General features: G+C 40.3%; 1 protein-coding gene and 1 long non-coding RNA gene across 3 annotated transcripts; one reads left to right on the top strand and one right to left on the bottom strand.

The window, feature by feature from the left end:
• Positions 1–2,222: 2,222 nt before the first annotated feature.
• On the bottom strand, positions 2,223–3,740 carry LOC148159571 (uncharacterized). The gene is made up of 2 exons (XR_015762800.1): positions 2,590–3,740; positions 2,223–2,443 (listed from the first exon to the last, which is right to left on the bottom strand). It is a non-coding gene; the product is annotated as an uncharacterized LOC148159571 (long non-coding RNA).
• An 18,158-nt stretch (positions 3,741–21,898) lies between these two features.
• Positions 21,899–70,773, top strand: klhdc8a (kelch domain containing 8A). Of its 2 annotated transcripts, XM_015008555.2 has the most exons (9): positions 21,899–22,641; positions 27,336–27,390; positions 47,736–48,050; positions 48,888–49,098; positions 53,474–53,638; positions 53,733–53,951; positions 64,321–64,422; positions 65,330–65,478; positions 67,953–70,773. In XM_015008555.2, the coding sequence occupies exons 3-9, from the start codon at positions 47,886–47,888 to the stop codon at positions 68,004–68,006; spliced, it is 1,065 nt and encodes a 354-aa protein (XP_014864041.1). In that variant the 5' UTR covers positions 21,899–22,641; positions 27,336–27,390; positions 47,736–47,885; the 3' UTR covers positions 68,007–70,773. The 2 variants fall into 2 exon arrangements, with proteins under 2 accessions (XP_014864041.1, XP_014864038.2); XM_015008552.2 differs by lacking the exon at positions 67,953–70,773 and having other exon boundaries at positions 65,330–66,049.
• Positions 70,774–72,089: the final 1,316 nt, after the last annotated feature.

The raw sequence follows: 72,089 nt of genomic DNA, 5'->3' as shown, positions 1-72,089 counted from the left end.
CCAAGCTGAGGACAAAGTTTTGGGTTCCCGGTGCCAACACCGCAGTAAGACAGATACTCTCTAAGTGTATTGTCTGTCGACGTGCGCATGGAGTTGTAGGAAAGCAACAAATGGCAGACCTTCCTCAAGACAGAGTTCTGCCAGACGATCCACCGTTTACTAACTCAGGAGTGGACTACTTTGGTCCGTTTGAGGTTAAACGTGGACGAAGTGTAGTGAAAAGGTACGGTGTCATTTTTACCTGCTTAACTACCCGTGCAGTACACTTAGAAACAGCAGCCTCACTGGACACAGATTCCTTTATCCACGCCCTTCGTCGCTTCATAGCTAGACGAGGCCAGGTAAAGATTCTTCGTTCTGATAATGGAACAAATTTCATTGGTGCACAGCGTGAACTTAAGAGAGCCATTAATGAATGGAACATGTCCAAGATTGAAGGCCACCTTCAACAACAAGGCATTCAATGGACGTTCAATCCTCCCACAGGATCCCACCATGGTGGAGTCTGGGAGAGATTAATAAAGTCAGTGAAGAACATCTTAAATGCCACATTAAGACTGCAGACACTGGACGAAGAGGGCCTACATACACTTCTGTGTGAGGCGGAAGCTATTATTAATAGTCGGCCGATAACTAAGGTGTCCAGTGATCCTAAAGACTTGGAGGTACTCACTCCCAATCACCTCTTGCTTCTAAAAACTAAACCATCTTTTCCTCCTGGACTGTTTGACAAGCAAGATCTCTATGCAAGAAGGCGATGGAAGCAAGTACAATATATGTCAGAAATATTCTGGAAACGATGGACAAGAGAATATTTGCCACTGCTTCAGGAAAGGCAAAAGTGGACCCGTCCATCTCGCAACTTTGCAGTTGGAGACATCGTGCTGGTTGTTGATGATACAGCTCCACGCAACTCTTGGGTTACAGGGAAAGTAATCCAAACCATCTCTGACAAGACAGGAATGGTGCGTCAAGTGAGAATCAAAACAAAGACAAACACGATGGACAGACCCATAACAAAGATTTGTCTTTTGCAGGAATCGGACTGAAGCAGTCATTCTTAAATACTGATAAATTTGTTTTATCTTTTTATGTTGTTTATTTTGAAGGACATTTGAGTACCTTGGCTCCACAAGTTTTAGTTGGTAATTGTGTAGTGTAATAGGGTCACAATTAGGGGCCGGAATGTGGAGGCCAAGTTAATGTATAAAGTATTCAGTTACTGTTAAAATGTATTTGCTTAATTAGAAATGTACTAAGTGTTTTTGTTGAAATTTTAGGTAGAATTATTAATATTGCATGTAACTAATTTCATGATGTTTTACTGTGAATAAGTGTTACTAGAAGTATATTTTATAGCTTAATTGGCCACCTGGCAATTTTATGCAAATGAGGTGGGCCGTGTAGCCAAGGGAGACGGCAGATAGAAGGGAAGGCGCTGCTAAGGGAGCGACTGAGCCACACGGTTTTTCAACCGTAGTTTGTTTGTAGAGGTTAGTGAAGGACTTTATTGCTCTTGTAAAGACTTACTCAAAAACTGTGGAATAAATTTTTGTTTATATTTTTACATCGGAGCGCTATGGACATTTTATTTTTTCCTCTTCAAACACACGAGTGCATCGGAAATTAACCTTGTGGCAGCCCAAATAATGACAGTGTGACAAATGTTCATAATTTTCAGAAATATAAATGAAAGCCTCTACTGTAGATGTTATCTTTATGATCTATGTTACTGTGATGACACTACAACTGACTGAAGTTCAATATAATTATGCATAAACACTCAAGCACTCAAATTTACCTTGGTTTAGAATATATTGATAGTCAAATTTGTACTTTACAGAGCAAATGTTGCACTAAAGTAATGCTGTGGCAAGATATATTCTACTAAAGAAACAATGTTCACATATTATGATCATGTCTATTTGGAAAAAGCACTTTTAGCTCATCTTAGTATTAGAACACCATATTATCCCACCGGTCACAATTGTGACCGAACATAAAACACACTTTTTTACATACTTTTCCACAATTTTTAAAATTATTTCCCTGATTAGTTCAAAGGGCTATCAATGACATCGGATTTTCATATTTACATGTTTGGGAAAAATTTGGAATGAATGGGTTAAAGCCACAAACAAACTATCCATCTTATTGTCTCTGGGATGTGAAAACATGAGATTTGATTAAATTAGAACTACACAAATGAGAAGGAACACAGATTTCATAATATATATATTTTTATTATTAAAAACAGTAGATGGTTCTTGCATATCAATGCTATAAGAACAGCCACATTTTTTAAATTAAATGTGTCACCAGTGCATTTGGCCGGGTGTTCCTGCTCCAGAAAGGTGAAGGTCTCTGGTCACCCTGAAGCTGTGAGCCCACTGGAAACAGAGACCAGAGGCCTGCAGGATGGTCTGCTGTGACAGCTTAACATCTGAAAACATACACGATAGAAACATTAATGAATGTGCTGCAAAAACAAGCTGTACTTTTGACCTGGTGGCGGTCAAAAGTACACCTGTTGCCCTCAAGTTTGGTTACAAATATGACTATAGTTGGAAAACATCAGCGTTAGCTTACCGTCTGGGCAACCGGAGGATCCTGGACGGACAGCAGCGGTGCATGTCTGAAAGATGGCCTCCGATGCAGATCTCCAAGGCTTGCCACCGTCATTCTTTCAGCTCGATGCTCCGTAGAGCTGCCACTGGATATTGCAGTTCACTTACGATGTACAGTCAAGTCTGCTCCTTATAGTTGAATCGCAGCTGGTAGCTACGAAGGCGTCCTGAACCTTCAATCGTAAGCCAACTTCAGCGGCCGCTTCGTCCAAACTATAAAAACCCCCGACGGTGAAGCTCTGAGTCCATCAGAGCCGCCAGCTGAAACACGTTCTGTCTGAGCGGCCACACAAAAATAAAGTCAGGAGTAATAACACTATTTTCTAATGAAGTTAATGAGCTTATGCTTATTGATAACCCGTTAGTAGGTCGCCATCTTTCTTGAAAGCAAAGTAGGTGTGACGCTAACCAACCAATTGGGGAAGTTGTAGCCTGATGACGTGCCACTCCTCATTTGCATTTATTTTTCCCCCTAAGTTTAGCGGGGAAAATAGAATGTGATAAATAAGAAAATAAGGAAATACTAAATGAATAAGGGAAATTGGAAAATGGGAAAATTAAAAGTTTTTCAAACAAAAGTTAAATGAAAAATAGGTTAAAGAAAAATGGGTACATAAAGAAGGGATATATGACAAATTGATTAATGAAAGTGGGAAATAGAAAATCGGGTTAATGGAAAAAGGAAATGGAAAATGGTTAAATTAAAAGATAGATTAATGAAAAATGGGTAAATAGATAAAGAGATTAATGAAAAATGGGTAAATGAAAAATAGATAAAAGAAAATGGGTAAATAAAAAAGGGATATATGAGAAATTGATTAATGAAAGTGGGAAATAGGAAAATCGGGTTAATGGAAAAATGAAATGGAAAAATGGTTAAATTAAAAGATAGATTAATGAAAAATGGGTAAATAGATAAAGAGATTAATGAAAAATGGGTAAATGAAAAATAGATAAAAGAAAATGGGTAAATAAAAAAAGGGATATATGAGAAATTGATTAATGAAAGTGGGAAATAGGAAAATCGGGTTAATGGAAAAAGGAAATGGAAAAATGGTTAAATTAAAAGATAGATTAATGAAAAATGGGTAAATAGATAAAGAGATTAATGAAAAATGGGTAAATGAAAAATAGATAAAAGAAAATGGGTAAGTAAGAAAAGGGATATATGAGAAATTGATTAATGAAAGTGGGAAATAGCAAATCGGGTTAATGGAAATAGGAAATGGAAAAACGGTTAAATTAAAAAATAGATTAATGAAAAATGGGTAAATAGATAAAGGGATAAATGAAAAATGGACAAATGAAAAATAGATTAATGAAAAATGGGTAAATGGATAAAGGGATAAATGACAAATAGATAAATAAAAAAGAGAAATTGGGAAATTGATAATATGAAAAATAAATAAATTAAAAATTGGTTTAATGAAAAAGCTAAACTATTTATTTAACAAATTTTTTATTTATTTCACTCATTTACTTCATTTTTTGATTTATTTTACTCATTTTTTATTTATTTAACCCATTTATTTATTTATTCAATTTTGGCGCAAATGGCTTTCCATACTTACTGACCTGTGAAATGTGATCCCTTTGGACCTTATCTTGCTATCGTAGTGTTGACAATATCAAAACTTTGCGTCCCCTCAGATTCTTTGCTTGATTGTGTCATTTCCCTGACCACCGATATTCCTGACTCAATGCAAAGCAACAGCGCATGTGCCGCACTGCCGCGCACAGTGAGTCGCGTGATGTTCAATCACTGGATCACTGAGCGGACTCGCCATTTGCGTTTTACAAAGGAATTTTAAAAAGCACTACCTGTCTGTTAATGCTTTGAATACAACGTGTACGTAACTCGGCATCTATGTTTTATGTTGTGAAGCTGAGCGGCAGACTTAAGAGAGACTATCTCGGTCTTTACTGCAGGTGTGTCTGAACGTGCCCATCATCTGCCACCTCTTTGACCAGGTCAGCAAGTCTGGTTTTATTGACCAGAAATGACCCAATCAAATAATGATACAAAACAGATTCAATAAAACATTTGAACAATAAAGGGAGTCACCATTTCACATGAAACAATAAGAACTCTACATTTCCTTAAAAAGTGGTAGAGCCACTTTTTGTTGTAGGAATTTGTGACTCATAGGACAAAGCATTGTCAAGTCAGTGAGCATGTTAGCTTTCAGTTTGAACTTTAGAAAGACTGATCACACCAGTGAAGCTAACATTAGAACAATATATTTTAGACACTATTAAATTTTGGGTAATCGGGTATCAAATGAGCAAGTTTTATCTTGGACCTTAAGCGTTGCTGTAGCTTAGCAAGGGCTGCATAAAAACAACATATTTCCATCAGTAAATCACTCTGGGGCAAAATAAGGCTTGTAAATACAGAAGGCAGTAGAGATTAATTATGGGCATGCTGGTATTACGAGCCCACAGTGCAGTCATTAAACTCTGAGGTGTTCTGGGTATTTGATTCGCTGCAGTATTTGCTTTTAATTGAATTTAAAAATAAAGAATCATTTAGGCTGTTGTAAAAATTCCCATCACAACATGAAGCAAATAACTTTAAGTAACTTTTATAATAGCAATCTTACCAGGGGGAAGAAACCCAGCAGACTGATGATTTCTTTGAAATATTTATGTCCTTTTAATAAAAATTAGGATTTTGGTTTTTTTTTATAAGAACCTCAAATATTTTCCATAATTACCTTGAAAAGCATAGGTGTAAGTAACATATTTTGTTTTCTGGGGACTGTGTGGCCACTAGTCAGCTGTCTCTGCTTTTTACAATAAAAATAATCAGAAAAGATATTTGCATTTTAATACCTCTAAAAGAAAATCCAGTTAAAATCACTGAACTGTAAATTGAGTCCTGTGTGTATTTTAATGACAGTTATTTTGTGGAAACAGGAGAGGACTTCTGGAACACAGCAGACAGCTCAGAAAAGGTGAGTTTAAAGTGGAGTTAGATCCAGCCTGGCCGTCGCCTTCCTACACAGCTCCACTTGATTCTCATCTCCCTTCAGTGCTTCACCTGGATTCCTCCAGCTGAGCTTGATTTCTCCAGATGTATTCCTTCCTGACCAATCAGTGACCAGAAAGAAAGGTTGTAAACGATGACGTTGATTTTGTCCATTGTTTTAGAACTGTACTCTGCCTACACAGGGTTGTAGTTTGCCAGTGGTGGCGGAGGTAGCAAACGGAGCCGTTCACTCCCCGCTGGCCGTGCTTCCAAAGGTTGAGCAATTAAAGTTGGAGCAAAAGAAACGTTTAAAGACATTTTATTGCTGGCAAAGATGTCATTCGTCTTGGCACCGGTGGCAACAGTTGTGTACAGCTCAACCAATTCCGGGTACGCTTTACAGCACAGCTTCCTTTTAGGAGTGAGAGGTGTCCCATTACAGCGAGTATCTTGACAGTTCAGCCAGGAGGTTACAATGGACCTGAGGAAAACGGTGCTGCAGGTTTGCCATGTCTTAATTATGATCAGGCTTCTTCAATAATAAGACAGAAACTGGGCAAAAACTGCATCTAGAGAGTTAGGAGGCAAAACCCCTTGGTGTTCAAATATAACTCTAAGGCCCATCTCACATCTGGACGATCTAAAAGACTGCAGGCAAAATATTTAGTGGACCAATGAGACAAAGCAGAAATCTTACATTTAAGATTTCTGCTTTCAGAAATCTTAAATTTCAGAAAACCAGTTGGACATTGGTTGGACATTGGGGTGGGAGTGATGGTCTAATTTACGGAGCCTGTAATTCTGCTCTGTAGCAGAAAATCCTGAAGAACATCTGATCTGGCTATCAGTTCTCGACCTTAACGATCTGAAGGACACCAGCAAATAACCCTGTGGGTAGATCCAAAGAAGAACAAAATTATTAGTTTTTGTATGCTTGCTGTTTTAATGGAAAGGCATCTAGTTTTCAAATTGTTTTGGCCTCAACTCAATACATTTATTATCAGTTTGAAGAACAGGATTTAGGTCACTTTCTTGCTAGAATTTAACCAAGTTTAATAAATTAAACAGAAGCTAATTTGGCTGCAGCAAAGTCGTCTTTTCAGTAAAAATCTCTGGATAGACTTTTGTGAAACTTATTGTAAAACTTTGGTAATAAAAAGATGAATACATTGTCTGGTACTTCAATTTTTGCCATTGTATTAATGTCAGTAATAATTTTGTTCACAAATCACCACCTGTGCTGGACGGGTCAAATTTCTATCCCTTTGAATTCCAGTTGGCGGGGCCTCACAAATTCTGACCAAGGGCCACAAAGGACCCCTGAGTCACACTTAAATCATCATCATCATTCATGTGTTAAACAAAACAAATCTGTAAGGATGCCAATACTTTTTCACAGCACTGTGCTAATAGCTAACAGTGTCAGATTTTCTGTATAAATAGTGAAACATGGCAACAGACCTTTTCTTTAACCAAGTTTTCTCATATCCATTAATTATCAGTTTATTTCTCATATCTTTTAGTCATCTGTTAACACGTATAAAGTTTTCCCCAGTACTGAGCAAAGCTCCCAAATAAGAAAAATAAACTGATGAGAAAATGTCTAAATGAGAAGTACTTTTTTTTTTTTTATTCTATGAGGATTTAAACTATTATATTGCCAAATGCTTTTGCACCATATTGCACAGAGGAAAGGAGAATAAATCAACGGGAGAGCAGCTGGATCTCATTTAGACTTCAGTCCGTTCACCTGTTCCCCCGGCGCCGTGGGAACGGAGAGGACAAAACCTCATTAACAGGGACGGCGTCCACCCTGGTGTTACTGGAGCAGCAGAGACACCGTGTGGCGGCCGGAGGTACTGCAGCTCAATCAGAGTTTAGATTTTCACTTTGACACTGAAGCAGATTGTTTGATCCAAATTTTTAAAGATCCAATAAAGATTACCAATCCTAAAAACCCTGAACCTGTCCTCAGTCTTTATGATGCTTATATCAAGCTACCAATCTGCAGTGTGTGTGTTTGCATAACGGTCACACTCTGAGTCTCTGTGACTGTTATCGAAGTCAGGCTGCCTCTGTTATCCTCGTGCTGTGTCAGCCTCCCGAAGCGTTGCCGTAGATACCCAGACATCAGGCCAGAGGGGGTTTCCCCTGGGAGATGAGGTGGCTGGATGGCTGACTTCATCACAGCAGCTTTCCAGCCCAGGATGAGGCGCCGCGCTGCAAATCGTTCCCCATCAGTAGAGCTGAAGGTCAGAAACTAAAGTTGCCTGCTCTCGTGAAAGGAGATTAAATCAAAACGTGACTGGAGTTCACAAACAGCTAAGCCGCCATGGTTGTCTCCCTTGGATCTTATTTTAAAGAAAAAAAAAGAATACACATATATCACTTTGCAAGGTATGAATACTTTTTGACTAAAGTTTTATCACCTTTTGTCAAACATAATGTTCTTCAGCTGATAGGCTGACTTTGTAACTGTCTTTATGTGGCTCTGATGGTTAAGGTCAGAGTTCAACCTGATCTCTAGTGTAAGCATAAGTGAGACATGGAAGATTAAAAAAATACCTGGTTTTATAATATTCTATAATGTTTTGCAAAATAAATATGTCATGTAAGAACAGGATACAAAATCAGTGCATATCAAAAAGGTAACATGAAAAGTGTGATTTGACCAATATGTAGCTCTGTAGTCCAACTGATTAGCTGTTCAGAAATAAACACTCCCACAGCATGGCGTTGCCACCACCAAGTTTTAAAGTTAGCTTCTGGTGGTTGGTTGCATTTGGAATGAAGGCCAAATGATTTGATTCTGTTCCCGGCCAATCAGAGCTCATCTTCCCCATGTTTACTGTGTTCCATACATGACTTGTTTTTCTTTCTTCTATGGTGATCAGATTTGTGGAGTAGACAAAACTCAGTCAACAGATTCTTCCACTTTGTCTTGTGACTTTGAAATTGTTCTATGCTCTTTTTTCATACTCAGATGGACTGAGCTGTGCTCCATCATTCAAAGTTTCTGATTATTCAAAGTTTCTGATTTTGTTTTTTATGTAGCTATGTTGCTAACTATGTAGCTAAACATGTAGCCAATGTTTTGTTCAATGAGTAAATGATTTTTAGTTTGTCATTTACATGCAGTTGAATCACTTTCTTTTCCAGAAATATACCAAATGAACATAACTTTAATATGTAAACATTGAACATTGAAGAACTTCACTGACTGAGGCGTTCTAGGTTTTTCACATGAATGCATTCTGTGTTTAAGGAGGTCATGGAATCTCCTGAGACTTTCCCAAAGCTTTTGCAGTATTTTAGTCATGTTCTTGTTACTTGCACATCGACAGGGACGCACGATGTTTGCAGACCTCTTCCTCTGACAGCCAGATCCGTCAGCCTGCGGACGTGGCTGATATTTGGATTTTATCATCCCTATTCTTTCAGTATTTATCAGGATGTTCCACCACTTGTCACACTATGGATTCCAAGGACATGGAAGAAAAGACAGCCTTGGTAATGGCTGGCTCTGTCCTTTGTTCCACGGCATGCCCAGAGAAAGGAGATTTCACTGTCTTTCTAATTCTGATGCAATATCTTATTCATTACAAGACTACTGCAAGCCTTTGGATCATCTCTGATTTCTTTTTGTTTCCTAATCCCTCCAGGCAAATCTGCATCTGATATAAACTTCGGATTGGATTTTTCATTTATTTATTTTTTCTTCTCCATCTGATGATTTTGTAGTGTTACATGTGGCTGTGCGTGTCTTTCAATTCGTTAAAATGGATACCGGTCCCCAGTATCCTGAGCTGAGCAGCCTTCTCTTCCATCCACATCTCTGTTTGTTGCGATAATGAGCAGAGAGGAGCCCGGCCTGCCCATTGAGAGTGCGGCGAAGGAAAGCAGGAGAAAGCGGAGGGATTCTCTGAGATAGGAGGATCCTGGTGTTTCTCTCTGGCCTGTTGCTAGTGACGATCAAACTCCAGCAGTCTGTCTGTGATGCCTGACTTACTGTAAACTGAGTAGCATCGTCACACGTTTGTGTAAATGCTTCTTTACACTCATGCCAAATTTCATTTAACAGTAAAGACACATTTCATCAAAACAGACGGTTATTAAATTATGATTTAATTTATTAAAAGAAAGAAAATTATCAAAACCAACCTGACTCAGTGTGAAAAGGTAATTGGTTCAGGTGTTAAATGATTAATTGGCTACATTTTAATAGCCTGATGAAAAGCAGTCCCTGGTTCTACCCTTTGTGCAGAGAGTCTGGACCCTCGGCTAGTGAGAGACGATTGCTTATTGGATGTGTGGACCGTTTCGAAGTTTTAAACTTATTTGAACATATTTTAAACAATTGCTGACGTCTTGGTAAAATCATTTGGCATGTAATGGGCCGGCTCGACCGGGAAGGAAGCTATGCTATGTAGCTTGCCTGATACTGGGTGCCCTGTGAACAACCATCCCAATAAAATGTCTTTAATATTGTTCTTGCTCCAACTTTAACCAATCATTTCCTCTGCTGGCATTGTTAAAACTAGAGGGAAACCACAATGCTACAACAGAGTTGAAACTCAATCTCATCCTTCACTACTCCTTCTGTGTGCTGGAGTAGTGCACAGAAGGATGCATTTCTGGCAGGAAATGCATCCCGAGAAATCCAGCTCAATGGAAGAAATCCCAGACCTAGCACAGCAGGGAGATGAGAATCAAGCAGGACTAAAGCAGGACATGTATGACTCTAGAAGGCTTTTCTAATGCTAGGTTGGACCAGAAGTCCTCCCAACAAACACCCAGATGGACTGATGAGACAAAAGTGTCATTCTGTTGAAAGGTGTAGAAGACCCCCCCGCCCCCCTTTTTTTTTTAAAGCTGATATCAAATATCAAGCATGGTAGTGATAGTGTGATCATCTGGAGCCGTTTTGATCTTTCAGCACCTGGGATTGTTTGCAGCAGTTGATGGAATAATTATCTTGGTCTAGGGGGAAATTACTTTAGGTTTTATTGGGGGGTGTTTCATGCGAACTCTGGTCCAGCTACAGGTTGGTTCTCGGTTCAGTTGATGTGAACTTTGGTGTGGTTCAAATGCCAAGCGGACCACAGAAAGCAGGAAGCAGACTACAGCACAAGGCATTCTGGGTAAATACAACCAAAACAAACCTATGTGTTGCTTGTGGTCTTTTGCCAGCAATAAAGCAGAAATCCTGAAAAAAAAAAAAAAAAAAAAAACTTTAAAATCTGATGCCACTCCATTCTGCTTGCATTTCGTGAAGGAGAAAGTTGCGCTCAGTGTCTTCTTCACAAGATTTTATGTCTTTTCCTCCAATGACTCCTGGAGCAGCGCCACCACAGGTGAGGGGAGGAACAAGTTTTCCAAAGGGTTTGGTTTGACATGGTGCAGTGTGAAAGCGACCCTCAGCAGTGTGAAAACACTCTAAAACATTTATGGCCTGATCAAAAACGTGACAAAACAAGACAAGACGTGTGTAAGGCAGTCGAATGCTTTTCTTCACCACACTGAATGGCGCTATGTTCATCTGCCAGCTCGGTGGGGTTGCTATGGGAACAACAAAGGGTCCGCTTAAGCACCAAAGATCCTCTAAATTGTTGCGAGGTCACCTTGTGAGAAACCCCAGCAGCCAGCGAGGCGCAACACGGCCATTTGCACCGAATGTTAGGAAACTGGTTCATCTGACATTCTCACCAGTTCACCCAGTTTATAACCTTCAATCTTAAAACTTTTCCCAAACCACTCAGCTGTCACCAGCAGATGCTTCCATCAAACATTAAAAACAGAACCCTCCCTGCCCCCCGTCCCGGTAGGAGGAACTGTTTTCCACCCAGGACCTCGGCAGAGTGCAGCTTTCCACGATCCCTGTTTAATCAGAGGCTGATGGAGTGGCGGTGAAGCCAGGTGGAGCCTCTCTCTCTCTCTCTGTCTCTCTCTGTTGCTCTCTCTCTCTCTGGGAAATTAGTGCCATTAACCGATCACGTAAAGTAGCTGAAATGGGTGACAGCAGCAGCTGTACCGCCTAATGGAGAGAAACTGCAGATAACTGTGTGCCTGTGCAGTTGTGTATCTCTCCCACCCCCTTCTTGTACACATGGTGTGTGCGTGCATGTGTGTGTGCTCATGTCATGGTGTGGCGGCTCGGAGTGACAAACCTGGCCGTGTGGTGGTGAGGCCTGGTGCAGCCTGGCAGGGGAACTGATGTGACCGGAGGAGCAGAGCCACTTGGAGAAACGCCCGTTGATTTGTTTAATGTCAAGAAATATCCACTTAACACTGATCCCCGCTCCTCTTTATCTTGTTCAGGTTGACCTTGTATGCATCAGTGTGTGTGCGTGTGTGTGTGTGTGTGTGTGTGTGTGCACAATCAAGCGCAGTAGCTTTATTGAATGTGCTGCACTCTGCTCACCTTTCCCTCCTGTTTACTCGCTTTAATGATTACTCTAACAATGGGGGAGCAGAAGCTCGTCGGCGTATTTTAAAATGGAAATTTGCCGGGAAGCCCTCGTTGTGTGAAGGTCAGGAGACATGTGATGAAAAGAGAAGGGGATGGATGGGGGGAGGTGGGGGTCAGAGAGTGGAAAGCAGGAGCGCAGAGAGAGAAGAAGAAGAAGGAGGAGGAGGAGGAGGAAGCGTGAAATCCCATGATGGGTTCCGCTCAGCATCCGGAGGATTTACAGCAGCATCTGCTTCCAGAGAACGCTGCTCCCTACCTGCACAGAGGAAATGTACAAACAGTAAAGCATAGTTATGAAGAAAAAAAACATGGAATCACCTCAAGGTATGGAAATGACCACATAATGTATGCTGTAGAAGTATATTCCATTATAGTTTAGCAAAACCACAACTAAAACCTTCAGTTTATCTTCTAAGTTTTTTGTTCTGATTTTATCTCTTTCTATCTTTCATTTCTGTCTTTCTCTGTCTGATTTTCTGTTTTTAGTTTTTCCGTCTGTTCTCCTTTCTCTCTCTCTTTATTCTTTTCTTTCTCTGCGTCTCTATGTTTTTCTTTCTTTCTTTCTTTCTTTCTTTCTTTCTTTCTTTCTTTCTTTCTTTCTTTCTTTCTTTCTTTCTTCATTGCTCTTTCCTTCTGTCCGTCTGTCTTTATTTCTTAATTTCTATCTGTCTTTCTTTCTCTGCATTTCTGTCGTTTTCTTTCTGACCGTCTTTTTGTTTTATTTCAAATAAAAAATTGCAGCAAAACAAATGCAGAAAAAAGTTTAAAACCATAAGATATTGTGTAAAACAAAAACAGAATGTGTTTAAAAAGGAGAGCAGGAAGAAGGACAAACCTATTGAACACTTTCCAGAGGAACATCTGATCCTGATGAACCTGCCGCGTTCAGACGGAGCGGCGAGTAATAAAACCGTTTAAAGGTCAGAACTAACAGTTTATTCACTGTTTCATCTCCGCCTGAGACAGAAAAGCTGCTATTGTAATATTATGATCTTGCTATGCATCCAGGTACAGTTCTAAAAAAAAAAAAAAATTCTGAGGGTTTCTTTGAACCAACACAGCACTCCCAGAGCAAATTACCATACAAAAGTCTCAGAGTGCGTGATGCTGCAGCGCACCGAGTGGCTTCAGAAACACAGCTCTGCTGGATGATTAAACTCTGCATTTCCTCTGATCGCTTCTGTGATCAAAGTGTGAAGTCAATCAGTGAGGGAGAAGGAGCCAAACGCGCCTGAGGCTCATGGGTCTTTGCATTGAAGAAGCAATTTCAACACCGGGGAAAGAAAAAAAAAAACATAGATATTGGTATTGTTTTGAATGTACATCGCAAAGTTTTTTTGCGGTTATGCTGAAGTAAGGAATGTCAAAAAGTGGGAAAAGAGTTAAGAAAGCAGCGTCAGAAAGATTCAGCAGCCATTCAATGAGGGTCTTTTCACCATAATGTCTAAAATATGGCTCCATTTCCGGCTTAGGATCAAATATCGACTTATTTTCCCAACATAAAGTCATCGGTAATCGCCTGGCATGTCTTACTGTGGAGAAACACAACATTTTACCAAGTCATTTTGGTCTACTTTCTAGTGCAAATATGTTAGTACACTTCAAATAAGACAAAACTCATTTACAAGTAACTTTTCAGTAAGGTATATGAGCTTGTTTTCAATAATTACTTATGGAATTCAGATTATATACACTGAATAAAAAATACACCTTTTCTCCTCACTGTCTAAAATCAGAGCCAACTTTTCTTGTTTTAGATCAGTTAGAATTATTTCTGTTTGCTAAATGCCAGAACAAAAAAAGAATATGACAAAAATTTATTTATCCATGTCTTCAAAATCAAATGTTAATAAATAAAATGTTTACTATCTCTTTAAACAATTAGGGAAAGCTTGGAGATATTGAAGCAACAGCAGGGGTGTCAAATGCCAGTCCTCAAGGGACGCTGTCCTGCAGTTTTTAGATGTGCCACAGGTACAAAACACTGGAATGAAATGTCTTAATTACCTGCTTCTTGTGTACATCAGTTCTCCAGAGTCTTGCTAATGACCTAATTATTCTATTCAGGTGATTCAGCAGAGCAACATCTAAAAGTTTCAGGTCAGTGGCCCTCCAGGACTGGAGTTTGACACCTGTGATCTACAGACATCATATTGACTCTGGAGGTGCAGGGCTTTTCCTTCAGACACTGACTGGTTTCTCTAATCATCCCACCAAACTGAAGATAATAATCTGTTGGAGGATTTCCAATAGAATAAATCAGCAATCTTTAGCCAACAGCGTCAGACTTACCCTCGCTATGCTTACGGTGAAACATGGCGGTGTCAGCATCATGCCTGGGAATGAACAATTTTTGTGGAAGAAGCCTTATTAGAGGCAGCAAACAGACTGGGGCAACCCTGAACCCACAGCCAGAGTTACTATGGCAACACTAGTGGCAAGCTCTAGCAAGACTTGAAAGTTGATGCTCACAGACGTCCCTCGTCCAGTCCGGCTGAGAGGGAGCATGTAAGCAGAATGGGTATAGATTTTAGTCCAGAAACACTTTGATGCCACAAAGTGTGGCTCTACAAAGTGTTGACTGAAAACGAATGAAATCAAAGTCATGCTACCAGAGGTTTGTGATACGACATTTGGTATCGATCCAATTCTGAATAAAAACGTGATATTGATACCGATATTTTTTTAATATGATACATTTGGCTGTTTTTGTGACTTTGAATTATAGCGTTAAACCCTTAGAGCAAATTAAAGACTTTGACAAAAAAAACTTTAACAGTATATTAAAAACATCAAGAAAAACACCAAAACAGATTTGTGTGCTTTTTCCTCTAAGTGAAATAAAATTATAATTTGAGTGAAAATCAAAACAACATTTTTTTAGGTAGGGTTGAGAAATTCCAACACAAAATAAAATACAATTTCATAAGGGAACCTGAGACTAAACGATACAATTCTGACTTGTCGATATTATCGATATTTTGCATGCTACGTCATTCAAGGCGCTGTGTCTGTAAGCTGCCACTAGGAGGCAGAAAGTGCTGCGTTGTGACTGATGGGTGTGGATGTGCAGATTCAGGGAGTAGAGATGGTCAAACTGAGGATGTCTTTGTTTTTTCTCTTCATTTCTAAAGCTTTTCCTTCATCAGTAGACTCGTAGACCCTGACATTCTTGTATTTGCTACAAAGTAAAGCTTTTTCTGTAGCATAGAAACAGCCACACCAATTACTGGACTGTGTAATATATTGCCCTCCCACCGGACCCAGTTCCTGGTAAACCCCTCAAATATTTGCAAAGTCTGATTTGCTGCAAGTTTGCCCAGTAAAAAAAAACTGCTGCCTAAAGACAGTTTGAGTAGGACTTGAATTATGGATGGACCAGCAGATTCCTTTCTCCGGTCAGTCTTCTTTTCCAGAAAGTGGAAAAGAACGTTTGTGATGGGGAGTGACATGTCAACAGCCCAATTATGTGACTGGCCAGCTGTCATTGGCGAATCTCCACAGTTGGCTCGGTCTGACATTCTGAGGGTTCAGAGAGACAGAAAGCACAGAAACAGGAGGAGAGCAGAGGGGTGCACAGAAATGCAAGAAACTTGGAACATAATAAAACAGTTGAAAAGGCATATCTGATGAGCTGCAAAGAATAGATGTGCACCAAGAGAGCAACTGTGTTGGTCCAGAGCTGAAAGAAAGCAAACGATGATGCTGTAATCAGGCTAGGTCTCTAGAGATTGGACAGCAGCGCTGACGGCAAATTGGTAGCCATCCTCACTGCTGGGTTTCTGGGCCAGCGTCCTCGAGTCTGGTTCTGAGAATCAACAGGGTTGTGGAGGGGGGAGAGAGAGGACGGGGCGGCATTTATTCACTTATCTACTGGAGTGTGTGTGGGTTTATCTTTTTTCAATGGGGCTTAGAGGAACTAAGAATCTGGACATCATACAGCAGCACTGAAGGCTTTGGAAGGAGACCGGGGGGATGTACAGAGTTACCAACGCTTGGTGTTGAGACGGAGCGTCCAGAAGGAATGCTCTGATCTGGATGCAGCTTGGTGGACATGCTGGGAAGCAGTGAGTTTGTACATGATTGGATTTACGAGGAGCTGGCAGCTCCAGAACGGCCAGCAGAGGGTGGGGAATGACACCATCAGGAGTGTGTTAGAGACGTGCTACAATCTGGTAGGCGCTCAGTCAGGACGGTGAGGGGAGGCCAGCAGAAAACGAGTCGCAAGCAATGGACATAGGATTCATAACCAGTTTAATGGAAACTTCACAGCAGCTTTGGCAGTAGTTGCGTTTCCATTTGATGATATTCCGCTAAAGTCGAAAAAACACAATTTTGCAAATGTGGTGTTTTGTTAAAAAAGAAATGCAATTAGAATCACATGTGAATAAGTTTGTTCCCATGATAAATGATTAAAAAACCCACAGCGCCACCATGTTCGTACCACTTCTTGTCGTCTTTTTCATCATTTCTGTCAGTAGCAGCAGCTGGTTGTTGATCACATGACTCGTGAAATAATCACATCTTATTAGCATTCAACTTCTATGCACCACAAATCTGGAACAAACTCCCGTACAGTTCCTTTAAATCAAGGCTAAAAACCTACCTGGTCAGAGTTGCTTTTGAACCACAAGGAATGAAACGCTGACCATCAGTCTGATACGAATGATAACACTTGGGAAAATGTAATGTTGCAATTGTTGATGACTTTGTATTTTGGTATAATTTTTATGATGTAAAGCACTTTGAACTGCCTTGTTGCTGAAATGTGCCATACAAATAATGACTTAATATAATTTATTTGTGGGTTAAAGTGTATTTATTGACTCATAGGTTTATTCCCAGCAGAACATTATAAATTAAAATACATTTAGACAAAGACTGAATTATACATGCATAGGCTGAAATTGTTATGTATTGAGAAAAATTTGAATATTTTAGAACATCTAAACATTGTTTTAAAACCTTTACCTGAAGTTTAAATGTTGACCTGTTTAAGTCAAGGTTGAGCAGAGCAAAAAGAATGAGAATGACCAGGCTTCAATCTTCTGATTACTCAGAGAATTCATTTTAATATTTCACAGATGATATCACAGATAACATACCTTTGATGCTTTTATTGTTGCAGGTATGTAGTGATGTAACCCAGTTCAGTTCAGTTTGACTTTTTCAAACAACCACAACTCACCACACATGTCGTCTCAAGGCACTTCACACAAAAACAGTTCAATCACATACATTCCAACTGATCCTGGTTATCAAACAGAGAATTAATCTCAGTTTATTGTTCAAATCAGTTTAAAAAGTTTTCTAAGGATGGGAAGTCGTTCTCCAAAGTGACGATGATAACAATAATAATGCCTTCATACTGACTGAATATTTCAACCTATCAGGTGGACACTTGTGTTTAAATTTATCACTGAAACCGAATAATTCAAACTCTAAATCATGAAGCTTAAAAGCAAAACTATGGCATCCTCTGCAGCAAACCTCTGTGGTTAATTTTATTTTTTTTACAAACTCCCTCTCTCTTATGTTACTTAATATCTGTGCACCTAATAAGCTTGTTAGGAGAAAACTTTCTTCTCTCCAATTATCTTCGTCCAGTCGCTGCAGATTCCTGAGCTTTATGATTCTTTGAACCGTGACCTGACAATCAGCAGCCAATGGCTCCTTTAAGCAGCTGCCTAGCAACACATGATTATGCCACAGGAAGCAAGCGAAGCAGTCTCTCGAGTTTGTTATCTAATTAGGAAATGACAGTAAACAAGAACGCTGAAGGTCGACTTGTGCACCTCCAGATGCAGAAAGATTTGAGGGGGAAACGCTCAGGAGGTTTGAAAAATCAGTCTATTAAAAAGGATCTATTGAACTGAAACACCTGAAGTATGTTGGAAAAACAAAAGTATCTGGAAAAGCATCTTCCTGCCAGCACCATGAGATAAACGAATAGTGATGAACTAAGATTCAACGAGCAATTAGTCGTCCAGTCTCACACATCAACCTTATCTAACATTTATCAAAAGTTTCTCAGGAGGTTTTACAGACTGGTTCTGACTTCACATGCCTAATGTTAACCTAAAAGCAACAGAAGAAAAAGAAAGCAGTTCAAAGTCTGATATAGGTTGTAGTTTAGATATAGGTTATAGTTTATGTTTATGTTTTAATTGTGTGTGAGGGAACGACTGTGTCCCGATCTGAAATGTGTCACAGTGTCTGTTTCACTACCTCCACTACACCAGGTAAAGTTTGCCAAGTTCAAACCTGTTTGTGTCAGATACAAACCCTCACCAGAGAGTGTCTCTCATCTGTTCCTGTTCTGCTCTGAATCAAAGAGCTTCTGGGCGTCCATCCATCATCCGCCTGCTGCGCGTGCCAACATAAGATATTAGCCAAACTGAACTCCGTCCTGCGGTGGAGACCGTCTGCAGCGGGCGACGGGCGAGAGGCCGGGTCGCGCCGTGGACAGATCATCACACATAGACAGAGAAGAGACAAATTGCAATCTGAACTCAACCCAACATTTTTTGTTTTGGTTTTTGGACTGTGGGAGGAACGTGGACGATGCAAGGATGCATGGGGAAGTCATGGAAACTGGAGACAGAAGGCCTCAGCTGGGGTTTGAGTCAAAGCCCTGTGACCTGCTGTGAGGTGACCACTAAATCCAGATTCCTTTCACAAAGTCAGACACTCCAACTTTCACTGCTCTGTTTATGTCAAATTTATTAGTGTAGCACATTTCAGCAGCAAGGCATAGTGTGACAAGCAATAAGCATTACATTTTGTCAAATGCCTTCATCAAAATGATCAATATGCACCAAATATGTTAATCAGTTTTTGTTCTAGCCTTGATTTAAAGGGGCAGTATTATGTATTTTCTAGGCACATGGTGCCATTCAAAGCATAGTCAAGGAACTATGTTTACTCCAGTTGTTATAAAAATGCTACATGTATCAAACATAACTTGAAAGAAATGTTACTTTCTTATTTAAAGCCATAAAACTGAAGCCAAAAGAAACTCCTGCTCTTTCTGAAACTCCGCCTTCAGGCACTCATCACAGCATGGCTCCTCTGTTAACCCTTTAACAAAGTTTTCACCAGCGTTTCACTGAGAAACATGAGTTCAGCAGATGCACAGTTCCACCAAGCGTTTGCTAATTGCTGTTGACTAGTCTGAAGGAGCTGAGTGGGGGAGGCACTGGGGAGGGCTCCTCTGGGAGGGGAAGCTCAGAAACTGCAGCTTAGAGGAGGAGCTGCACCTCGGAGGCGGAGCTAAGTCCACCAAGATGCTTTGCACAATTGAATGGTTTCCATGGGGATGAAAGGAATTCTCTGACATGCATGAAATAATTAAAGCAACACTCCAGGTTTGTTTTAGATTTACGAATAACATTATAATGTGATGTAAAGATAAAAAAGGTTGATTTTACATAATACTGACCCATTAAAAGAACTGAGTGTTTCAGCTGTTTCAGCTGATTTGCGGTTTAAGATATGCTTTCAAAATGTTTCAACCACAAAGCAAAGCCAAACAGTTTTTCTATCAGTTTTAGAATGGACGCCTGTTCCAATGACAGATCCTCTCACATGTAGAGGATGTGAGCTAAAGGCTTGTCACCTCATGTAACACAGGAGAAAATCTGCTATTTCAAGAGAGGCTGTGCTTACAATGTTTTTTTTACTCCACATAGCATTAGATTCTAACGTCATGCAAAAAACAAACAAAAAAAACACGACATAATAGACTTCGGGTAAGCAACACGACCTAATTTAGTCAACTGGTAACGGATTGATCTTCAGTTTATTCTATTTTGGTTCTGTCTTTTCTCTCGGTGTACTTCCCCTCCTCTCCTTTGTGTCTGAACTTAAGTAGAGTGTTTTATTGGAGTTACATAACTTCATACTGACTCTTATATAATGGTACAATGAAGAGGACCAGGCTTTGTTTGAGTGCCTGGGTTGATGCAGAGGTTGTGAGATCTCACACTGCACTGGTAGTCTGTTGTTCTTTTGACAATGCTTCATGCTAAGTCATTTATTATTGAACTGCAAGTGTTAATGAAAAGAAAGGGACAAAATACACTGCTCAAAAAAATAAAGGGAACACTCAAATAACACATCCTAGATCTGAATGAATGAAATATTCTCATTGAATACTTTGTTCTGTACAAAGTTGAATGTGCTGACAACAAAATCACACAAAAATCATCAATGGAAATCAAATTTATTAACCAATGGAGGCCTGGATTTGGAACCACACACAAAATTAAAGTGAAATGTTCCCTTTATTTTTTTTAGCAGTATATAATCCCAGACCTCAACCATTGTTAGATCAGTGTCAAATGCTTTGGATCTAATGACAGCGGACAGCGTTAAATGTGAAAGGACGTACACTCTATGTCAGTTCTGGGAGTTGATGAAACGGAGTGATTTAAAAAAAACAAACAAAAAAAAGGTTTTCCACAACCTAAGTTCAAGCACATAAAATAGTCCACACTCTATTTATTGAACAAAATGAAGCTGAAATAGAGAAGGCATGAGAGGAAATGCAAAGTGCTGGTTGTTCCCAAAGGACTTAGGACATTAGCAACGAATCCAGTTCACTTCACTGACTAACATCAGAACATGTGATGACCTCCATATCAGGGGTGTCAGCTGCTTGCTTGTTTTAGACTATATAGGTGGAAATGGCATCATACAGAGGAGGAACGTCCCAAACAAAGAACCATTGGAAGTTGTGAGCCCACTTCCAACCTACAACACTCTGCAGTGATGATTCAAAAGAATCTGAAAATTCAACAGAGTTGCTGATTTTCCCAGGAGTTGTCGTCCAAACAAAATCCCTCCTGTGGGCGCCGCTTACACACTCTGTTTGTTCAAGTCTTCAGGGGAAGCGACTGTGTGTTCTTCCAAAATGAAGAGTTTCTAGGAGTTTTGGTGTTCTGGTTGTAAGCCAGAGGATGAGTGGGATGTGCTAACAACGTGCGATCAGACTTCTGAGATGAATACAAGCAGCTATGACTTGTTCCTCTGCCTGCTGCAACATCCAAGCACTGAATGAATCTATTTTCAGATGGAGGTTGTGCAGTACCTGTATGTCACACAATACTGAATGAGATGCTGATCATTAAAGGAGCAAGCATTTAGCTTTTTAAGTCGGTCGTTTCTATGTATGCAGAGGGCAGCTGTTCACTAAAAGAACCCTAAATGTTGAAAAGGTTCCTGCTTACTGTCCACAGCTGGACTATCAGGCTCTTGCTTTGTTCTCCTGGTTCCTGCGTTGCTTCTCATCATTTATTCTGACTTTCTCCCAGCCATGTTGGGGCTCCTCTGCACTTTCTTTGGCTCTGTGATGATATCGGCCATACAGTGTTATACTTTTAGCAGCTGAGAGGAAATGGTTAGATAAACTCATCAGGAAGGCCAGATCTGTGTTAGGATGACCTTTGACCCAGTGCAGATGGTGGGAGACAGAAGGATTCAGACTAAAACAATATCACTGGTGGACAATGTTCCCACCTGATGCATGAAGCCGTTGTTGAACTGGAGAGCTCCTTCAGCGTCACACTGCTGCATCCTATCTTCACAAAGGAGCCTCAGCAGAGATCCTGGTAGACTCTACAACCATCACTGCTCCCAACAAGCTCAGTATGTCTTAACTTTGTGTCTGAATTTCGCCACTGTGGGACAATAAGGTTTATTTCTATTCCATTCTATTGTGTTGTCTTTAAATTGCCTTCAGGTGTGAGTGTGTGTTCATGGTTTATCTCCATGTTGCCCTGGAACGGAATACAAAGTGAATTGATTAATTACACACAGACTGACGTTTCCAAGATTTTATTTCTGTTAATAGTGGTTACAACTAATGAATAGATGATAGTATTACATCAAAACAACTTTAACATAATGATAATAACAAAAACATTTATTATACAGAATTGTGGGCTAATTGTAAAGTATGCATAATACCTGCTTGAAGGTGATTTTCATTATTCAAGCTAGCTAGCTAGATAAAGTTTGCAATTTTGCTATTCACCAGTTTTTTTTTTCGACAAATAAATTAATAATAAAACTTTATTATGTATCAAAATCTCCTAAGAGCGTTATAATCCTGCGACCTCAGCAGAACAGCAGACACTCGCTCCATTTAACGAGAAGCATAATCTCTCTCTCAATTGGCAATCTTAAAATAGTGTCAGTGGGCTCCTCTTTACCAAATATAGGTTATCCAAACACTCCGGCTCGCTCCCTCTCTCCCCGGGTTGTACCATCGCAGGCGGGGAATGAACGGGAACTTGCGCGCCGGGAGCCGGAGATGAATACTTCATCTCTGACCCACATAATGGCGATATATGAGGCTCGGTGAAGCGCTCCCCGGTGCAGCGGCGGCTCTCCGCGTCTCGACTCCCATCTTCCTCCTTCTGGATCCGACTCGCCTCTCTTCTCCTCTCCTGTCCTCTCCTCTCCTCTCCTCTGCTCTGCTCTCCCTCTCTCCATCTCGCTTTCCAAAAGGCAGAGAGGAGGGAGGAACGGAGGAGACTTCTGCCGAGGAAAGGGCGACGGAAACGGAAAAAGTAAGTAGCTCCAGAGGGAAAGTAAATGGAAATGTTATCGCTCTCCTTGATAAAGCTCGGTTGTTATTAACACTTTAGACGGCAGAAGGTGAAGCTGTGCTCTAAACTTAGTGGCTGAGACTGACGTAATGGGAAACTATATGGACTGTTAACACTAAAACTATTTCAAATAATATCATGAATATGTTTTTACTTTCATGTTTAAACTTATTTCAACTTAAAAAAAATATATCAGTGAATTTAGTTCCTGTGTAACTCAAAGTTATGTTACACTCTGGTTAAATGGTAAAGCTAATATAAAGTAATTTATGCATTAAAAAAGTAATAAAAAGAATCACAAAACAGAATGCCACCAAGAATTTGAAATATTAAAGCAGCTAACTAAGTACTTCTGCATGATTTTAAAAAGTCAAATATGAAAACAGAAGGCAGCAAACAACATGAGGCAGAGAGTCACAAACAAGCAGGATGCACAAACATAGTGGTGACAGTATCATACTGTAACTGGACAAATTTGATTTAAATACTGCTGAAGCAAAACACAGAGCAAATAGTAGAATGAAATGTATTATAGGCTACAAAAGACTTGAGACTGGGGTCAGGGGTCACCTTCCATCAGGACAGAGACTCTAAATGTACAGCCAGAGACACAACAGCACAGCTTGGATCAAAGTGTATTCTTGTGTTAGGATGGTCTAGTCAAGGTTAAGCTCAGAATCTCTTTGACAGATACTTAGCTTAGCATTTGTTTACAGATGTAATCTGACTGAACTAGCAGAAACTATTAAAATGACTTGCAGCTTAATGGGGCAGCATCATGCTTTACATCCACATAGAATCATTTTGTAGCACAATCAAGTAACTATGTTACCTTCAGTTGTTATGAAAATGTATATATCAAACATGACTGAAAAGAAATTTGACTTTGTATTTTAACACCTTAAAATCAGATGCCTGTCTCTTTAAAAACTCCTGCTCTACCAAAACACACAACAGATTTCACACTGTAGTTTTATTTACTTTTTGTAATAAAATAAGATCTAAATTTCAAGAACTCCACACTCCCTCTAATTTCATAAGATTCAGAGGGAAGCAGCAGCCAAGCTCTGAGTTAACATAGCTGTGAGTTAACACAATCCCAAGGCAGACTGTCAGCTGCTATTGCCAGTTAATATGATAAAGCTTTAATGTTTGGTTTTAATAAGCAAGAAATGAGCTCATCAATGGTGGAAGCATGTTAACATATAGAAAGTACAGCAAAGGTATCAAGATTGACTGTTTTGGGGACAAAAGCTGGAATTCCTTAAAGCGTTTAGAGCCATCCAGGCTGTCAGAGAGCAAATGAGAGTGACCCATCGAAAGTTATCCAAGATGTTTGGATGCTTGGGTTGACTACTTCTCATTAATTTAAAGCATAAAAACAAAGTGAAGTTATTGAAACACCTGCATTTGGATGGGGGGAGTGAATACTTTAGGCTGAATTGTGTATCTCAGCTTTCAGTATCCACAAAGATTCACAAGAGGCTGAACTAAGTTTAGCACAAGCAACAACCTGGTGAAGATCTATTGGTTCTCTCAATAGGTCTGTGGACAGCAGCTCTGCAGTCCACAGTTTGGCTATTTAATGTTAAAGTTTTATAAAAACGTAAAAGCCATGACTTGTTTGGAGAGGTTGTTTGAGGAAACCCTTACGAAGCCCATCAGCAGCGACTGAAGCACGGTGGTGGAGGGTGATGACCTGGGCTTGTCTTGCCATCACTGAGTCAAAAATGTAATTCTTTGTATTCCAAACTATTTCTAGTCAAATTTGAATCTGTTGTAGATGAAAGAGAAGAGCAGAATCCGCCCATCTCACTACATATTCCGTTTTGTGATCTCTTCCGTTGAGGTTATAGTAGATTTAAATCATCAAAAGACGTCACTGTACATCTTGATACAGGAACACCAGGTGTATTCTCTTTCTAATCCTACTTCCACTTCCATAAACGTAGCCTATATTGGAAAGTTGATCTATGAGGTAAAGTTTAAAACTGATTGGACTGTTTATGTTTTCTGCCACTGCTCACTGGCTTCTTACAGGCCCCTGGCCAAGCATGAAACCATGATTGATGATGATGGACCTATTGTTGCAGTCCTTCTGACAGTCATGACTCTGAATATAAAGACCTTTCAAGCCTTATCAGAAAGGTCACTTTACTCAATATTCAGAGCACATGCCTGACTCCGATGTGCCGTGGTTCGAGTTCGTTGTTGACGTGACAGAAGAAGAATGACATTTCTGTTGCATCCCGTCTCCCTGGGGAAAACTGGCTAAACTTTCTCGCCCACCAAGTGGCTTCATTTTATTCCACAAATTTCAGAGTTCCATTCGGATCAGACGCAAGTTATTTCATTTCTACAATAAGACTGAATAAATTCATCGGTTTGGTGTTTATCAAGAAAAGTTGGGATGACATGAATTTTACTTACCACCAGCCGAGAACCCTGCAATCTGTTTCAGTGGGGCAGGTTGATGAAACGATCTTTCACGTGGCAATAAAAGCGCCACGTTTGGCACAAAAAGGTATGTCATCTGTGTGAGGTCATGCTCTAAAAAATCATAAAAGAAAAAAAATGGCAATGTTTACAAATACGCTTGACATATTAAGACAACTTTTGCATGTTTGCTCTGAGAAGTAGCAACTATGAGCTTAGTAGAGGCACAGGTGTTTGCTAATTGCAGTTGGCTAGTCTGTAGGAACTGACTGGGTTAGTTGTCTTGAAGGTGGCGCTCTGTCCCACCAGACGTTTTGCACAGCTGAGTGGTTGCCATGGGAAATTAAAGGATTTCTTAAACATGCATGAAAGAGTCAAAGCAACAATCCAGGTTTATTTCTGATGAGGGAATAACTTTATAACATGACGCAAAGCTCAAAAAAAGTCAATTTTACACAATTCTGCCCCTTTTAATGTTATGGAGGCTGAGACTATGCAACAAAGACCTGCATAACACATTTTGATCAATATGACATGAGGGACTGAAAAGGCAGAGACAGAATTGTACATGATCGCGTGTATCGATGTACAGAAGCATTCGCAACTCGTACAGAGAAAAGAGAAACAGCTCAAGTCACACAATGATGTGAAGACTGAACAGGCTGCTTTGACAAATTCAATTCTGATCTGAGAAACGTACTAAAGCGTCTGAGAGAACCTGTAATACAAAGAACAGATGAAAGACATGTTGCAGTGTAAATACACTGACTGCTCAGTCTGTAAAGTGTTCATTGTGTTCACAGCCTGGGGGAAGAAACTGTCTCTGTGAAGGCTGGTTTTTAACCCACAGTACTCTGCAACAACTGGAGGTAAAACTAGAAACAGTTTGTGTCCAGAATGTGTACGGTCTGCAGAGATGTTTACTGCCCTTGGATTCAGCATATTCCTTAAAACAGTAGCTAAAGACAGAATGAGACGGCAGAGTTTTAATTAAATTGTTTATTCTAAGTCTCATGTTTAAATTTTTTATCTGCGTGTCATCTATATTTTAATTTTGAAACAATTTGCCATTTTTATCATGTCGTAAGTGCCAAGTACGTTCAACCTTCTTTCTAACTTGTTGAAAAAATTCAGACTCTCCTAAAGCATCAGCCATCTCAGAGCCTGGCCTGGTCCACACTAGCAGCTCTGTGGACGGTGTTTGAACCAGAACCTGGCTCCATGGTTGACCTCCCAGAGATCAGATGGATGCTGTTGTCTTTTTAGATGAATAAATAATCTAAATGGAAATAAAGCAAATTTCTTCCAACTGCATTTTTTCAGACGGGCGACCTTGCTTGTTTTAATTCCTCCTTTTTTGTGATCACACTTTGGGATTTCCTCATCTACCTACCTGCTGATGGATGCCGCTACTGAAATCTGAAGGCAAACAGCCAGGTTAGGGTTAGGATTAATACCAGGTTTTTATTGTATTTTTGTAAATGTAAAAAGTGTAGAAGTTTTGAATTACTGCAAAAAGTTTGAGAAAACATTCTGATATGATCTAATTGCTTTTATTTAAAACAGAAAAACACAAAAAGTTTCCCACTGATGCTAATATATTATAGCAAATTGACCAATACAGTTGTCCATAACATATTTGTTATTTGGATTCATTTTGGTAAGAGACTGTTTGTCAGCAGGTGTACATTCATCCTTCTCAAATTATAAGAATGAAGAAATAAAACAGGATATTCTAGTTATAAATCTGATTTGGACTCTTTAGCAAGATGTTGGTCACAAACTCATCGCCAAGGAAACAAAAGTGCTGGTTTCTTCCAGCATCTGGTTTGTATTTCATATTAATAACATAAAAAACATTTCTACTGTGAAAAACTATCGACGTGTTCGACACTTCTTGTTCCGGCTGTTGTTCTACAGTTTTTATTTCCGCCATTTTGTTGCCACTGTTGAGAAAACATGGAGTTGCTTTCATACTTATCAGATTTGTGTTGGTGCTAAAGCAGAACTTTGGTTTGACGTGCAGCCCGGAGCGCTGAAGCTGTGTGGAAAATACACAGCAAGGAGCCATTTGTCTTCATTTGTCACTATACAATCACTCCACCACACACATGGAATTTTTTATTAGTAAGTGAAAAAAAAATGAAAAAAATATGATCCAGCATTTGTGGCATAATTTTTATAATGGGCAATTTTCTGTATTTTTTATTTTTTTTTAGGTAAAGAAAAGAAAAGAAAGGATCAAAGCTCACCAGTGCTGGATTGAACCTGAAGGTACAGTGTTTTTTTTTTTTTTTAACCATGCTTCACCTTCCCATCCTTTCTTGTTTCAATCTCTATTGATTACCTTTGTCCACACACTCATGAACACAATTTGAGCCAATTACTATGCGTAGTGTGCGGCGGTTGAGGGAGCTAAATCGATACCAGCCTCATTCTAACATTATCCTGCTCGTTCGCTCGTGGGGATGTCTCTCCCTGTCAGTCTGTGAGAGAAGTTGAAACCCAACGCTGTGTCTGCGTGTGTTCTTCAGATGATGGACCATCACTTCTTGGCAATGCTGGTGTCATTTAAATTGCTCAGATTGGCAGCAGCGTTCCACAGTAACAGTTTGTTTGACAGCTGGTGGCAGCATTTCATCCCATCAGCAAACAGAAAATGACACAGCAGACATTTCTTGGCTGCTAACGATTCCAGGATGGACGGTTTATTTCTTTGCTTGTTTTTATTTAAATTGATTTGAACATCATTTTTTAAATTTTATTTTTTATTTGTGGTAACAAGAAAAACAAAAACATGAAGAAATTCAGGCTGGGTTTTCGTCTGCTTGAAAGGAGGCTAATGTACTGCGAGCTAACTAGCGAAGATGATTCTATCGTTGGTTTGGTGGGAGGCGTTTGGGGTTGATGTGGGTTTTATTGTTCAGTCAGACAGCATAATATTAATAATACAAACTGAAGCTGACTTGCTGTCTGTTTAAGACACTGGAAGCTTTTTATTTCTCTTCAGTAACGTGACCAGTTCTCAAAAACAACCATATCTTTAGATAATATGACTTTTCTTGCTTTACAACACCTATGAAGAGTCCATTTTTAAAAAGTTGAACAGTTGTTTTGAGTTTCAATAGTTCCAAATAGAGATGCATTGATTTAAATTTTGTGTCTGATTTCTGGTCTTTAGACTTTGCAAAGGTTTGACCAAAAGATAAAGAGCCTGTAGATAATCATTTGTTGGGAGTCGGCGCTCAGTTGTTGCAGTAAGAAGGTTCTGATTTGGAACACTGGCCTCGGGTCTTTTGGAGGAGTTTTGCTCACTCTCCATGTGTGTGCCTATGTTTTCTGCCAGAGGTCTCCAACCTGCGGCTCCCGAGCCACATGTGGTTCTTTAGGACTCCACAGTGGTTCTTCAAAACTTTGGCCAAAACATGATAAAGACCTGAAATGTGCTTTTAAATATAAAGGTAAAAAAAAAAAAAAAAAACTAATTGTAGAATTACAACCAATACTTCTGACTTCTGACCAACACTAGCAGGTAAGGTGGGTGAAGTGTCATTTGCACAAGGACACAAGCGAAGAGAACGAACCGGGAATCAAACTGGTGATCCTCTGATTACAGTGCCAACCTGCTGCCGCCCTCGCCACCGTTGCCCCAGTTACATTAAAGCATAATCCTAATCCCGCTTTCCTTTCTAACAGCAAACATCTATCAACCTTTTCTTTTCAAAGGTCTGCAGTGCCACTCATTCAGTCAGAGTCCAACCATAACCGTCACTGCATCGTGTTGGGATTCTGTCACTGACCGACACAAAGTGTTGCATAATTAAAGAGTTCAGCTGGACAAACTCTATTTATGAAAGACCAACATGAAGTCTCAGTTTGCCACAAAATGTTCAGGGAGAAAGTTCTCTGGTCAGATGAGAACAAAAGCAAAACGCCATGACAACAGTCCTGAGACTGAACATCTCCTACGGTGAACCGCATAGGAGTGGTGCCGTCATGCTGGGGGCGATAATGCATTTCTTTAATACCGCTCAGAGTTAAAAGATGTTGCTAGAACCAAACGGAATGGGTCGGATCAAAGCATATCCACGTTTTAGAACGGTCCAGTCAAATTCCAGATTTCAATCTAACTGAGAAACTTGAGAATTGTTGCTGACAGACTCTTTCCACCCAGCCTGGCTGAGCTGGAGCGATGTCTCAAAGGACGACTGCTGCTGCTCCTCGTTTAATGAGCAGAGAGTTAAACTGTTGGAACAGTAGGAAGGGGAACACAAATAACAAACCAGCTTATTTCTGCTTTAGAGCAAAGGTATGTCTTCCAGTACATCTAAAACATAACCCATGTAAAGTGAGGACAAGCTGTTGCTATAGTTGCAGTGTGGTGCAGACCGTGATGCACTACTTTTGTTCCAGAGTCTAAATGGAAGATAGAAGACAATGTGCTGCTTAAACACCTCACGGTTTGTGAATTCTTGCTGAGGAAGTACAAAATTGGGTCCAACTGGCTCAACTATAACAAATTACAGAAAGGTAAACAAACTTTAATTGGTTCGGGTCAGCTTCCTCAGTCTGGAGAGTAAAAATTGCCTTGTGCACAACAAACTGCATGCTAAATGACTGGGACCCAGCAGCAGCGCTGCTCTCCAGAAACACTCAGAGAGCGCCGTTTATCTTCCTCTTCTTAACAATCTGAGGGTTTTCAGGTGAGCGGACTGGCCTCTGTGCATACCTGCCCTAAGACGACCAGCATACACTCCTGTCCAGACCTCCTGCTGGCTTGGAATTCACACACACACGCACACACATTTACAGGCGTCTATAGAGTCCCATAAACACACATCAGTTGCAGAGGTGTTTGCTGTGGAGGAATGAAAAATGCCCTCAATATCCACAAACATTCTCCACCTTCCAGACCCCCAAAGTCAACCACTCAGATCTTTAAAGGGTAGGGGCGCAGTAAACACACACGGTCACACACCAACATGAAGAAACCATTAGGGAGATAATTCCAATTCTGCTGACAGTAGATAGGTTTTACTACTCACTCTCCCTATCACATAGTAATTACTTATAAGGCCACAGGGATTATGATGTCCCCGGCTCCCCGCTGTAATAGAGCCCGTGCTCCATATAACCCTTTTGCTTTGCTACCCAGTCTTTATCACCAGCCTAATAGAGCTGTCCCTCCCTCTCATTATCCCACCATATAATAACCTCCATCCATTAACTTAGTGCTCTTCTGCTGCTCCTCACCATTACTTCCTTCATCTTTTATTGCTTCTTTCCTCCGCTTCTGTTCTTCACGAGAGAGCCACGGCAGGGGCCCCGCGGTGGTGGTGGTGGGGGGGGGGGGGGCGAGGGGGCCCGCAGTGGGCACGGCCCTGGCCTAATGTGACTTCTGCACAGCAGTGAGTGGAGGGAAGTTGGGAGTGTTAGCACAACGGCCGGAGCGCTCAGGAACGTCCCGGCATTTAGAGCGGCAGAGCTTGAGGGGAAGCGGTAATTGAATACACACAGGTCTTATGTAATGAGAGATGTTCTCTGGTGCATTGTGTACGTCCTATTTAAGTCCACATCAAGCATTCTCCTGTCAGCTCCGCCAGTTTTTTTTTTTTTTTCTAGGCCTGTATCTATTTCCGTCTCGTCTCCTCGGTGCAACGATGTGCAAAGCGCAGCCATGTTGGGTGATTAGAGTCACGCGCTCTCGCTGAATCTAACGTGCGTTGCAGAGCAAAAGAGTGTGTTTCCTTAACAGCCTTGCAGGTAAACGTCTGCAGGGAGTGGCGTGAAACAGGTTTTTTTCTTCTTTTTTACTTAAACGGACAGTATATTGTGTTTTCCAGGAACATAGTTCCATTTTATTGCACAATCAAGTGACTATGATACCTTCAGTTGTAAAAATATTATCAAAAATGACTTAAAAGAAACTTTGTATTTTAATACCTTAAAATTGGGCTTCTGTCTCTTTAAAAACTCCTGCTGTTTCTGAAACTCCGCCTTCAGGAAGTCATCACAACATGGCTCGTCTGTTAACCCTTTAACCCTTCTACGCGGGAACGTATCGCGGCGACACATCCAAATTTGCAGTACCGTAATTCCGCGGTACACGTAGCGCTATCTGAAAAATTCCAACGGTTTCTGAAAGGGGAGACGTTGCACATTCCAGCAAGTATCGGGTTAATACGGCAACTTCACAGCTGCAGCTGCAGAGAGCATAATTAATCCGGGGGGCACTCGTTTAATAGACGGTATATTTCGAAAATAACTTGCTGGATATTGAAAGTTCCAGTTGTTATCGATACATGGGTAAGTATATCATCTCACAGGACATTTAAAGAACTACTTACAATTAAAATAAGGAAGATTTATTTAGGCAGACGCTTGAAACTCCAGCGTAAAAGGGTTAAAACCATTTTTACCAACGTTGCTCTGAGAAGCAGCTCCTGTAATGAACTCAGCAGATTCACAATTCCACCAGGTGTTTGCTAATTGCTGCTGACTAGTCTGAAGGAGCTGAGTGGGATTTCTCAAACATGCTTGAAAGTATCAAAACAACACTCCAGGTGTGTTTTTGATTATGTAATAACCTAAAAACATGATGCAAAACTCAAAACAAGCCGATTTTATTTAACACTGCCCCTTTAAATATTTCTTCTGTTGAACTGTTTTAGATCTTTAAAAATGTTTTAATATCAGATGATGATGAGCTGTGTGTGAAAACACAGGCCGTTTTTACATAATGATTTCATTTGCGATGTGTTATTGTCTACTTTCTGTTATCCTTGCTGTCTTTGCGTGTGTCTGCAGGCTTCTGGCTTCTGCTGGCCTGTTACATTGCTGCTGAGTTTTCCCACCGAGAGACAATGGAATATTTTTCTGTTCTGTTCTCTGAAGGGGAAAGAGCAAAACTCAGAGCAAACCGACCCGTCTCCGTGGGAAAACTAATAAATCTCTGAATAATTTTGGTACAGCGAGCCTCTCCTTAGAATGTTCTGGATTGTGTTTTATTTGTGAGTCAGAGTAAAGCAGGCTGGATATGATGAAAGATTCCAGTTGTTAACGACTAGAAAAGGGAGTAAAGACATAAAGTCATACACTGTAAATGGTTTTACATAATCTACTATCAGACCAATTTCTCTGAAGAGGAGGGTTTGATTTTTTGATTTTTTTTTTCAATAACTAATCACCACACACACCAATGAACAGCTTGACAACTTGACACACGATCACAGCTCACAAGTGGAGAAATCACGGAGCCGGTGGAACGAGGCCTGGTGAGATGTTCCGTCAGGCTCATGGTGACAGTCCAACGTCCCCGGTGTCCTTCTGGGGACAAAGTCCAGACAGCCTTCAAGTTGGGAACTCATGAAAACTTGTCATTCTCCGCTTGGCTTTCAGAATATTCCTCCTGATGTCCAGAGCTCCCGGAGGAGGGAATGTGCAGCAGGTGATTAGGAGCTGTTGGACCAGATCAGTTCCAGAAAACATATTTATCACAGAGTCCACACATCCCTGATACAACGCCAGGTTTAAAATGAAACCATGATAGATTGTTTCAAAACTTTTTAGATTCATGATGAATAGTTCAACTGAAAAGAAGAAAACAATTGGTTTAGAGGAAAAATGAAAAGGTGCAATAAACTGAATGCTTTGTTAACGTAGTGAAAACCTCCTACCCCAAAACCAGCATGACAAATGACATGACAATAAATGTTCAAAAGTCATTCTCAAATTGATCTGAAAGATCCATGTTGTCATAAAAACACCAAGAACATTTTCACAGAAATTTGTTTAACTCTGAATTACAACAGGCTGCTCCATCATGTGCCTAACTGTTCACACACCATTGTTGTTTTAGACAAACAAAAAGCTGTAAATCCTTTTGAAATACATCTCTGATGTTCTTTCTCTCACTGAAGTGGCATTTAGCAAACAGAAATAATTTTGTTAATTCTCAGTCTCAGTTCAGGAGACTGAGCAGTATTGTTCATATCTCCTATATATATATATATATATATATATATATATATATATATATAATTTTTTTTTTGCTTCATTTTTCAGGTCATTTTGAGGATAAAAATCCGCAAAAATATGTTTAGCTTCATTTATAATAGTGTAAATTTGACATAAAACGTAGACTAGTAATGAGAAGTCATATCATTTATTCTTGTGAATGTTTGACACAAGCCTTCAAAAATGGGAGGATAATTTTTTTTTATACTCTTTGTTGTTGTTGGACTCTGAACTTTCAGCTTGTAGAATAATAATACGGGTCGAGGTGAAGCTGTTGCACCATTTTGTCCTCAGACTGAAAGTGAACCGGTCGGCAGGCCCTGCAGCTTTAACAGAAACCTACATAAATATGGAAATGGGTCAGTGGGAACTCTCCAGTTTTACATGAAAGCTTTTGGAAATATGTCATTATCATAACGCTTCCTTCTGATCACCACTCTGTGGAATTTTACTGAGATGTGTGGAGAAACAAGTTTAAACCTCAAAAGCACCAACACTTCCTTGCCACGCTGTCACACTGTTGGGTATCTGCGATGCATTTCAGTTGTATTGACTACAGAAATGCACAATTTGACATTTTAAAAACGAATGTAGACACACTGCTATTTCAAAAGAAGTCGTTTTTTCACACACACAAAACGTTTGCTTCCATTCACAAAACTGCAATGGGAACACTTTTTCCACGCCACACGAGTCACATGATCAACAACCAGATGTTGCTACTGGCAGAAACCACAAAGAAGACAACAGGAAGTAGCTGGAGGACGATGGCACCGCATGTTTTTTAATGACTTATCAAGTGAAGAAACTTATTCATGCGTGATTTTAATTGTGCTTCTTACTTAATGGAAACACTGCAAGTATAAAATTCTGTTTTTTTTTTTTTTTCAATATTAGCAGAAAATAAATAAGTTAATATAAGTTTTCACATATTTGAAATGAAAAACTCAGCTTGTGATGCCTGTGATATTCCTGCTTGACTTTATATGTAGCATTTGGATCTTCAGCTTTGCTTTTGTGTTATCCGGTATTTTTTGAACAGTGAAAATTATTACAATTAATAACAACTGGAACGTCGTGAAGTATAGTCTGTCGTTCAGCCTGTTTTCCCTTACTTTGCCTCCACAGTGTGATGTTTTTTTTTTCTTATCATATAAAGCTCTTTGAATTGCCTTGTTGCTGAAAATGTGCTGTACAAATACACTGCCTCGCCTCACCTTGAATCTAATAACTGACTGCACCTCCCCTGTTTATCACGACTGCTAACAAACATTGGAAAGATTTAGATTTTTGGCCTTATTATTATTATGTTTTTTTTTATTTTTTATTTTTTTTATTTGTTTTTTTTCAGAAGTGTTTGGTTTCAGCACCACTGGAGGGTCAGCTGTAAAGACTCTTTAGGATTAAATGTTACATGGAACATTCTCCCTTTCTCCAGCGACTACAAACACTTGAGTTGCTACGGTGACAGTGTTTTTGCTCTTACAGCATCTGCCAGCTGAACACACAGACACCGAGCCACACACACTCAAAATACTAGACATGTAGCAACACAGAAGGGAATCCAGGCGAAGGAGGGAGGGAGGGAGAGGAGCGGGGTGAGCTGTTTGCCTTTTAAAGGCAGATAAGAGAAACACCAACTGCTCCACAACAGCCTCGGCCAACAATCAGCCACAAATGATTCGGTCTCAGCTGTCTCATTAGAGGGCCCGGAGCCCGCGCTATCAGATTAAGTCTGTTAATGCACTTCATCAGCACCAATAAAGACAGAGGAACAGCAGTGCTGGTGCATTTGCCATTTTGGCGTTCAATGCTCAAATGGCAGCAAGTCCTGGCGAAGAGACACGGAGCAGCCATGTTTAATCAACAGTAGCCTCAGTCTGCAGTGTAACTCGTTGGTGTTTTCATGTGCAGGCAAGTAGCTGCGACCCATCAGAGACACCGTAGCTCAGGTGAGCATCTGTTGGTGAGATAAATATTCGTAATACATGTTATCTTACCTTTGTGGAAGAGTGTCGAGCACAAAGCCACTGCTAAAAGAAAACCACAGAGAGTCCCAATCAGGCTACGTTTATGTGTTGTTGGATGTTGACTGGAGAAAAGTTCCAAGATTAGACATCACCGCCGAGACACTGTGAGTCAGCTGCGGTTGTCGTGCCAGGCCACCAGATGGCGCTGTGATTTTAGGAGGTAGTTGAAACAGGCATGAGCTTTTGATCCTCAGCTTCAACTTTCTTTAGAAAACAGTAACCAAGTGCTCATGGAATGTATCATTTCTTGTCAGAGGTTGTGTTAAACTGAACAAGTCAAGTAGCACACACAGCACAGTGCTAGCCGTCGTTGTTTTTGTTGTTGCCTGCAGCTGGGCGTTCTGCGCTGTACTTCATAACTCCACAGGAGGTTTCCCAAAACTGTTCACTCTGAGACGGTTTCCAAAGACTCCCATCACAAGAGACGTGCAAACAAATGGCTGAATTGTAACAAAAATGAAACACTTTCACCACGGAAACTGTTTGCCACATAGTGCTGTTTAACACCATCTGCTAACATCTTCAGTAAACATGTCAGCAGAGAGCGCTCTGGTTAGATGACACCAAAACAGAACATTTGGGCCATCATGCAAAATGGCGCTTGGTGAAAATAACACCATACCCATGAACACTCCTCTACCGCTTTGAAGCTTGGTGGTGGCAGTGCATGTATGATGCTCTGGGGATGTTTTCCTTCAGCAGGAGTTGATGGGAACATCAGTGCAGCACAACGCTGGCAGAAAACCTCACACTGCAGATAAATGCGAGGTGAATCCAAATCTTTTTGTCCAAACGTGACCCTTATTTGATCTTTTCACAGCAGCTGGACAGCATAACTCTGATCTCTTAAACCCTCAAAAATGTGATTTGAGCCCCTTCCAATCCATATGATAGTTTTCAAAGTGTCTCAACAGTCATGTTGCATTTTCTCTAATTTTTAAGTCATTAATGTAAGATGTGCGGCATCTTGGAAAAAGCCCAACTCGACATGAACATTGGCTGAAAAAAATATATATATTTATGAAATTATGAAATAAGTCTGAGTTAGTGAAGTGCATCACATCACAGCCCCACCACTCTTGGCTCTGACTACATCCAAACAGACTCCTCTGGAAAAGGTGCAAAAAGAAACCCGCCACAAAACGTCGTTGACATTAGTTGTACTTTTTTTTAATGAGCTTCCTTCATCTTGTTATGATATTGTGACGATGCGGTCGGCTCCCATTGCTAAATGTTAAAATCCATCCGTTGCTACTGCCGTAAACGGGGCACTGATGGGGACGTCGACGTTCTTCTCCTGCTCTGCGCTGCTTTGGGATTGTAAACAGAAGTCACACAGAAGTCTGACTGTGGTCACATCATTCAGTAGTATGAACAACTATGCAAAAAAAAAAAAGAAAAAAATTAAAAATTAAAAATTGAATTTCAGCAAAAAATTGGAAATGAGAACCAATACCTGCTGTGTGAATTTGCCCTTAGAGCCTGTTAATGTCCTAACTCTGGACCTGACGCTCACCTCCCAGCAGGACAACAACCCTAAACATGCAGCGAGCGCTACAGTAGAGTTGTTAAGGTCAAAGCATATCTCTTAGTTAGAATGGCCCAATCAAAGTTCAGACCTAAATCTCATTGAACGTCTGTGGCAAGACTTGTCCATAGAAACTGTCCATCCCATCTAACTGAACTGGAGCCATTTTACAAAGAAAAATCTGTAAAGTTTCTAGAAGCAAACCCCAAACAACATGTTCCTGTAACTACAGTTCAAACCTTCCACATTCATATTTATAAAAAAAAAAATAAGAAAAAGTTACTCATGTAATTTTCCCCCCACTTCAAAGCGATGCTCTCCTTTGTGTTATGTAAGTATCACATTTGTTCTCTGGGAATGAAGGGAGCTCTGACCTCAGCAGCTGATGGAGCTGTTCTCGTGTAGCCATGGCAGCATTGTTACGTCTCTCTGCAGAGTTTCTCTGCATTTGCTTCTTTTCATACATGATGTGTTTGTGCTGTGATGGGAAACAGGCTTTGTGGACAGAGCGGCACAGACTATTGTTTGTCCAGAGAGCGGCTCAGCTCCATGGGAGAGTTTTAGGGGAGCAGCTCTCTGCAGCCCACTGGCTTTCTTCTTCTCCTCTCTGCTAGCGCAGCACTTTGGCCCAGTCCTGTGAGGAAACGCAGATCAGCCGGAGCCTCGTGTTATCTCCAGGCTGGATGTCTGAGCCGGGACTGGGAACAAGCTGAGCTGTTGGTCTGTCAGCCAGGTGGGCTGAATATGCTAAGGCAGGAATGTTCACAAGGAGAGGAACAGCCTCTGCTCCTCCAGCTACTGCTGCTCAGAGGCTGTCTGAATGTCATGTACAATATAACAGGTTGGGCTTTAGCAAAGTGCGCAGTGGGGTCTGCTGTCCGGATTTTTTAATTTTATCCAAAACCGTTCCTTAGATACCTACAGTAATCAGACCTTTTGAGCTTTTTCACATGTATTGAAAATTTAAGTGATTTTTTTCTTTTTGTAGGATATTAATATATCCATTTTAACAAGTTAAACATTTTAACGCAATTAAACATCCCTTTCTTTTTTTTTTTTTCTTTGTTTTTACGTACAGGCCGGACATTTTGTATTGACATGTTTCAGGTTCACCTGTAAATCTGATGCACACAGTGATAGACAGTGGCTTCCCTCTGGGAGTTCAGTTCTGCTTCAAAATACAATCTCACGGGACTCTGGAAAAGACTGTTGTTGTGTTCAAGAGATGGCAGGGTGCAATCCGGCCTAGTGAGGTAACTGTCGGGAGGTCAAGAGGTCAAGAGGATTCTCCTCAGAAAACTTCCAAGCTTCCAAACTTCTGTCTCACAGAGCAGCTCTGCCCCAGGACTCCTCCACTCCACCCCTTCAGACTAGCCATCAGCAATTAGCTGACTAATTTGGTGGAACTTTGCATCAGCTGAGCTCATTATAGGAGCTACTTCTCATTGCAATGCTGGTAAAAAATGTTGTTAAAGGGCTGATAGAAGAGCGATGTTGTGATGACTCCCTGAAGGCGGAGCTTGAGAAAGAGCAGGAGTTTTTAAAGAGACGGAGGTCCAATTTCAAGGGGTTAAATTAAAAAGTCAAATTAAGTAGTATTTGACATATGCAACAATTTTTCATATTTGAAGGTAACATAGTTACATGATTGTGCTATAAAATGGCACTAATACTGTCCCTTTAATGTTTCTGCACGTTGACCCACAGCATACCTGGCTGTCAGATCTGCTTCTCTCCATTCCAAAGAGGAAACAGGAAATATATCCATGAAATAAAATTATATTCTCAGAAAAACACCCAACAACTTTGAGTTGTTTTTAAGCAGTGGCTCTTTAGGTGCTGTGGTTTCATCCAGCTAGGGATACCATTTTGCTGAAGTGTGAACTAGGTGTCCATGGCTTTATGTAAATATTCCACAGCTGTGACAGGACATTAGGAAAAAGATGCAGCGCCCGCAGAATATTTGACACCTTGTGTGTGAGAGGAAGCAAAGAGAAAGGTGTTAAGATGAATGGTAATTATCTCAAGGAAGGAAGAGCGCTTCCTGAGTCTGCGCCAGTGATCGGTCTCAAAATCATTTTCCTGTGGAAGCGTTAATTAATGACCATCAAGAAGGACTCCCCTGCTGCCACAGCAGACCCCGCTGTGAGCTGTCTCCTCAAATTCAGCTATTTTATTTTAAACTGAATTCTTCCGCTTCCTTCCTAAAGTCAGGTGGTCCGGCAGCTCGGAGTAATGAGATTTTAGGTTGGTGTTCATGTTTAATCACCATCTGTTCAAATTTACAATATGCAGGGCGTTTTTTTTGTTTGTTTGTTCTTTTTTTTTTGGTTTACACGGCAGGTTTAATTAAAAATTACATTTTTATGGAAGGAGAATTTTACCATGATGATATTCTAGAAGTTAAATTTAAGACAAATGTTTATACATTGTGTTTGCATTTTGAGCGTCACTCCCAGTGACTGTCTACAGTTTACTTTAAAAGCAGCCTCTGGTTCTACAGTCTGGACCCGCAGCTCCTCAGAAACAATCACTTCCTGGAGGCGTGGACTCTGCTGAGGTTTTCCCCAGTCCCTAATGTTTGGACATGATATATGTAACGTTCAACTACACTTTGTAAACCAACTTATTTCATTTTTCTCCCACCATTACATGTTGGTGTGAAGGAGCATTGTCCCAGGGCGCGGTGGGCATGCAGGCGCTGCCTGGGGTGGCTGAGTCCGGCTCAGGACGGGAGGTGGTGGCCGGTTATGCGAGGGTGGACCGTGGATGGTGAGCCCTCTAGGTTGGCCCAGTCCTGCTGCTGGCCAGTGTGGGTGACTCTGGGCCAGGTGCTGGGTGTCTGTATGGTGGGGGGCAGGGGGGGTCGCCTGCCAGCTGTCCCTCACATGGCTGAAGGTGCTTGATGGACTGGTGGTGTGAAGCCATGGGCGGGAAAGGGGAGGGAAAAAAACTAGATATAAATAAAGGGTTTTAAATTTCTTTTAAGTCATATTTGATATATATACAGCATTTTTTATAAAAACTAAAGGTACTTGATTGTGCTATAAAATGGCACCATGTGCCAAAATGTCACACGTGTTTCTAAAAAGCAATAAATGCATGACTTTTAGATAACACTAAGCACTAAATTACTTAATTCATCGGGAAACTCTTTACTGTTTTGCTCAGTGTTTGGCCCAGATGGTCTATAATTTCAGTTGCAGTAGTGAGCGGAGATTTTCTTGTTCTGTCTACACATTTTCTCAGTTCTCACATGAAAATCTACCTGTCTGTGTTTTACAGAATCGCCCGCAGCACTGCACAAGAAAAGGTGTCTCCATTTTTCTACGTGTCCGCAGTCTTATCCGGCGAAGCCTTTATTAATAGATCGTGACCTATGCCGAGAAGCTGAAACGGTATAAAACAGAGCCGGTGATATCAAACGACAGGGAGGAGGGGGGAGGAACTGCCGGTGGGACTAATGTGGCATTATTAAAACCAGGCTGGTGTGAAACGCTGTCCGTGTGATAAAGCTCACCGTCCACGCAACCGCACACGCATGTACGCACACACACCCAGGCTCCGCACTGATTTTGGCAACTTTAGTTGCGCAGCGAGGTCAGCTACAGACTGCAGCACAGATGCCCCATTTGAATACTGCAGACTAATTAAATAGAAGCCAATAAACGACCCCTTGCTGATCTGTGTGTTCCCAAAAAGAAAAAGAAAAAAGCCCGGTGAGAGAGGGAGTAGAACAAAGCACACCTGGTGTTTTATCTGACCTCTGCAGGAGGAAAAATAGGTCACCGTGTTTTAGAGTCTGACAGAGAAAGTTACTGCAGCTGTTTTTTTCTTCAAAGCTCATCTGCAGTCAGACCCGTACGACTGACTTGAAAGGAAGATTACTGGAGATTTGTTTGGGTTTTAAACCATTCAACATGCAACAGGGTTTAAAGGTTTGCCCCGGAAGGGAAAAAAAAACACAAAAAAAAACTACCTTACTTTCAGACCTCAAGCTATTCAAAAAAAAAAAAGTACTCTCTAAGTATGACTGCAGAATTTCCTTACCTAAGCAGGAGCTGGACCAAATGGACACATGTGAGCCACATAATTTTCCCTTAAGGATTTTTTTTCTGTTGTTATGCTTGCATTTTTTTTAATTGAAATGGATTTTTGTAGAGGTTGATATGTATTGATTGAGTAAACACAGCTGCGTCTTTGAAGCTGCAAAACCTTCATGTGAACGGCGGTAGCAGACAAAGTCGATGCTAGGCAAAGCGATTTCTTAACCTCGTTTGCAGCGGCAGCTCTCTGGGGTTTGGCTCTACATGGCTGGTCCTCATTACCTGCAGCGGCTCAAACAAAGCTCAGCCTCAGATGTGTGGTCCATGCTCGTTTGCAGCCTCAACTTCCTGTTTATTGCCATGTCAACATCTGATGAAATTGTGCTTTGCGCAGCCTGGTTGATTTGTTCCAAACCATTAAATGGAAAAACACCTAAGTCACATTTCCTTTGCCTTCTCTTTTTGTGACATTTTAAAAGTTTGCTCAAAATTTCCATAATAATTAGATGGAAACAAACGCAATAGTGCCAAAAGTATTCGCTCACCAATCTTGACTCACATATCATGCAACATGCAACAGCTGGGCGACTGTGGCTGTGTGGGTCAAGTAGTTGTCTTGTGATCAGAAGATTGTAGGTTCAATGTCCACATGCCTCTGGGCAAGGCACTTAACCCCAAGTTGCCTACTGATCTGCTTATCAGGGGGTGAATGTAACTCTAGTTACAGATGAATCATCATATGCTGATGATTAATCTGGCTTCAAGTATGCTAAGATTTAATATGCTTAGTATATTTATTTTTCACAAGGGAAACACTTTTTTTATTTCTGTCAATTTCAGATCTAATTGATGGTCTGTAAATACTGAAACAGTGTGGCTGCATCACAGCTTGAGGTCTTCTGAGGATAAAAAAAAGTTTTCTAACTACAGCTAAAAATCATCATTATATTAAACTAATCTATGACACACATGTGTATTATGGGGTCTCTAGTGGTGCTGAGATTTAACAAATGACTTATGACGGTTTAAAAGCCCGTCCTCTGATTTGCTTCACGTAAGACTTTAGGTGCTCTATTGTCCCCAGTTGCCTTGGTAACAGTCTAGTAGTGGCGGGAGCTGCTTGTCTTCTCTCTCTACATGCAGATGGTGTTTTGTCACAGTCTAGAAAGTGTGACGGTGAGGACTTCACTCATGTCCGCATTTTGTTGCACTTCCCAAAAATCACCAAACTGGATCAAGTCCTGAATCTGTCCAGTACAGTGGCTCCTCACGGCTCGCCCTGACCGGCCTGTTGTCTGGAGAACAGAGACGGCGGATCAACTTCCTGCAAGTTTGATTAAAAACGGATGAAGTCAAACGAAGGATCCAGTTCTGTCAGTTTAGCTATTCCAACACATTAGTGTCAAATGTTATCTCTCTCACTGAGCTTTTTCAGCCGCTGCTCCTGGGAAAATGGGTAAAATATTCAATAACTGTTTACATTATTGGAGGTTTTTTATACACTGATAGTGTGCTGGTCCCTCATCTGCCTCCACAACAGCCCCGATCTGGAGTACAAACCTCAGTTTGGGTTCAGTTAAAGTAAACTCTGGTTCAGCTCCAACGCATGTGAAAACAAACTGACCAGAGACTGCTCCAAAAGTAGGAAGCAGGCAACAGCGCAAGGCATTCTGGGTAAATACAACCAAAAACAAGCCTGTGTCTAGCACTAGCAGGAGAAATGGCAGGAGCATCTTACCAAAGATGAGACCTACAACCGCTGACATCTGACCCTACTCCATCTTTGCTTGCAGTTTGTGAAGTTTTCTTCAGATGTGTTGTGTTTCCCTCACTCGGTGCATTGACTGCCACCACAGGTGAGGAGGGGAACAGATTTGTCAAATTGTTTCGTTGGTCTTGGCAGACCAGTGTGAAAGAGAACCACGTTAGCTGAAAGTGTAGCAAATACTTTGCTCCTCAATCGAAGCGAGTCTACTGGAGAGACGGTTATAAACGTAGAGACGCTTTTCACCGTTCTCCGTCTTCCAGAGTGAGTCTTCCCCATTTAGAGCGCGAGCGGAGGGAGGGCGGAAACACGGCCTAATTAAAAGTTGCAACTTGGAAGCATGCTGATCGTGAATCACTTCGGAGGATGCTGGTGGGCTTACTGTTGATCTCAAGCTGCTCAAGCAGTTAATTAAAAGAAAGAATAAATAATGATACGGCAACCTAAATTGGTTACAGATTGCCGATCTGTAACCCTGTGAGCCGGCTGCCGCTCCTTAAGCTAGCTCTGGTGCGGCCTGTCGGAGGGCGGCTCGCTCCTTTGGTTTTGATCTTTCTTCCTTATTTAACAGTGAACGAGCGGTAAGCATGTGCAAAGAAAAAAAAAACAAAAAAAGATTTGTGTGGGGAAAAGAGAGAGGAATCCAACTGTTGCTATGGCAACCTGTCCTCCCTCGCTGAAAAAAAGAAAACGAGGGAGATTTTATTTTGAAGGACGCTCTTCTTTGTCTTCCCTCTTTGTTCTTTATTCGGGCGGCTGAGCGGTGATCAAAGGTGTGACAGGTAGATGAAGCGCAATAATAAAGCAGACAGAGTGGGGGTGTGGGGGAGGAAGGGGAGCAGGGGGAAGTGGGGGAGGGAGGATGTGGAGCTCAAAAGGACAAACTGCTGAAAGACTCTTCTGTCTAAATCACAGGAGTCCAATTTGAGTCTAAAGTCTTTCCCGCGTCCTGAAAAGCCGCCCAACTCCAGCGGTCATGGTTAGTGTCGCTCACCGTCTGCGTGACAGAAGGTTGTTTTCACGGCCACAATTTAAGGTAGAGGCAATAAAGCCCCGCGATGCATTGTGGGTTTATTCTCCACGCTTCCTCTCTCTCATCAGTGATAAACCTCCACCCCCGTTCCTCCCCAGAAAAAAAAAAAACACGCATGTAGGCACCAGAAGTGGGTTACGTGCAGGAAACAGAAAGCTCTTAAGGGATGACAGGGTGGGAAAAATAAAAAATACAAGCGCCTGACATCACAGCAACAAAGATAGGAAATTTAACAGGAGAGATGGCAGATCAGTCTGCAAGGCCACAGCTGCTTTTTATGAGGATGAGATGAAGACATCAGGTTGGAGGAAAACAAACAGATTGACAGTGAAAGGGAGAGGTGTGTAAGTTAAAAACACAGCTGCTCCGGTCTGTTCTGTGTGTTATGGTAGGTTGTGTTAACTTTTACTGTGTGACAAGATGATTCAGAGTGAAAAGAAAAATGTGTACGAAGATAAAAATTGACGGATACCTAAATTAGCTGGTTAAATTAATGGCGTCAAAGTCACAAAGTTTTCCTGGAGTGAGGACGGCGTGTGAGTGGAAACTCACAGATTTTAGCTGGAGATCTGACAGTCAGTCAGCCAGTGACCGTATCTGAGCTCAAACACTGAGAAATTGGATTCTCCTATGTTACCAAGCTGGAAAAGGATTCATGGTTTTCGATTTCTTCTTGCAAATAAAAATCCTTCCAGCACTGTGGCATGCTGTTTCACTCCTCCTGCTGCAAACTGAAAACCCCAACACAAAATCCACAGCAAGCAGCTGCATTCAGAGGTTTAATACTTAATAGAATTCACTTCAGTCCAAATTCAGAAATACTTTATTGAACCCAAAGAGAAATTAAATGATGTCATAACTCATACATTGCACTGCAAAAACGGAAAATCTTACAAAAGATTTTAGGTTTATTTTCTGGGGCAAATATCCTAATACCCTTGAAATAAAATAAAAAAACTAACTTACAAGTAACTTTTTAGCAAGATAGGAGATTGTTTTAAGTCAATAATTCCTTAATTTTGATGAAAAAGTTTTTGTTCCAGTGGCAGAACATGGAAAACAATGGAATAATCTGCCAGTGGAACTAGTGAATTTTTAATCATTATTAAGAAATGATTTACTGTTGCATCTTGCTAAAAAAAAAAAAAGTCACTTGCACATCAGTTTATTGTATGTCAAATGTTCTAAAATATTTGTACTAGAAACTACAACAAAGTGATGACAACTTACTTTTTTGTGTTCAATTAACTTGAAATTTACAAATCTAACTAACTTAAGTTAACTTAAAGCAACTTTTTACTTTGACTTTACTTGAAACAATTGAGTTCAAAACCAGTTTCACATCCTATGTCTGATCAACTCAGTTCATTAAGTTCATCCAACTCAATTTACTAAGTTTTCATAACTTAATTCACTAAGTGTTTAACATGACAAATTTAAGTCACTCTTACTCAAATCATTTGTGTCTAATAAATAATTAAAATCAGCAGTCAGATCTGTCTTCAAGCCAAATCTGACCGAAGAAACTTGCTGCGTGACAATAAAATGACTGTGATGACATGCTATAGGCTCCGTGTCTCTGCAGCAGAGATGATATTCCACAGCAGCGTGTCCTTCATGATGCTGTCGGTTGATGGAAAGCTCAAGCTCTGCTAATCAACCTCACCTGCTTTTGCTGCTCCTCTTTAAAGGTGTTTCCACACCATGTAGTCTGGTAGACTCGGTTCGATTGGGGACAAAAATTGTAACATTAGTTACATTTCAGCTGCTGTGGTTCTCGTTCACACTGCACTGTGTGAAACCAACCAAACTCTTTGACAAACCTGTTCCCCTCCTCACCTTTGGTGGCGCTGCACCAAGTGAAAGGAGCTGCACAAAAACGTCTGAAGAAGACACTGAGCGCAACATCCTTCTAAACAAAAATGTCAGATTTTAGCAATTGTAGGATTTCTCTCTTGTCTTTGGTAAAAGGCCATGAGCCATCTCTACTGGCAGCGCTAGACTTGAGCGTTTGTTTGGATTGAATTTATCCCGGACACGCCCTGCGCTGTAGTCCACTTCCTGCCTCCTGCTCCAAAAGGAAGCAGTCCAAGCGTGTATGTGTCTGCTTGGTGTTTACATTATGCATTGGAACTGCACCAGAGTTCACTATTTTTCGGTCCACATCAGATTTTGATTTTGCATTCATTCTCCCCAAATGACGGACCTTTTAGGCAACCAAGCTGGATAATAAGGCCTATTTTGTCTCCTATAACTGCTAAAATGCTCTAAAAGTATTCATTGTAATGCAACAATAAATCAACTTAAAGTCTGCCCTCTTTGTACTCATCACTATGCCATTATCATCTAATTAGACTAATTGGGGTCATGAGGACGTGTGTGTACTTCATGACACATAAATGATGTGACATGCAGAAATACGCCACACCCCCATGAAATCGTTAATATTGCTAATTCTTGTTCAATATATCACATGAGTGTGTCTGTGGGGGGGAAATGATCAGCAGAGCTAAAAACACAGGCAGATGTTTTCAATTTGATTGTAAAATTCAAAAGTGGGAAACAGAGGATGGTGAGCAGAGCGTGAAAAAGAACTATTCCCTCCACTGACAGATAGCTGACAGCCCGCATCCCAGCCGGATGAAGGGTTCCTCCAATCATCTGTGGAGAGACAGGCCTGAGTCTCTGGGGTGAGCGCTGGACGACACAGGCCAGCGTTTCTCTGGCTGACTGGATCAACCTGCTGAGCGTCTGCAGGAGCAAGAAACCAAAGAAAGGAACAAAGAATCAGTTTCTGTGCTGTTTTAAGAGGACTTTATAAAAGAGTGTTCTGTTTAAAAGATTAAGTTACAACAGTACTTTCATTTACATTGAATAATTAAAGGGGCACTGTTGTGTCAAATTGCCTTTTTTTTACTTTACATCTTATGTTATTCTCTCATCAGAAACATAGCTGGAGTGTTGCCTAATTTTATGCTCGTTTGAGAAATCCATTAATCTCCATGGCAACCATTCAGCTGTGGAAAATTCCTGGGTTTACCTCGCACAGCCTTCAGGACGTAGCTCTTCCTCTGAGCTGCAGCTTTCAATCTTCTGAGCTTCCACCTCACAGAGCAGCGCTCCTCCACTCAGCTCCTTCAGACTAGCCAGCAGCAATTAGCAAACACCTGTTAGAACTACGCATCTACTACATTATAGGAGCTACTTCTCAGTGAAATGCTGGTAAAAACATTGTTAAATTGTTAACAGAGGAGCCATGTTGTGATGACTTCCTGAAGGTGGAGCTTCAGAAAGAGCAGGAGTTTCTTAAAGAGGCAAAGGCCCAATTTCAATTCATTAAAATACAATGTCAAATTTCTTTAAAGTCATATTTGATAAATACAACATTTTTATAACAACTGACGGTGACATAGATACTTGATTGTGCTTTAAAAAGGCACTATGTGCCTGGAAAACACATAATTTTACCCCCTTTAGTAATTGTAAACACTGACTAGTAACTTTTTTCAGAATTTTTAAACCCTTTAAGATTTTCCCATATTTTCATCCTATAGAGCAAATTACCCAGTAATGTACTTAAATGTTCTTATTTCCAGTGGTAGTTCAGCTTTTGAAGGCCGTCCTGCTGCAGGTCTGTGGTGTGGTCAGTGCTGCATCCTTATGCTTTTTAAAATACATTTATTGTTTCAGATGAAGCAACAATTGGACTAGAAGCTTAATGCTTGGAGCTCAGATGGTCAATCAATCAATCAATCAATCAATCAATCAAATTTTATTTATATAGCATATTTCAGCAGCAAGGCATTTCAAGGTGCTTTACATAATTAAAGAACAAATAAAAACATCGAAGACATCAAAACCCACACTCTAATCCTAATTTAGCCATAAGCAACTCTAAACAGGTGGGTTTTAAGTTGAGATTTAAAGGCACCCAGTGTTTCAGCTGTTTTACAGTTTTCTGGAAGTTTGTTCCAAATTTGTGGTGCATAGAAGCTGCATGCTGCTTCTCCTCGTTTGGTTCTGGTGATGCAGATAATGTCTGAAAACAGAGTTTAGGTAGATCTTCATCTTTACAGAGACTCGCTGCGTTGCCGTGGGAAACGCTCACGTTGCATAACGGGAGGAGCCGGAGCGTCACACTGTCCTGGGATGCATATCGGAATACTAACAGGCTTCTTCCTCCTCCTGATCTGTTCTGCAGGGCCCAGCAGAGTGAGATGACAGAGCGTCCAGTCGGCCTGAAGTTCCCCTGACTCCTCAGCAGAACCCTTCAACAGAACCTGAGGTCCAACTTCCCCCCTCCTGCCTCCTCCAGCCCCCTATTTCCTGATCCCTTCTCTGGTTCCGGGTCATGGCGCTCCCCAGTGCCAACGAGTTCCACTGGCAGAGCCTGGCGCGTCTGCCCTGCGGCCGCGTCTACCACTCTCTGTCTGAGGTGGGGGGGCAGATGTACATGCTGGGGGGCTGCGACGCTGCGGGGCGGCCATGCCCCGGACTGGACCTGTACTCTCCTGAGGTACCAATCAGTACCACCTGGATGCTGATGCTGCATAATTAGACATATTTAGCTTTTTTAAATCTTTTTATTATTGTTATTATTTCTCTTCTTTTATGTTCTCTAGAAATGAAGTGCACCTTTTTAGATGTTTTGGTATGATAATCATATTAGGAATGATTTCTTTTTTTTTTTTTTGCTAAACTTGATGGGTTTTTTATGCATATTTTTGTAATTTTGTTTACAATAGAACATGTACAGTACATTGAGAAACTTCTGCACTCTTACTCTGTTAACCTAAAATCCTCTGGGTGAAAACTACAGGCCCAACATTCCTACATGTGAATAATGTCTGGCAGATGGTAAAAATATTGTTAAAAAAGTAAACCTTTACACTTTTGATGTGATGATGTCATTCAGTAACTGCTGCTGCCTTAAGCCACAAACAGCAACATGAGAAGGTGGATAGTTATCCACCTTCTCATGTTATCCACTGTTAGGAAATGCAGAGGGGGGAGGGGTCAGTGGCCACACCTGCCAAGGGATTGGTTGCTTCAACAACTGTGGAACAAGCAGTTCCCCTCCAAAACAGGTGGTGGCAGCAGTGACAATATGACTCTATACTCTTATATTTATTAACATAGCAAGGCTTTAAACAAAAGAAAATAATTATTTTGAAAACACAGATGTTTGGAATTAAAGTGGCTCAGTCTAGCCTCCACAGGAAATCAGCACAGGTGGTTGATGCAGATGGAGACTTTATTTTTATTGTAATTATTATTTATTTATTTATTTATTTATTAGGGAGAAATGATCACCTCACCTTGTGTATTTACTGTTTTTGCCGTGTGTGTTCAGGGGGACCGCTGGATAGGCTTGGCCCCCATGCCCACCCCTCGCGCAGGCGCGGCCGTGGCCGTGTTGGGGAAGCAGATCCTGGTGGTGGGCGGAGTGGGAGAAGACCAGCGCCCTCTGAAGGTGGTGGAGATGTACAACACGGAGGAAGGCAGATGGAGGAAGAGGAGCGCGCTGCGGGAGGCCCTGATGGGCGTGTCCATCACTGTGAAAGGTCTCCACGGTTACGCAGTAACTCCTCTGCATTTATCTTCTAACTAGCTGTGAATCCTGTGAAAATAAAACAGCTTCCAAAGAAGAAACGAGTGCAGCTCTTCAATCAGATAATAATGATCAAAAAGGAAAGATGTCCACAATTTTCTCATTTTGTCTAATTAAGGAGCTGCTTTAATCAAGTCCAATTTGATGTGATTAAAATCAAATAGCCCAAACAAAAATCACCAATAATCATCTCACATTTGTTCAATGGGCTTGTTGCTGAGCAGAAATAAACTTGGTAATAACTGCCATGCTAAAGTTTAGCTGCTTATGTTCTTTAAAGAAAAGTGCAGATGAACAGGTTTATGTAAAATAATAAGAAAAAACAACAAATGAAAGGGGAAGAACTGGATGAAATATGGTGGAGCGCTGGAGCTGAATTGAAGAAGTGTCAGGCGCTGGCGGTCTTTGAAGCCCCGCTGGCAGCAGTTAAAGCTCTCAGTCTTCTTGGATGAGTGCATTGAGGCTTTTCACACCTGCAGTTTATCCCGTTCATCCCTGCAGATCCTCCCAGGCTCTGTCGCTCCCGTGAAACTGCCGTCTTCAATTCATGTCGAGCCAAACAACCCAGATTTAGTTCCTGTGGAACATCTGTGGACTGACCTGGATGGGAGGGATGCTTTAAATTTTTTACAAACGCTTGTAAATCTTTGATGAGCTTAAAATAAAAAAAAAAGGAAGCGTAGGCGTAGCATGTAATGAAGCCGTAACAGGGGTTGAAGTAATTTGTTAAGCAGAGTTAAATATAACCACAAAGACACATGTTGACAACATTCTGAATGTCTGCTTCTCATTGAGACGTGATCCGTTTTGTTTGCTCATCACTTCTCTATTAATTCTACGCCTGAAAAGTACCGAACGTCTCAGAGCTTCAACACAACCACACAACATGCGAAGCATTTCTTGGACCAGGAGATGCCACCAGTAAAATGTTACTGAACGTTTTTAATTTCTTCTCCTTTTCATAGTTACAGAAAAACTTCAGTGCCACTAATGCCTGGATCACACAGCAAGATAATTAAGATGATTTTTGACTCAATTCTTTCCCCTATGATAGTCTTGAGGACGTACAGATTTATCAGGATGCTCTTAAGAGACATTCCTGCTGTGTGTGTTGTGTGTGTGTGTTAGCCGTGATCCGGTCCGCTCAGAAGGACGTCTGAACCGCGCCGACCCAGAATGACACATCTGCCATGCTGAGTTGTGTTTCCCAGAGGACAAATAAAAGTTGTGCATGTTGAATGTCATGTAGCCAATCAGAATGCGAGGTGACCAAAGACAGCGTATGTATTTAAACAGCGTATTGTTTTTATCTGTTAAACACAATCCACAAACTATCACTTCTTCTTCCCAGGCGGCCATGTTTGTTTACTCTGAACTCATGTTTGATCTGGAGAGATTTCCCATCAGTGAACTCTTGCTATGGCTGCCATGTTTTTATGGTCCTGTGTGGGTTTTGAAAATCAGTCAGACTTTTTTCATCTTGCTGTGTGAAGCAGGTGGCCGATAGTGATGGAGTGGACCATGGTCTACTTCCTTTTACACTGCCTGTCCGTGTGTGTGTGTGTGTGTGGGTGTGTGTGTGTGTGTGTGTGTGTGTGTGTGGGTGTGTGTGTGTGTGTGTGTGTGTGTGTGTGTGTGCGTGTGTGTGTGTGGGGGTGTGTGGGTGTGTGTGTGTGTGTGTGTGGGTGTGTGTGTGTGTATGCGTGTGTGTGTGTGTGACATGGCTTTTTCCATGACTTTGTTATGGATTGAACATAAAATGTCACAGTTCTTCCTTTTTCCAATCCTCCAAATAACATCAACCCAGGTTATTAGGCTAATCGAGTTTTGACATTTGTAAATCAATTCTGAATCGTCCATGTCGGCGTCTCAAAGCATTAAAACTTTTTAAAGATTGATCGTCCAGCTCTGCTGCTGCTGGTTCTGGATGTTTTCTAGTCTATAGGCAAGAATTTTAAACTTAGCATTCAGAAGTGAAATAGGTTTTTATGGAGCGTTTTCATTGGCTGTGGGAGTTATTGATGCGTCACACCGGAGATGTGTGATTAAAAACAAAAAGTCATAAAAACATTTTGTGTTGAAAGGGAACTGATTCATTGATTAGCCATGTATATGTGTGAGTATTTTAACATCAACTCAGCGTTGCACTGAGCTTTGGTTCACTTCCGTTTCCATCTGAAATGTTGCGTTTGCTGTGGGTTTACAGTGTTTGTTTGGTGCTGCATCTGTCAGCGTCTGCTGGAACACAGATAGACGGCGTTCACACACTGATGTCTCGGCGGTGCTTCTCTCTGCCTCCCTCAGTGTGTGTGCTCAAATCCTCCTGACCAACAGAACAGTCCGCCGTCTGACCAAACGATCGGTACAGAAAAATGAAAACAAATATTCCTTTTCGTGTTGACTAGATTAAGCATTTATCAACATTTTTGAGAATCTTTATTTGTACTACATAGCAAACTCCAGGTAATTAGGTATTGTTTTAGTTTTCCCCAAATAAATCTAAAGTGTTAAGGAAACTTCTCCCACCCTGTCAGTTGCATCTTCATAGTTAGCAGCTTTTCCAGCCGAACGCAGACACTTGAAAAATGAGCAAAGTTAAAACATAATAAGAATGTGAATTCTTCATTTCCTCTGCTATCTGATGTTTAGTGCTGCATCCTGTCTTGCTCCACCCCTCTTCCCGCTTTTCCGTTCTCATGCCTGATGTGTCATTCCAAAGTGCCAGACGTTGGACTGCAGCATTTTTATTCGGCAGCAGAGCCGCCTGTCCTCCTCCCGTCTGTCACAGCCTCTTGCTTTGTCACAAGTCAACTCATCGTTTCCACCGGCGAGTTGAAAGTGCAAATTTTTAGAAAAAGTTGGGAGTGAGGGAACCGGTTTTGTGCAATGCTAAATCCAGTGTGGTCACCGGAGGAATAACCTGCTGAAAACAAAGACTGTTCTTAATTTGTTTATACTTTAGCGTCCATGTGACCAGAACCGGATGGATTTCAAGACAAGGCAGCCGTCCTGCTGTGTCCAAAATGCTGTTACCACAAAACGCTGCAAGACACGCAAAGGTTCCAAAATCTCATTTTCAGCCGTCTGTAGTGTGACCAAGGCAGAAAACTGTGAGAAACCTTCAAGACGCAGCAAAGAAAGAAAGAAAGAGCTTTGGCTGTTCAATAGGGTTCAAGGAGACTGGGTCCAGCTAAGCTGCTGACTTCATCACTGCTGGTGAATTTAGTGGATGAGTTTGTTGAATTTGGACAGGATGGACAGGTTCTGTACCAATGTGGGAACGTTGAGCCGTCTGTGTTGACGAGATGAGAAATCCATTTTTTTAAAAGCGACTTTGTGTTTATTACTGTACATGCAACTTGTGCAAACCTAAGAGAACATAAATCTACTCCACACAGTTCAGATTTTCAGTGGTTCAACATATATTTTTTGGATTAACTGATTAATAGCTGGATGGAAAAACGTGCTTAAAAGGACATTTTTTGTTTGTTTGTTTACATACAGTATTTTCCGGACTATGGAACACACCTCATTACTCACTATAAGCCCCACCCACAAAATAAAAAAATAAAAAAACTGAAAACGTACATATATAAGCCTCTCGGTTTTTGGCTGCAGAGGGCTGCCTCCTCTGCAACTCTTAATAATCTGCGATTAAGGACGCACGATTATTTTTGCGTTATCAATTAATCACTATTAATTGTTTCAGCCCTAAAGTGCAACACTGAGGTACGTTCTGATGTTACGTCAAATATAACATTTCAGAAAAAACAACTTACTGTTACAGGAAAACCATTTATAACCCGACATTGATGGCCGTGCTAGCTAGGCTAGCATTAGCATTCACAACAGGCTATGATAGTTACTGCGTCGCAGAGAGCAAAAGGAGGAAGGGGAACGACTGCGATTGTGATTGACAGCGCTAAGACCCGCCCCCTGTCTCTGATTGGTTGCTTCTAGGTAGAAGGCAGAGGAGCTGGATTGTTTTGTGTAATTCATAACAAACTGTCACAACATGGTGACAATTTCAACAAATATGTAAAAAGATTTTTTTTTAGTTTTTTTTTTATTAAAGTTACATACTTTCCATCAAAAACAACATTGCAGAAAAACCAACACTGCTGGATTGTCTTTTCAATATTTTAGACACGCTCCATGGAAACATTTGTGAATACGTTGATTTTCTGGGGGGGGAATCTGCGAATTGGTGAATCTGCCAATACTGACCAGGGAGCTATTGTACATTAATGCTGTTGCATTCTTTTTGTATTATATGACCAGTTCTGATCAACTAAAGAGAAGTTTCCTAAAACATCTGTGTGTGGCAGATAGCCGTGCTCTGGCTGTTGGAGGAATGGCCGCTGACCTGCTCCCTCGCAGCATCCTGCAGCAGTACGACCTCAGGAAGGACGTCTGGGCGCTACTTCCTCCCATGCCGACTCCTCGCTACGACGCCAACTGCCACCTGCTGGGCAACAAGCTTTATGTTGCAGGTAACTCTCCAGAATAAACAGACTTTCTGCTCTGTTTTTGGCGCCTTTTCCAGAATAAAAAAACTAAAAAAAACATGCAATTGTTTTTCTGAAGGTGGTCGCCAGTGTAAGCGACCAGTGAAAGCTTTTGAGGTGTACGACACAGAAGCACGCTCCTGGACCTCGCTGCCTGTTCTGCCCTGTAAGCGCACCTACGGGGGTGTGATATGGGACTCTGCTGGGAGGCTGTGTCTGCTGGGAGGATTACGACAAGGCGGAGGACACCAGAGCTCCAAGTTCACCAAGAACGTCAATATTTTTGATACCAATCAAGGTACAGAAACACACCTGTTGCCTTCTGGGGTTTTTGTTTGCACCTGTTACAGTGTTTTGGCCGATCACCGATCTTTAAAAAAGCCTGACCTTTAAAATCCCCAATTCCGATTTTGGCCGATACCGATTTTTTTTTTTTGTCTGAAATGTTGCTAAATATAGCAGGAAGTGGCTGAATTGGCAACAGTGGGGGTGACTGTTGTTAACTGCAAACATGCAGACATCACCTGGTGGGCGGGGCTAACAGTCAAACCTCTCAGGGGAGAGCAGAAGAGGACAGTGGTTGATTTTTAGACCTTTGCTGAGTTAAATAAAATCAGCTTCACACATAAGTTTCAGTTGATTATTAATCACCCAAAATGAAGGAAATTGGCACAGATAAATCAGTTGGCCAATAAATCAGTGAACTGCATATGTGCCCTACTGGTCATGCAGTTAACCCCCAAATTATTCTTACATCCTGGAAGATTTAGGTGTTAAAGTAATATTTCAATTTTATCAACATATATATTTTTAATGACTAAAAGTAATATTAATAAAATCTCCCGGTTTGAGTACTTAGAACTTGAACCCAAGCAAGAGAAGCCCTACTTTAGCATATTTTTACTCTGATCTCTGGTGTTAAAGCAGTATCAATGATACGATAAAACAAAAATTGTTTTAAAAAATATAATTTCTTAACACAGAAAACATTTTTGTAGGTTATTTGTTGGTATTAACCTTCAGATAAATATTAATTTATCTGCAGATTTTGAACACATCTTCACTATTTTTCTGTACGTTCAGTTTGAATCGATTGGAGAAGTGGGATCGTATTGAACATTGTCGGTGCTTTGCGGCCAGCCGTGATAACCACGTAGAGCAGCAGAGTTCGATCAGCAGGGCTCCACTTCCAGGAGTCGGTTAGCTTGCTGAGAAGTTGTGGGTGGCAGCCTGTCTCCTTCGGCGTTTTCTCCAAACGCTCAATACGAAGCCTTCTCCCTCACTCTGTTTATTCTGTGCAATGTCTGAAACTGACGTGTTACTGAAAAACGCTGAAAATGACTCTTGACTTGTGTTTTTTTTTATTTTTATTGACAATTACAGAATCTTTGGGGCCTGCTGATACACACAGCTTCATCTCTGTCAAAATTGTGTTATAAAATAGCTGAACTTAGCTGGGGGCTCAAACATCGTCATGTTAAGGCTTTTCTTCATGACTGTAGCTTCATTCAAATTCTTACAAAAGTTTTCAGAATCCCCAAATTTCCATCTGTGACTCACACACACACACGCACACTCACACACACACACACACACACACACACACACACACACACACACACACACACACACACACACACACACACACACACACACACATGTTTGTTTTGCTATCTTTGTGGGGACTTTCCATTGACTTCCATTCATTTCTACAGCCTAAATCTTACCTTTACCCTTTTCCTAACCCTAACCATCACATACCTAACCCTAACCCTAACCAAAACTCAATTCATACCTTAGCCCTTACCCAAAAACAGGGTTTCCCCTCGTGGGGACCTGAGCCTGGTCCCCACGAGGAGCAATTGGTCCCCACAACGTAGTATATGTCAGGAAAATCGTCCCCACAAGGTATTACAAACAAACGCACACACACACACGCACACACACACACACACACACACACACACACACACACACACACACACATCCAGGTTACCTTGTGTGTCTCTGGGTTGGTAAAATCCTCTGAAGTGCATCAGGAGCCTTCTGCTCAGACGGTGCCACATTTATCAGCATTAATTCCCCAGAAGAACAATTGGACTGCTGCTGCTGCAGTCCCAGAGAAACGTCAGCTCGAGTTTGGGATTTTCATTTAGTTGGACGAGACGCAACCTCAGCAGGAGAGATGAAGACGATGTGTCTGAGGCATATTTACCTTGTTCTGCTTGAAGCTGCAGGATGTAGCAGAAATACTGATAAATATGGAAAAAAAATATTAAAAGAATATGGTTTTACATATTTGTCAAAATTATCATTTTGTAGTGATAGTTTGATTTAAGACAGATAACCTGAAAAAAGAAAAAAATAATCAAGCTCCTCTGGCTTCTCCCAGTGAGAACTGCAGAAATACACAGAACAGTCAGAAACAGCCAATGAGAGCCAGGGGAGGGGCTTAGCGCTGCCAGTCACTCTCATGTTCATCCCCCCCACTTCCCCTCCTTTCTGCTCTGCTACAGCTGCTTCACCACAATATAGCCTCCCACCAATGCTAGGCTAGTTAGCATGGCCATTGATGGTAGATAAATAGCTGTAACGGTAAGTTGTTTCTCCAATGGCACATTGAGCATCGTGTAGTGTACTCAAGTGTGATTGACAGCGCTAAGCCCCTCCTCCTGGCTCTGATTGATTGTTTTTGCATTGCATTTCTTCAGATAGCAATAGCAGCACTAGGAGGAAGTGGAGGAGATACATTTTTTCACAGATTATCTGTTTCATAGCAAACTGTCACGACATAGTGACAGTTTTAATAAATATGGAAAAAACATATTTTGGTTAAAGTTACATACTGCGACGTGACACACATGTGCCGTCATTATGCTTTGAGTCTGGAATATCGTTGGTAAAAACCAAGAAATCACACAAAGAATATTCATAACGGTCATCATAGCAGATAAAATATCCAATATAAAATGTCAAAGATAGAAAAATTCATTTGGTATCTTAACAGGGATTGACAGAAACAAACCATTTATAGATAATCAAAACACTGCTCCTTGATTTTAGGCCGATCTTGTTCACTCCATTTTGCCTGTATGGTTTATTCTCAGTCTCGTTCTTTTGACCAGTGATTAAAATGTCATTTTTTCCTCAGCAGTCAAAGGCTTAAACTAGATGGTTGAAGGAGTCACTTCCTCTCCCTTCTGTAGCTTTTTTAATCCAGCAATGGAGGCATTTAAGGTGGCGACAGATTGTTTTTTTTTTCTTTTCTTTTCATCTTCTCTCCTTAAAAAATACAGTCAAATTAGAAATGGGCTTCTTTTTCAGTCAAAGTGTATTTACAAATAAATGTCACATTCTCCTCTCGGTAACGTTTTTAACTCCTACTTACCGTTCACGAGGAACGAGGAGAAAATCCCAGAGGAGATGACATTGATTAGGACTCACATAAATCTGATTAATGAGTAAAGCTCTGGGCACAGAGCCGTATTCAATTATTTAGCTGAATGTGCCAACGACTCCAACAGATTCCCTTCCCTCTGATCCAAACTACGAGCTGCATTTATGCCGTTCGCTGTCAGCGTCTCCCCCAGTCCAATGCAATCAGCTTTTTAACGTTGAGTTTTCCCACCGTCGTTAATAACGGCGACACTGTGAGCATGGAGCAGATTGAGCACACGCAAGAGAGTGTGTACACACTGTTTGTAGACAACAGCGGTGTGTGTGTGATGGGGGGGAGCTCACGACTTTTCTGCTTTGCAAGATGTTTTGCGAACTGAACGTGACTTGAGGCGAATTCTCTGACTCGAGACGCCATCTCTGGGAGGCGTCACTATGAAGCTGAATATTTTTGCATTTTTCTCTATTATAGCATTCTGAATGTAAGAAAATGAATATATGGTTGTAAAATACATTACAAGGAAATCTTACAGTTTTCACTGGTGACGGTGGATTTCAGAAGGCTTTGACTATCAGGCTGAGCTGTGTGACAGACAGGATGGTGTGATGCAGGTTACCATGACACTGACATGCTGGTGTGCGATACTGAATATTTTAGTGTCGATCTGATACCAAGTAAATACAAGGCTGGCACGGCCAATACTGATACTGATGCTTCTTAAGTTTGAAATATCATTAATTTAATTCAATTCAGTGTATTTATAAACCACCAATTCACAGCAAATATGGTCTCAAGGCACTTTACCAAAAGAGTTTCTTCAATTCAATCACACATACATTATAATTGATCCTAGTTATCCTAGTCATCTGAATAAGCTTGTTAACACGATAAGTTGTAAAAAAACATACAGAGCCATCTTCCTCCTACCACTTCCTGTCCACTGCTTCTTCATTTCCGTACTAGAAGCAACATCCAGTTGTTGATCATGTGACTCATATGACGTGACAAAAGTGTTTCCATTGCAGTTTTTCAAAATACCCTAATTTTGATAGGAACAAAAAATCTTCAAAAGATTTAGATAAAAAAAATTAGTTTTTTTTTTTTTTTTCAAAATTGGTATGTTTTCATTAAATGAATTTATTTTCGAAATGTCAATTTGCACAATTTTAAGGTTAATGGAAAATTATGGCTGCGACAGACTGGCGACCTGTCCAGGGTGACCCTGCCCCTCGCCCAAAACATTCGCTGGAGAGGCACCAGCAACCCTCCCCCGTAGGGACAAGGGTGTTAGAAACTGGATGGATGGATGGAAAATCATGGCAACGATGAATGTAAACAGTTACATAAGATATATTCGTAGTGTTAGTGCTCGTCACCTATCAGCCAATCAGAGGAGACGTCTGTGTCTTAATCAGGCGTTGGAGCGATAAGCAAACAGTACAAACAGGCTGGTTCCTTCAGACTCATGCCTCCATCCAGCCGACGCGCCCCAGAGTAACAGGTGAACAAATTGAGGGGGGAATGGAAGAAGAAATGGGAGAGAAAATCAATAAGTCATTCCAGACAGCCGGGCATCCAGTCACACTTTGGGATCGGTCGAATGGAAGCTGAATAAAGCAGAACATGGCGGTGATAACGTTAATATATGATAATGGGGGGGATTGACTTGTGTGTTTGGAGAGAGAGAGAGAAACGGAAAGGGGAAGCGCTTCCCAACACACACAAACGTCCCAGCATGCCCGCTGACGAGCGCACAGCCACAGTCGCTTTCTCCAATCTAATTCTGCCTGAGATGAGATGGGAGATGAGCTGCTGGGGGATGAGGACCGTTTCAAATTACAAGATCCAGAAACAGATTACTTTATTATCCATCTGCAGCAATATTCCTCCACACAGACACACTGCTGTGCAATCTGCCGTGACACACTGATATTGTATTACTGTTCCATCTCTCCAGCATTAAGACGTATGCCTGTTAGCGGATGTTGCATTCTGGGTTACACCAAAAAAAAACAAAAGAAAAACGAAAGAAATACCCAAAGTCTATTTGTGGAGAGGAAATTGTCACACTTTTAGCTTTTTGAGACCAAAATCACAGTAGAAATGTTTTCCAACTTTCCTCTTCTGCTGCTTGTCTAGTTTATGAGCTTAGATGGAAAAAACAAACCAAAAAAAAACTATAAAACATGTTGCACACTTTGGTCTTTTTTTTTTACAGCAACTTTTTCAGAGACAACTTGAATGTTTATTTCCCAAAGCTTACTGTTTTAAATTCTGCCAGTAACAGCTGAACAATTCAGAGATGAAAATTAATAACCTTTATGGATTTGAGCGTTCTCCCGTCAGCAGAAAAATCTGCTGCTGAAATAACCATTTGTTCTCCTCCCTCAGTAGGAGGTAGACGTTGATAGATTTGGAGAAATTGAAAAGATTACATCATTCGGTTCAGCGTAAAGAACACTGCCCAGCCTGAAGAAAAACAGTTTATACATTAAACCAAATAAGACCTTTCTGATTATTGTCAGCAAAAACACCCAAATCTGCTTAAGTCATTTTTCAGTTAGACTAGTTTAAAAACATGCATTAAAAAGACGCCTTTGTTGAATAAAAAAAAAACAAAATAAAATCTACAGTTAAATAATTAATACAATTTAAAAATTTCTTACTACAAATGAGTAAATTAAAGAGAAAAACAACCCCCACATCTATATGTAATCAATTATATCTAGATAGAGGTGAATGGTATTCTATAGATTTAGCTCAGACTATTGGTTGCTTGGCACAGAGAGAATCAGGTGACACTTTATATGAAGGGATGTGCATAAAACTGACAGGAAACTATGACATAACAGCTGTTCTGAACATATAGGAGTCTTCATATATGTTCATGACTCTAGTCATGAAGTGTCCTTTGGTAAATAATGACACTTTTAATGCAAAGTTGACATTTTTAATTGACTTTTAATGCAAGTTTTAATGGAATTTTGCATTAAATATTTCATTATTTACTGAATCATGCAAAGTTGACACTTTTAATGCAATTTTTAGTGCAACTTAACGTTAAAATTGTCATTATTTTGCCAAGTGGCACTTCATGAAAACATTCATAAAGACTCCTTCATGTTCATAACAGGTGTTCTGTCATGTTTATGACAGTCTCATGTCAGACTTATGTTCACCCCTTCAAATGTTGCCGAGAATCGATTCTGATTAGAGGCAGACTCTGCAGAGCAGCAGGTTATCAGTGTGTGTAAAGTCTCACATGGTCGGTGGGTTGACCAGAAGTTTTGTCTTTTGCATCGATCTGCTCTCACATCGGTCCCACTGCGTAGTCTGAAAGTTTTTATTGTGTCTCACTGACACGTCCCTGAAATCCAAACCAATCATCTGCTCACGAGTTTCTTTTTGTTGTATTTATGTACTGAAGAAAATAGGATGACTGGCTATGATTTGTTCTCGTCAAAAAAACAACAACAAAAAACCAAAAACCCATAGAAACTAAAAAGCTTCATAGTGAGCAAACAAAACCACATTCCAATATTTAATATTAGATTTGTATCAACACTGAGATGGTTAAAAAGGACAAACAAAGGACTGGAGGAGAAATGAGAGATTAAAACAGACTTTCTGTACCATTAAGTCCTAAAAACCCCACTGAGGTAGGAAACGTTCTGTTCAAAAGCGTCATCTCTCAGTCAGAGGTATTTGAGATTTCACATGTGACAGGCACAATCCATCAAAGCCCAAGAACTAATCACCATCCTTCTCTAGTTTTAATCACCAGGGAGAATTACAGAGGAGAGCTGTGGACGAAATTAAAACCAGGCAGACTACAAAGCCCGGTCTTCAGAGAATTCCTCATCTCCTTCATGCTTTTGTCTTGCCTTCTCTCTGCCATCATCCCCCTTTTCCTGCGCTTCATCTCCGTCTCTCTATTCTCCTCTGTCATCTGTCCTGTCAGAACGGCATGATGCATGCTGCCGTTTGGCCTGCGTCACACGAAGACCGAAGATCTTAATGTGAAGACTTGTGTGGTTCTTTGGTTCTGCTTAGCAAACCGATGAGCTCAGTTCTAGAAGCGTTGGGCCGTTCTTATAAAATACAGATTTACGCAGAGATTCGATAGGATCAAATGGTTTTTCAGACACGTGGCAGAAATCCTGTGATTTAATTAGAGAATACAAGGGAGGTTTGAATACTACAAATGTGGGTTGATGTACATGCCTGTCATACTAAGGCTGACACTAGACTTTTATACCATTTTAGTGGTGAACTGTGATCTACGCGTTGCTAATGGAAGAGCGCAATCGGCCGACTGCATGGAGTTTCACTGAAAAACTCAGTAGATAATCTTAGCAATAATGGACCAGTGTGTGCAAAACATAAATATAAAAATATATAGATAGCAAAGTGGCTTAAAAAAGCAGACATTTGTTTTTATTTGGATTAACAAAGCAGGTTTTTGTACAAACCACTAACCAGAATTCAATAGTTGTTTCCTGTGCCATTCTGATTTTTTTTTTTTTTTTTGTGCAGTACTTTTGCTTCGGTGTGTATGTGTATTTGGGTCGCTCTGACATGTGGTGTCAGTTAAACGTCAGTGACCCCACGCTGTCAGGATGCCATGTCCAGATATTCTGTCATAGAAGCTGCCCAGCTTCTCCATGTGGTACGGCTGACACACCGGAACAGGAAAAGGGACAAAAAACGAGGAAACAAAGAAAGATTTGAACAGTTGGGAAAAAAGTCGATGTGTTCAAAACTCACTTTACCTACTGCATCAATTTGTACTAAACTATATGTCAACAAATCGGCCCTCATCACGAAGGCGGAAGGTGGAAGCGGTGTTTGCTGACATTAGACACATTCACTGAAAGCGCCTTTCAGTGCTACACATAATAAGTGCTGATTTTCATTAAAATGCGTCCACTGATTGCACATGACATCACAAAGAGAAGCAGCTTTTCCCCAGAGAGGAGCGGAGCGGACAGCCAGCTGGGAGTTCTCCTGGTTCTCCTCGGCAGAACTGAACCAGACTGGAAGACTTGGGGATGACTCCCCATCTGGCCTCTTATCGCTCTCTCTTTTTTTTTTTTTTTTTTTCATTCTCTCCACACTTTGTCTGCTGCTGCTGTTTACTCTCTTGCTGCTTGTTTCAGCAGCAGACTAGAAATTAATCAAAAGAAAAGAGGGATGAACTGCAGAAAGGGGTTAGAAGAAAAACAAGGACTGAAGAGCACCAGTGAGATAAGCACACAAAGAGGAAAATCTTCTTTTTTCCACTCCTGCTCTATCGCTCCATCATTCTAATTCTCACTGACTCCCTTACATCCTTAATGAAGTTATCTGTCTTCCCTTGTCACGATTTTCTCCTGCCTGGCTTTCCCTCAGATAAACAAGATTTGGCAGCAGCTATAAGTCTGAAAGTAGAAAGAAAAACTTTCTGCTGGATCTGTTGGGAAAGGAGAAAACTTCATTTTGATGGCAACATTTTCATTTAATTCAGGGTTTTTTTTAATCATCTGGAACCTTTCAGGTGGCCGTAAATGAAATGTTTTGTCATTGTTAAACTATGTAGATTTAAGGAGATTAAATATCAGATGTAATATCTTCCACACCTGTGGCTCTGTTAAATATTTTTAATGGGGTTACAGGTATGTTGGGATTTTAGCGTTTGGTAGCTGCTTATGACTGCACCTGCGCTTTGCTCCCATTAGTGTGGCTTTAGTGGGGCTGTGGCGGCACCAGGACACTGCTAATGCTTCTGATGGTACCTGGTTTTACTAGAGAAGCAGATTCACCTGTTTGTGATTTTTTTTTTTTTTTTTTTTTTTTTTTTGTAGAGCATATCTAAAACATTCTGAATAAGGTATGGCTTGGGATGAGGAAATACCTCAGTGCAATGCTGCATACGGTATTATATTGGTGAGCAATCCAGGAGAGCCGTTCGTTTTTCTCAGCTTTGTCCCCAGGAGTGGACGTAAGGCAGAATGTAAATCACATGTCAAACTCTCAAAAGTTTGACATGTGAAACGTTTGAGGCCCTCCAGACTCCAGATCACATCAGTGAGTCCGCCCAGTTTTACACAATCAGATCAAATTTGCGCAAAAATCAGCAGATCTCTGTATTTTTTCACACTAATCCATAATTGTGAGTTTAATGAAAAGCATCTGGAAAAATGTTTAAACCCATCGGCTTTCAGTGACTGCTGACTCCCACCTGGAGGTGGCAGTATTTCTTAATTCTGCTACATTGCTGCTGATATGGCAAGTAATAAAAGTTGTAAGTGCAAATGTGGCAAAACTCCTTGCAAATATCTCTGGATTCGCACCACCAAGATCTGTGATTTTGATTGCAAAAAAAAAAAAAAAAAATCCCAGAAACAATCACAAAAAAAACTTGAAGGAACTCGTTTGAAAAGATGTTCAGTATTATTTAATGTTAAGAAAAGAACTTATTCAATGTAGAGATAGCTGTTAATACTTCACCAGTTTGTTGAAGGGTTCTTATCAATCCATTCTGGCACAACTGGCCCTTGAGAACATTCATGATTTTGATTTGGCCCAAAATAAAAATGAGTTTGACACGTCTGCTGTGGAATGTATGAATGAAAGCAATCAGGGTTCTCACTTGTAGTCTTGTAAGGCAAACAACTTCTTCTTAAATTCAGTAGAATGGGAAACTTTTGTTGCTGTTTTAGGGAATTCTGCTAAATCAAAGCTCACAGATTATGGAAACAGAAAAGCTGCCCACATTGTAGCACAGTGGTGCCTACAACTCTGTCAAATTTTAGTCAGATTTATGCTTCATGAACCCATCAGTGCCGTTGTTCCTCCAGCATAGTCCAGACGTGGTCAGGAATCTCAACAGGCATCAGCTTCACCACCACACGGCCATCTTTGACTTGACCTGTTTCCTTCCTTTGCCTGTTTGTTCTAACCTTTTTTAGTACTTGACAGGTGTGTGTTATATATATGTTTGTGTGTGTGTGGGAAACAGAGTGTCCACACCTCTTCTAACTGCAGCTGCCTCATGTGTGACCTGTTTGTGCAGGTCACACTCTGAAAACTCAGCAGCTTCCTGTCTGGCTGAAGGTGGACTACGCTGCCTCAGGAATTCACCTCGGCTACTTTGTGTGACCTTGCGCACACACACCCACGCACACACACACACACACACACACACACACACACACACACACACACGCAGGCACGCATGTTTGCTCACTCCAGCTGTCTTTGTTCTCTCTCTCTCCTTGTTCCATTCCAGGCGCCTGGCTGAAGTCCGAGGAGACCGTGGCGTTGAAAACTAAGAGAGCAGACTTTGCTGCCGCCTTCTTGCGCGGCAGGATGGTGGTTGCAGGTGGACTCGGTAAGATGGAAACAGAAGCTCTGCTGCTCAGCTATCAACAAAATCACCGAATCATGATTGTGTGGAGAGTTACCATAAATCAATAAATTTGACATAATTATTTAGATGTGTCCATTTGTTAAAACTGGAAATAAATACAGAAATAATTGATTAAATATTAATACATGTGCATTAAATACATTGAATGTTTCAATTTCAGTTTAAAATCCAGATCGAATTATGTTGGAATTGAACCTGGTTCAATCGTTTTTGCATACAGAACAGTGCAGGATTTTTATTTTTGACCCCCTCCATCTTAATGACACTGCATTTTGTGTTTACTTGTGTTGTCTTTGACTCGGATTGAAATTGGTTTGATGTTCTAAAACACAAAAGTGTGACAAACATGCAAAACAACAGGAAGGGAGTGGGGACTTTTGCACCCTACTGTACTGGAACAGAGTGAGTCAGAATCTGCAGTAACTGAAGAAACATTTTTTTAAAGTCTCCTTTTTTATTATTAAATTGAACAGAAATAAGCTGATAATTAGAGTCTATTTGTTCAGCCTTAAACATAGAGCTGTGATAATATCCTGTTTAACCCCTGTTTATATATATATTGCAGGCAGAATTCACACATTGCATCATTTGACTCGGGAAGGTGGATAAAGTCAAAACAGCAAACGAGCTGTGACACAGCTTCCTCCAAACCTTCACAATAAGAGCCTGAAGTAAAATATGCTGCACTTTAATTTTCAAGTAGAACATTTTAAAGCTAGTTTAAATGGATTACAGCATCCTCTCCTAAACTCATAACCATCATGAATTTACACACAAAATCATAAATAATAATTAGATGTTTTTTTGTTGTTTTTGTTGGCAGATATGGACACATTAATAAGCGTTTGTCTCTACGTTTCTCCTTTAGGTCACGAACCCTCGGCGTTGGACACGGTGGAGGCGTTTAACCCTCAGAAAAAGAAGTGGGAACGTTTGGCTCCCATGAACTTCCCCAGATGCTCCGCCTCTTCCATTGTCATCAGAGATCGCCTCCTGGTGGTGGGAGGAGTTAACCAGGTTAAAAACTACTCCACACACGCTACACTCCATCATGTGTATGTTAAAGGGATCTTCCTGATTTTTTTTTTTTTTAAGCAATGTCTTGTGAAGGTCTTAGCAGTAGAAGTTCCTTTGTCTCGAGTAGGAAGACGTTTTGGAAAAGTGAGGAAATCTCACAGAGCAGGACGGTCAACAGCCGGGAGGATTAAAGCCATTTAATGCAACACAAATTGAAAACCTTAACAGAAGCTTTGTGATTTAACCAGGTTCTGACTGCAGCTAAACAGTAAAAGAGAAAATGTCATAAATCTTCAGCAAGAACAGCTAAACTTTAACCAGATGCAATGTTTTCAATAGTGTGACCTAAAGAAAGACATGAAGTGAAGAAAACTGAGTGTTATGGATTTTTGTAATCATGTGCAAACTTAAACATTTTGCACACACGGTACTATATTACAGCTGAACTGTAAAATAGGCTGTTGGAATAATTCATCTTACTAAACATTAAATCAATGTTTTCATCATTATCTAACATTAGATCCAAACAGAATTGGCTGAAAACTTCACCTTTCTCCCAACAAAGCATAAAATCTTCATCATAATAACCCCAGGATTTATAGTTCAGGTATTTATTTTTTCTTATTCTGCCATGTCTTCTTTGGTACATCGGTCAACTTTGGTTATTTTAAAATGTTTTTTTTAATCCTATTAATTTGAACAGAGACGTTGCTGAAAAATGTTATTTGAAAACTAACGATGCTGAAAGAATCACAGATGAATACAAATATTTCTCAGACCAAGGCTTAAGCACAAAGAAGTCTTCATGTCCTGACACCACCGTTTTGCTCCGGTGTCTGCTGCACGCCGCTTTTCTGGATTTCTGGACATCCGATGTGGTGCAACTCTGTACATAATTTCAGTACTCCTACTTATTTCTGTCATTATTTTTGAGCTTTTTTTTTTTTAACCTTTTGTTTTATCTGCATTTTGTCCTCTTGAGTCGTCGCTGTAAGCAGAACAGCTGAGGCAGAATGCGGCTGTGGTTTGGCGAAAGCTTCTGGCGTTAGTTGAGTTTGAAGACATTGCTCCAAGAGGACAGATTGTGCTGTTTAAATGCTTGTTGAGGGAGGCTTAAATTCAGTTTGCAGAAGAAAAGAAACAAAATGGAAAACAGCAGGCGAGCAGCAATTACCTCCCAAAATATCATTATGAATTACTACAGATAGTTAAGATAGATTTTACAGAACCAAAGTCATATTTGCTGATAATTTGTGGCTTTTTTTGTCATGCTGATCAGCTCCTCCTTATAAACTTTCCTTTATGGCCATTGAGAGTGTTTTTCAAAATTAAATAGGATTGCTTCATTAGAAAGAAGCTAAAATGCATTAATTAAGTTGTTTTTATGATCTTTCATTGAATATTTTGTGATTATTACTTTCATTTTGTTTACTTTTTTCCATGTGGGTTTTAATTCTGCTAGTTTAACCTGATGCCAGAAGATCTGAGTCTCAGTAGCAATAAGGACATTATTAACATGCAATACGTTAGAAAAGCATAGTTCTTCATATTTTGTCAAATTCCAACTCCCCACATTCAGGGCCTGCCCTGGCCTGTTTGACGCCTATCTGCATTTATGATGATTTCATGTGATTTGCAGTGCAAATCTTTACAATTATGTGTTACGTTGTGTTAGCATGTAAAAGCAGGATGGAATATGAAAACGCTTGTTGGGTGGGAATACTTTTACAGCGGCCATGATGAACAGGGAGGAGTCAACACTGGAAGCACTGAAGTAGAACATTTTACCTACAGACCCATTTTAAGAAATTAGAAAATTATAGAAAAGTTCATTTATTTATTTATTTATTAACTAAAATCAGCTACTGTGCTATATAGGTTAATTCCATACATATTCATGTTTCCAATTATTTATTTTTGTTCAAATTAACTATATATATATATATATATATATATATATATATATATATATATATATATATATATATTTTTTTTTTTTTTATTTTTTTATTTATATATATATATATATAAATAAAAAAATATGAAAGTCATCATAATTTAATGATGATTTTCTGCTTCTGAAATTGTTTAAAATTAGACTATTACATCAGAGCAATAATAAGAAAAAAATTCTTAAACAGATTCAAAAGTTTACAATTATTTGAAATATGTGTTAATTTGAACACGTATCAGAATTTATTGAATACTGGTTTTAAATATATATTATGGCAACATTAATTTATTTGTTTGTTTTTCGGTATAACTTAGAAACTTTGAAAAAGTAGCTGATAAAAATGTGTGTCACTACGACACGTGTTTCCGCCACGACAGCAGATAACCTTTAACTACAGCTGGAGCAGCTTGTAGTGTGAGTGTTCACTCATTACAGAGCCGAAGTATCGACCGCGATGTCTGTGGGGAAATATGCGTAGCCCCTGACTGCCCGTCTCTTTCCTCATTTCTGCCTCCGTCAGGTTCCCAGCTCAGCCCATGAGATCCTCTACGTCAAAGAAGAAGAGTATCTGTAGCGCGGTGCGACCTACGGCAGGTGATTACTGCGGATTCCGCCTCTTTCCTCAATCAGACTCCAGTGCACAGAAAGCAGCATGTGATGTAACAGGTAACACTGCCCCCTGCTGGAAGTAGCTGAGCAACGCGTCTGCGCGCGCATAATGGAGCACCTGACTCCATCTTTGGATGAAGATTTAGTTCCTGTAAAGGTGGAATTCTTCTGGAAGTTTCCGTCCCCCCGCCCCCATGTCTGGTCTTGTAGACAAACCAATATGGGAGATCTGTTTTACTGCTGATATGCATTCATCTTGTGTCTTCGTTCTTTACTTTATGTGATTTAGGAACTGTAGATAAAGTGGATTTTACAAAACATTTTATCTTAGTGAGATGATGTGACAACAATATTTGTAGATTATTTAATCATACAGATAATACAGGGTTTTTTGTTTGTTAGTTTGTTTGTCTAAGTAACTTCCAGGTACCGTGAAAGGGGCAGTATAATGTAAAATTAACTTTTTGGAGCAATATATCATTTTATAATGTTATTCCCTCATCAAAGTCATACCTGGAGTGTTGCCTTTATTTTTTTCATGAATGTTTGAGAAATCCTTTAATCTCCATGGCATCCATTCAGCTGTGGAAAATGCCTGGGTGGATCTAGCACCGTCTTTGAGACACAACTCCTCCTCAGACCTGCAGTTTCCAAGCTTCAAAGCTTCCACCTCACAGAGCAGCCCTCCTCTGAATCTCCCCCACTCAGTTCCTTCAGACTAGCCAACAGTGATTAGCAAACACCTGGTGGATCTGTGCATCTGCTGAGTTCATTGTATGAGCTACGTCTCAATGAAACACTGGTAAAAATGTTGTTATAGGTTAACAGAGGAGCCATGTTGTGATGACTTCCTGAAGGCCAGGTTTCAGAAAGAGCAGGAGTTTTTAAAGAGACAGAGGTCCAATTTCACAGTGTTCATTTAAAAGGTAAAATTTATTTGAATGATTTGACATATATATAGAGAGAGCATTGTTAAACAATTGAAGCTTTAAAATGGCACTATGCGCCTGTAAAACACATAATACTGCCCCTTTAAGTGTAGTATTATAGTCTTAGTTTCTTTAAGATAGTGTTTTCTTATGATATGACTCCTGTGTGGTGTACCACTTCCTGTTTGTGAGTTATGATCATGTATATGAAATTAACCATGCGTGAAATGCTGTTCTTTTCAGAAATTTCATTGTATATCATTGGGATTTTATGTCATAAGACAATATAAATCAGTGGATAATTATTTTGTGGAATGAAAGTGACATATGCTTTATATTATCATTTACGTTTATAAATCTGAAAATTGTGGTGTGCATTTTTATCTATCCATTCCTCACGGTGCATATCATTTTACTAGAGGTCAGAATGTCACACTTTAGTGTCATCTGATCAGAACATCGTCTTCCACACTTTGGCTCTGTCCATTAAGCCACATGTCTGATTGCAAACTGTAAATTTGAACTTTTTATGGTCTCTTCTTTGTCTTTCTTTCACAAAGACCAGATTTGTGAAGTATGAATGGTTGGCCGCTCAGTGTATTTTTCCATCTGACCTGTAGATTTGTTATTCACTAGCTGCTTTTCCATTACAGATGTGCCCCAAACTTAGTTGCTATTCTGCTAATGTTGGAAAAAGACAAATTTCGCATTTGCAGTGTTTACATTAAATAAGAAAGTCAGTTGAAATCATACTTGAATAAGATAAATATATTTATAAAAATCTTGAATAAGATTTTTTTTTCATGAGATAAAAAAAAAACACATGTTGCGTCATCGTCCTCCTTCCTCTTTCTGCCGTCTTCTTTGTCCTTTCCACCAGTATTGAAACCCGACCGTTGGTCACGGCTGGTGTGATGTGAAAAAAGTATTTTCACTGCAGTTTCACAAGATACACAAATTTATGCGTTTGAAAAACCACTTCATCCAACCGCAAAAACCTCTTAACAAAAAATGTGAGATTTTTTTTTAATTGGCGTGTTTCCATTAGGCAAATGTATTTTTGTAACTCCAATTTGCGCAATTTTAAGGTCAATGGAAACGCAGCTCCTGAAAACAAACAAACAAACAAACAAACAAAAACTCTAAGGTATTCATTAAACAGCTGTGTACATACTGAGATTAAATTACACATATCTGGATTCTGTACACTAATTAGGTGACTTCAGAAGACAACTGTGGCTGCATTGAATTTTCTTTGGGGGTATCACAGTAATAGTGTCTGTATTTAAATCCAGCCACACTTTGCAGTTTTATACTGGTAAAACAGTTGCAAATCAAACATCCTTTTCCTGTGAAGTCATAACTCAGCACCGCTCTGTTGTTCTGTCAGATGAAATCCTAAAGATGTGAAACGGTTCATGTGGCGGGTTTGCCTTCTCAACTCGTGCCTGTTGGATTTTGGACTCATTTCCAGGCACCAACTTGGATCCTGCTTGGCTTCCAGGTCAGCTTTCTGCCTACAGCAATATGATCCCTGTTCAACGCTGTTTACAACATCCTGTCTGCAAAAACTGCAAGAGGGAAATTTTACTGCAGAGTTTTTCCCTTTGTTTGGGACCCACTTAGTGGTGAACGCTGTCATATGTGCATGTCTTTTTTTATTTGTATGTTTATTGTGCTGACACACAAAAACTAAGCCATGTTTTCCTCTGCTACACAGTCACATGTAATGCTGACTTCATGACTTTCTTTGTAAAATAAATTTTCTTATTGCACTTAGCTTCCACTAGATGGCAGCAGCTACACGTGAGTCCCTATCACTTTGTTGCCTCCCCAACACACTCTGGCTCTTCCACAGTATGCGACAACTCTTAGTTGAATACCCGAAAATTGTACTCAATTGAGAGAAACTCTACTTCAACATATTTATACTCAAGTAAAAGTAAAAAGTAGCTGTTCAAGAAATTACTCAAGAGTAAAAAAAAGTATTTGGTAAAAAGTTTACTCAACTGATCAAATTATCAATAAATTAAAAAGTAAAAATTTCAGACAAAAGAAAACCTTTCCAAATCAGTTTCTTTCAATATAAAACGTATGAAACGTTAACAAAAACTGCAGTGTGTCTGTGTCTGGTGAATTTTTGGATAAAACATGTTTGTTTTTCATTCAGAGGGTGAAGAATCCAGATATTTTACTCACATAAAAGTAAAAAGTACAGCATAGTAAAATTACTCCTACAAGTACTTTTTTTTTTCAAAACTTTACTCAAGTAAATGTAATTGAGTTAAATGAAATGTAATACAGTGATGTCTGTCAGGTATCATCAATAGCGCTAATCTTTTCTTTATTGTGTCACTTGTTGATGTGTGGGATGTATAATGCAGCAAATGAACATCTTTGTTTCACTGACTCAAATGTGCAAGCATAACTTTTCCAGAGAATCTGCACAGCAGCACTTTGTGTTTCATTCTGCATCAAAAGTGATGCGTGGAAGACTCAGTGACTAACCTGATAGAAGGTGGGGAGCTCAGTCCAATTCACTGCATGTAGGGCTGAACAGAAGGCCATTCTGATCCCTGACCAGCAAAAACACGGTAGGTATGTACGGTTTAAAGCAGATATTTACAACCTAAAAAGTTTGACCCAAATCTTGCAGCTTAAAAGACAGTGGTTCCTGTTACTGACCAAATTTATGCAAACTTTGGATATGGGGAAAGTTACAGAAAAAAGAAATTAAATAACTACATTTTCTTGCTATGCTTTTTGGCATTTAGCAAATGGAAATAATTTTGGTAATTTTAATAAAGCTAAAACAAGAAAAGTTGAGTTTGATTTAACCTCAGACAGAGAAGAAAATATGTTTGTATCTTTTTATACAGTGAATAAAAAGACACAAATATCTGAACTATCTGCTTTCAGCTGAATGACTCCATCTGGTTCCCCCAACCTGTAAAAATTCAGGAACTTATCTTAGCCTGTGAGGTGGGATCAATATTTTTTTATGCTGCCATTTTTTTCTTTCAACCTCATCCTACAAAATAGGCCATTTAATTTTCTACAAATCACTTTCAGTTTAAAACATATATTTCTTCTCATTTTTTCTAAAAGGTTCATGTTGT

The sequence above is a fragment of the Poecilia mexicana genome, unplaced genomic scaffold (assembly GCF_051168715.1).
Source record: "Poecilia mexicana isolate PSO_F unplaced genomic scaffold, ASM5116871v1 scaffold_5, whole genome shotgun sequence".
NCBI lineage: Eukaryota > Metazoa > Chordata > Actinopteri > Cyprinodontiformes > Poeciliidae > Poecilia > Poecilia mexicana.
This window is presented reverse-complemented; position numbering and strand designations above follow the sequence as displayed.

Excerpts from the sequence above, each read along its gene's own strand:
- klhdc8a (XM_015008552.2), top strand. The coding sequence starts at position 47,886 with ATGGCGCTCCCCAGTGCCAACGAGTTCCACTGGCAGAGCCTGGCGCGT. Across the intron at positions 48,051-48,887 it reads TGGACCTGTACTCTCCTGAG|GGGGACCGCTGGATAGGCTT; the intron begins GTACCAATCAGT and ends GTGTGTGTTCAG. Across the intron at positions 53,952-64,320 it reads TATTTTTGATACCAATCAAG|GCGCCTGGCTGAAGTCCGAG; the intron begins GTACAGAAACAC and ends GTTCCATTCCAG.